Raw genomic sequence first — 72089 nt, 5'->3', positions numbered from 1 at the left:
TCCAACATCTGATGCGTCCACCTCAACGATGAAGGGCTTGCTGGTGTCGGGCTGAATTAGCACGGGAGCTGTTGTAAACAGTTGTTTCAGCTTGTTGAAAGCTCTGTCGGCTTCGGTAGGCCACATGAATGGGTGCTTTGTAGACGTGAGGCGTGTTAGAACTACCTGACTGTAGTTCCTGACGAATCGCCTGTAGAAGTTGGCAAAGCCCAGGAATCTCTGGAGAAGAACCCCGTGCTCACCCGGACCATGACATATATAAGATAGCTTACTCAACAACTCAACAGCCTAAGAAAGGAGTGCGTGTGCAATGCATTCAGCACACACATAAATGACTGTATTTACTTGCATTAAGTCTAATATGTAGTTGCAGCTGACAACATTAGCATTTACTGCGTCTTCCAGAAACCATTAGACATGACCTCTCCCAAACATTTTTGTTTTTGTTTTGTTTTGGGATTTTTTGTAAAGCTTAGGAGTAAGTGCTTAAAAGGATCATTCCAGTGTCTGTTTCCCATTAATGTGGCTGCTGTGGCTCTCTAGGTCATGGTAATTTTACTCTCTCTGTCTCCATTGTAGAGATTGAAAAGGCTTCCTTGATGTTAGAAAAAATTACCATTGAATTTATTTGTTTACTTTCCATCAGACTTTAAAACAAACATGAAAAGTGATTTACATTAATATTGTGCCTTCTGGAAAAGCTGCAGGAAGCTCGTGCTGTTTGTTCTGATGAAAAAAAGAAAAGCTCACATTATACAACTTACCTTGTCTATATTGGAGCATGCGTCTGTGTGTCTGGGGCTTTTTGACCCTCAGCCCCTGTGGGACGTGGTCATTGAGGGAGGGGCTCTCCACTGGATGCTGCATGTGGGTACTTGTTGGTTCAGTGGCACGTGGCTGCATGTTGTGGCGTTGTCAGGAGGGGGGGCTCTGCCGATGTTTGGGGGTCTGAAGCCATGGGACCTGTTCTTGGCTCGTACCAGGGTGGCCAGCCTCTAGCAGGGTAGCAGCCCATTGCCTCTGGTAAGTCCTTTAGCTTAGCTCCTGCCCTGCAGAAGCCTATCGTAAAAAGAAGAATTCATGGCGTACAAAAAAATATAATTTTTTTGTTTATTTTGTAGTGTACTCAACCTCAGTGAGAAAATCTACATCTTGCAGCTATTTTCTTTGTTTTTTTAACCATTCAGCCATAAAAGACTGATGGGGTTTTCTCATCACCTGATCGATGGGCAGTGTTAAATACCCCAATTCTTTGATCTTTGGGCTGAAGGAAGAACAACACTCGGTGTATAAATGACAAAAGCATTACAAAATTCCGGACGGGAGATGTGCATAGAGAGGGTCACAGCAGATCTGTCATGATCCTGGGTCCTTTTGACCCAGCGTTTTGTGTTTTCTCTTCGCGATTTTGGTTCTGTTCTCTAATTGGTGTTTACCCTGTTTCCCCCCCGTGTGTTCCTGTTTTATTGTGAAGGTCTGCGTCTTATGTGAGTGTTTTCAGTTTGCCTCCCTGGTCTCGTCATGTTAATCACTCCCAGCTGTGTCTCCCACCTGTGTGTAATCTCCCTGTGTTCTGAGTGTATTTAAGTTGTATTTTCTGTCTCAGTAATCGCTGGTTCGTCTGTGTTGTTTCCCCTCGGTCTCCCTGCGTCTTCCCGTATGTATTTCCCCGGACCTCCCTGCATCCTCGTTTCTGGTTTGTGTTATTAGTTTTACCCAGTTTAGGTTTTCCTGTTTCATGGTACCCACACCATTGCTGTTTGTATTTTCGGTTGTCAAATAAACACTCATCTGCACCAGAGCTGCCGCATTTTGGGTCCTATTTCATATTCCACACGGCTTGCCCCGGCAAACCGTGACAGTACGAACCAGCCACCATGGACCCAGCGGCAGTAAATCCGTCCGAGGAGCTCCAGGACGACATTACGTACAATGTGGAGATTCTCCTTGGGCTATGGCTAGAGAACCCTCCAGAGGAGCTCCGTCGTGCCGTGGAAAGTCGGCTACAACGGCTCTTTTCTGGCCTGCCATGGCTTCTGCAGTCGCTCCCTCCGACCATGCAGGCTTTTCTCCGGCTCACACCTCACCTCCTCTCAGCCACTCCTACCTCGCTGCCCGACTCGCCGGATGTGATCTTGCCCGGCCCGTCGGAGCCGTCTGCGGGGAGGAGACGCCAATCGCGCCGCAAGCGCGCCACCCCACAGCCGGACGTTCGGGCTTCTAAATCGCCGGCTGTGGTGAGTGAGGACTCTTTTTCATTTTCGGACTGCATGACCGTTCATTCAGGGGCTATGTTCTGTGCAGCATATGATATTGTGAACAGCATATCACCAGCTCAGTTAGCTCCCCCGCAGCCACTCCCAGCTCAGTTAGCTCCCCCGCAGCCACTCCCAGCTCAGTCTCCAGTGTCACTTTCAGCTCAGTCTCCAGTGTCACTTTCAGCTCAGTCTCCAGTGCCACCCTCAGTTCAGTCTCCAGTGCCACCCTCAGTTCAGTCTCCAGTGCCACCCTCAGTTCAGTCTCCAGTGCCGCCTGTAGCGCAGGCCCCAGTAGCTCCAGTGCCACCTTCAGTTCAGTCTCCAGTGCCGCCTGTAGCGCAGGCCCCAGTAGCTCCAGTGCCGCCTGTAGCGCAGGCCCCAGTAGCTCCAGAGCCCCCGCTACCCGTAGCCCGGCTCCAGTATCCCCGGTTTCACTCATTCACTCCATGCAGGGAGAAAGTCTAATTTCACCTCAAGGTGCTTTTCATGGTTCAGCCGCCATTGGCACAGTTTGCCGCTCCAGGGCTTCCCCAGAGGCTAGGTCTCAGTCCCCGGCTGATTCTGGACCCCTGAAGTCTATGCAGCCACCTGAGAACTGCACCATGTCAGCGTTGCCTGGGCAGAGCCAGTGCTCAGTGCATCGCCAGTTGCCTTCGTGTTTGCCAGAGGACTCCATGACTGCTGGCTTAATGGTGACTTCTGCTGGAGGGTCCGTAGGACCACTCCGGCCTTCGTCTCTAGTCTCCGCTGGAGGGTCCGAGGGACCGCTCCGGCCTTCGTCTCCTGCCTCCGCTGGAGGGTCCGAGGGGCCCGTTCAGCCTCCTGCCTCCGCTGGAGGGTCCGAGGGGCCTGTTCAGCCCGTCCAGCCGCCTGCTGTAGCTCCATCATCATCCTCGCCTGCTGCAGCTCCAGGGCCTTCAGCCTCGCCTGCTGCAGCTCCAGGGCCTTCAGCCTCGCCTGGCCCAGCCTCCGTGTCTTCAGCCTCGCCTGGCCCAGCCTCCGTGTCTTCAGCCTCGCCTGGCCCAGCCGCAGAGCCTTCAGCCTCGCCTGGTCCAGCCTCCGCCTCTTCATCCTCGCCTGGCCCAGCTTCTGCCTGTGCTTCGCCTGGCCCAGCTTCAACCTGTGCTTCGCCTGGTCCAGCTTCAGCCTGTGCTTCGCCTGGTCCAGCTTCAGCCTGTGCTTCGCCTGGTCCAGCTTCAGCCTGTGCTTCGCCTGGTCCGGATCGCCATCGCCGGACCAGGCTGTTGCCGTCCGCACGGTCGACCCTCGGAACTGCTCCGTCGTCTCCCTCGTCGCCGCCGTTGCCTTCCGGCCCCCCGACCGCCATTGCCTGAGTGGCCGTCGTTGCCTTCCGCACGGCCGGCCCCCCGACCGCCATCGCCTGAGTGGCCGCCGTTGCCTTCCGCACGGCCGGCCCCCGGACCGCCATCGCCTGAGTGGCCGCCGTTGCCGTCCGCACGGCCGGCCCCCCGAACTGTGTCCACGTCGCCGCCGTTGCCGTCCGCACGGCCGGCCCCCCGAACTGTGTCCACGTCGCCGCCGTTGCCATCCGCACGGTTGGCCCCCCGAACTGTTTGGACTCCTGTGCTGTCGGCCCCCTGGCCGGCCCCCTGAACTGTTTGGACTCCTGTGCTGTCGGCCCCCTGGACTCTTCTATTTTGGACTCTGTTTTTCCTTTGTTCTGGTGTGCTTCGTTTCTTTTGGGTTTGGGCTCGTTTTTTGTTTTTGTCTTTTGGCCTTCTGGTGCTCCGGTTTTGTTTTGCTTCGAGCCCTCCTTCCTGGGCCCCCACCGCCCGCCCTGGTCGGGTTGTTTTCTGTTTTTTCTGGCTGTTTTGTTTCTTGTTGGGCTGTCTGGAGCCTGCCTTTGAGGGGGGGGTACTGTCATGATCCTGGGTCCTTTTGACCCAGCGTTTTGTGTTTTCTCTTCGCAATTTTGGTTCTGTTCTCTAATTGGTGTTTACCCTGTTTTCCCCCCGTGTGTTCCTGTTTTATTGTGAAGGTCTGCGTCTTATGTGAGTGTTTTCAGTTTGCCTCCCTGGTCTCGTCATGTTAATCACTCCCAGCTGTGTCTCCCACCTGTGTGTAATCTCCCTGTGTTCTGAGTGTATTTAAGTTGTATTTTCTGTCTCAGTAATCGCTGGTTCGTCTGTGTTGTTTCCCCTCGGTCTCCCTGCGTCTTCCCGTATGTATTTCCCCGGACCTCCCTGCATCCTCGTTTCTGGTTTGTGTTATTAGTTTTACCCAGTTTAGGTTTTCCTGTTTCATGGTACCCACACCATTGCTGTTTGTATTTTCGGTTGTCAAATAAACACTCATCTGCACCAGAGCTGCCGCATTTTGGGTCCTATTTCATATTCCACACGGCTTGCCCCAGCAAACCGTGACAAAATCTGGACGTGTCTCACAGTTACACAGACTCTAATAGCTTCTCTCCCGCTAAACAAATACAGGCCATTTACCATTTATACCTCAGCAGGATAATGCATCATAAAACAGTGTAATGATTTCGTAATCTTTAATAGTGATGGTAAATTTCATTTTTACTGAATCGAGTTTTAATGAGTCACTCACCAAAGTGAATCGGCTTTTTTGAGTCATTTGATTCACTGAGTCAGTTGACCAGAGAGTGCAAAAAATGTACATTTTCACTCAAACTTAATTTGTTTCTGTTTTCATGTAAATCCTACTGCTAAGATGAATGATTCTAAAAAAAACAACAACTATTTTATAGAGCAAAAAAGAGCAAAAACATTTCTAAAATTAAACAATTTCGTATCAAAATTGCTTAATAAATATTTATTTTGTTTATTTTTATTTTATTAGCATTTTCCTTAAATGTGTTAAATATATATTTTCTCATCTAAATGTCTACTGAGCTGTGAGCCAGGGGGCGGTAATGCACCTTAACATTGGTTGCCAACCAAGAAGAAGAAGAAGCTGTGAGCCAGGAGGGAGGGGGTGAGTGAGTGTTCCCTTTCAGTCGATTCACTCGGTACAACACATAAGTATGGGATATCACGCCCTCGCTTGTCCTGGCTGAAGAAACCTTTAATCACACCTTTAAGGCAGATGACGTGTGATGACACGTGCACGGCCCCGCCTGCATTCATAGCCGCTGTCATCACAGTCATCCCTCGGTTCTTACACTCTTCACCTCGCTGAGAACACCTCTGCTGAGTTGGGCTAGCTAGCTGCTGCTAGTTAGCTCCGTTGTCTGCCGACTTGAACTTAGCTTAACTGCCCCTGTTGGTGTTAGCCTCCACCGCGCAGTTGGTGTGTAGGCTGCCTGCGGAGCGCTAATTTCAAGTTTCCCCGTGCAGTGTTTTGCTTTGTGTTTTGGAATGGACTCCAAACCGAAGCGAGCAAAGCAGAAATCTTCTCTTCGCCCCTGTCCTCAGGGATGCAGTTTGTCTTTGCACGACAGCGACCAGCACGATGCCTGTCCTGTCTGCCTGGGGATCGTCCACACTAGGAGAGCGTTGACGATGATGACGTACTGGACATCGGCCTGGACATCCATGGTTTGTCGGAGGATGAGCAGGAGAGCTCATTGTCGGCCCAATGTACCGCTGCTGCTGCGCCGGTCGGCCACGGTGACACCTCTCTTTTCTCCCTGTTTCATCGTGCTGCTGAGAAGCTGCAGGTGGACTGGCCCTCTCCTCCGCCAGCTCAGCCATGTGGTGAATTGAGAAAAGGATCCAAGATGCAGGCACTGACTGGGGTGCGAGTGAATGTTTATTTGCAGAGGTGATAAGCTGACAAAAATAGGAGGAGCAGAGCAGGGAGTAAACCAATCTAAACTGGGGAAAACTAAAGAACTCAACTTAAACCAAACACGCACGGGAGGAGGAACAAAATACACAATGAAAGATGGCGGAGAGATGCAGACTGAACACCGGGTTACACAGAATGATGCAGAGTCCAAAAAGGCCCAGACGGACAAGTTCAGGGGGCCGACCCGGAGGCCGACAGCGCCAGAGGCCAAAACAGTTCAGTTCCGGGGGCCGACCGTGTGAAAGGCAGCGGCAGTGGGGCAGGTCCAGAGGCCAGCCACGCAGTAGGCAGTGGCATGGAAACAGTTCTGGGGCCGACCGTGCGGACGGCAACAGCGGCATAAAAGCAGTTCTGGGGGCCGACCGTGCGGACGGCAACAGCGGCATGAAAGCAGTTCTGGGGGCCGACCGTGCGGACGGCAACAGCGGCATGAAAGCAGTTCTGGGGGCTGACCGTGCGGACGGCAACAGCGGCATGAAAGCAGTTCTGGGGGCCGACCGTGCTCACGACAGTGGTGGCAACAATGCAAGTCCGGAGGCCGGCCACGGTGGCGAAGATGCCCAACATGCGGCCTGGCAGATGACCGACGATGTTGAGGCGGCAGCTGGGGACCAGAAGGCTGCGTGGCCCCCCAGTACCAGGTGAGAAGGAGGCTGGACCAGACGAGGCAGAAGCAGAGGCTGGACCAGACGAGGCTGGACCAGACGAGGCAGAAGCCGAAGCTGAACCAGGCGGCGTGGGTGAAGCTGAAGCTGGACAAGGCGACGGCTGGACCAGGCGGAGGCGAAGCCGAAGCTGAACCAGGCGGCGTGGGTGAAGCTGAAGCTGGACCAGGCGACGGCGTGGGTGAAGCTGAAGCTGGACCAGGCGACGGCGTGGGTGAAGCTGAAGCTGGAGCTGGCGACGGCGTGGGTGAGGCTGAAGCTGGACCAGGCGACGGCGTGGGTGAAGCTGAAGCTGGACCAGGCGACGGCGTGGGTGAAGCTGAAGCTGGACCAGGCGACGGCGTGGGTGAAGCTGAAGCCGGACCAGGCAAAGCTGAGGCAGAGGCTGGACCAGGCGAAGCTGATGAAGCTGATGAGGAGGCTGCTGCGGACGAGGATGATGAGACTGCAGCTGGCGAGGATGATGAGTCTTGGGGCTGGACGGGCTCCTCGGGCCCTCCAGCTGACGAGGCAGGAAGCTGGCTAGGTTCTCCTGAACCTCCAGCTGACGAATCTTGGGGCTGGACGGGCTCCTCGGGCCCTCCAGCTGACGAGGCAGGAAGCTGGCTAGGTTCTCCTGAACCTCCAGCTGACGAGTCTTGAGGCTGGATGGGCCCCTCGGGCCCTCCAGCTGACGAGTCTTGGGGCTGGACGGGCTCTTCGGGCCCTCCAGCTGACAAGGCAGGAAGCTGGACGGGCTCCTCGGGCCCTCCAGCTGATGAGGCAGGAAGCTGGACGGGCTCCTCGGGCCCCCCAGCGAAGACAGTCTCAGAACCAGTGGGCACTGGTGGACACTCTCACTATGAACAGCCCCAGAAAACACAGTCTCAGAAGCACCAGCGTCCTTAAAACTCACCACAGATGGTCGCACAGGAGTCCCTGAATCCGGCTGTGGGGTGAAGCGCCGGTGGCGCGAACATTGCTTCCCCACCACTGACGGCTCCGACGGGCAGGGCAAAACCTCCGGCGGGTCGGGCCGTGAAACCTCCGGTGGGTGAAGCTGAGACGGCTGCTTCGGGACGGTCATAGTCCACTGTTGCTGGGCAGAACCCGCCACTTCCCGAGCTTGCACTGCCTCCCGGGCTTTATGCAGCTCAGAGATTAAATCCGTAAATCCCCTGACCTGGTGGAGATAGGGATTTCCATCCAGAATAGCCTCAATGGCATTTAACCCCACAACCTTCGCTCGTGCGTTGGAGGTGTGGGTTACCCAGTCCGCCAGGCGTAGGGCGCGTGTGAGGTCGCTCTCCCCGGTCGAGGCCGCTGGATCCATCTTGTGGTCGCGTCGTACTGTCACGGCTGCACAGCAGTCATGTGGTGAATTGAGAAAAGGATCCAAGATGCAGGCACTGACTGGGGTGTGAGTGAATGTTTATTTGCAGAGGTGATAAGGTGACAAAAACAGGAGGAGCAGAGCGGGGAGTAAACCAATCTAAACTGGGGAAAACTAAAGAACTCAACTTAAACCAAACAAAATACACAATGAAAGATGGCGGAGAGACGCAGACTGAACACCGGGTTACACAGAATGATGCAGACGGACATGGAGTTAAACAGACGACACGACAGAGAGCACAGGAAAACTCAGGGCTTAAATACACGGGGAGGAATCACGGAATGGGCCAAAGGAGGGAGACACAGCTGGGAGCAATTAGGCTAACGAGACAGGGGAGCGGTAAAACTGAACACACTGACATGAAACATGAACTTTCAGAATAAAACAGGAAACTAACAGACACAGAGAACCAGACAGGACACTGAACTTGACAGGCAGACTCATGAGCAGACACAATAACACCATGGACAGACAGAGGGAACACAGAGAAGTGGGAGCAGGCAGGCAAAGAACAGAAACCTAACAAATGGCAAAATCACAACAGAATACACACTCGGAATGAACAAAAGCATAAGGAAACACAAAACACTGAGTCCTCAGACTCAGGACCATGACAGTCGCGGTTCGCGGGGTTTTTCCTCCCACCGGAGCCTGCAACGGCCAAAAACTGCCTTCCCATGTTCCCAGACTTTCTCTGCGAGCTAACAGCATCATGGGACAAACCTCTGTCTACCCGCGTCACTATGGACAGTACATGGAATTGGACGGCGCCGAGGGGGCTGGCCTAGCTAACCCACCCCCTATGGAGCCGTCTCTGGCTGCTTATCTGGCCCCTTCCCATAACCATGGTGTCGGCGGCCCCGCAACTCCGCAACTCTGCCTGCTTCGCAGCTGGAGAAGATTTATCGAGCTCAGGCCGGCACTGCTCGCGCCATGAGCTCTGTCACCATGCTCCAGACGTACCAGGCAATGTGCCTGGCGGAGGTCGGATCGCTGGTTCTTGATGACAGCCCGCTGGCACCTCTTACCTTAACGAGGTCAGAGTCGCCACAGATTACATCCTCTGTGCGTCTCGCTGTGCAGCGCTCTCCCTGGGCAGAGGGATGACTTCGACAGTAGTGGCGCAGAGGCACCTGTGGCTAACCCTCTCTGACGTCCCGGATAGGGACAGGGCGGTATATCTAGACGCACCAGTGTCTGCAGCTGGGTTATTCGGACATTCACTTGAAGCCATTCAGGCTAGATTCGATCTGAGGAAGAAGCAGACGGAAGCTCTGCGCAACATCATCCCCAGACGTCAGCCCAAGCCCACAGCTAGCTCTCACAGGCCCGCCGCTCCTCTGCCGACTGGCAAGAGACCGGCGCCCACTGCTAAAGTGGGTGTTCCGCCAGCGAGAGCACATCCTCCGGCCCGAGCTCCACGCCAGTCGGCCTGGAGCAAAGGCCCACCCTCGGGACCCGACGCCCAGGAGGAAGAAGCCTCAGCCCTCCTAGCTGTGGTTTCGAGTGGAGAGGGGGTCCAGCAGCAGGGAGACGCTGTTTTTACCCCTCTGTTGCCGCACAAGAGGTGCCGCTTAAGTTCTGTTCAGGTTGTCAGCCCCAGAAGGCGCTGCACTTTCCTAACACTGTCTCCCAAGCACAAAACCCCTGCACACAAAATGCCTCATGCCTGTTCAGGTGTGTTAAATGTTCAGGTGACCACATCGAGTGTTCCCGCTGTTTTTCATTGTTGTGCCCCAGAAAAGGTGCCTCCAACAAAATGTATAAATGTACATTTTACAATTTTACAATCAATAAAGAGTGTTGTTTATTCTCAAACAATCACAAATGCTCAGCGTGCAGGCAGAATGAGCCAGTTCAGGCAGGTGATGCAGTCCCCTGCAGACACACTGGGGGGCGACAACGCCCCGCCGACGGTGCTGCAGGTCAGCTGGCTGGCTGCTCACTTCCCTCCGTGGCATGCTTGCGCCCCCTCTCCGTGCGTGCTGTGAACCATTGCCATGGGTTACCGGTTGCAGTTCCGGGTCAAGCCGCCTTGTTTCCAAAGAGTCGTAAACACGACTTTCAACACCGAGGCGGCCATTATAGGAAACAAAGGCGCTATTGCAGAAAAGAGCAATACGAGTGGTCCCCGTTCGGAGACAGACAAAGGTTGGCTTCTGCCAAGTCTTGCATGCCATTCCATCCTGACAGGTAGGTGTGAAAGCGATAGAGGTTCCACAGAAGACTGTCTTCCAGAGCTCAAGTTCGTCATTACTGGGGTCGGAGCTTGGGTTCTCTGGCCATGTATCAGGACTGTTGAGCAGAAAGGGGGGTCCATTAGACCACCAATTAGGCACTTTGAGCTCGGCCAGAGCCTTCCCTCTTGTCAGGTCATCCGCTGGGTTACTCTCTGAGTCTATGTAGCGCCAGGTACAGTGTTCCGTCAACTCCTGTATCTCAGCTACCCTGGCTCCTACAAAAACCTTGTTGCGGCAGGACTGTGAGCTCAACCAAGTGAGAACAGTGGTCGAATCAGACCACAGGACTGTTCTTTCAATCGCTGAGGTGAGTTCCCTATTCAGGGTACTGGCCAGCTGCGCTGCCAGCAAAGCTTCGCAGAGCTCGAGGCGGGGAATAGAGAGAGCTTGTTTGGGGGCTACACAGGATCGAGCTAGGATGAAGGTGAAGGGAACTTGCCCATCCTGTTCTACAGTCCTCATATAAGACACCTCTCCATAAGCTTTCTCAGAAGCATCTGCCAAAATGTGCACCTCACGGATGGCCCCCTTTGAGTTAGCACTGGCAGGAACATAGGCACGTGGGAAGGTAAGGTGAGGTAAAAACTGAAGTTCCGCCTCCCAGTCAGACAAAGCTTGCAGGAGGGTGGAGGGGAGATTCGAGTCGTCCCAACCATGCTTCTTATCCCATAGCTGCCTGAGGAGGAGCTTGGCCTGAGTGGTGAAGGGTAACAGATAGCCCAAAGGGTCGTACTATGAGGCTAGGACTCTATAGATGTTTCTGAGGGTTGGCATCTCATAGGACACGGGCATGTGCTTATACCCCAAGGAGTCGGTATTCCAGTCCAAGCTGAGCCCGAGCGTGGTCTCTAGCGGGTTGGATTTGTCCTCATCTAGCCACAGATCCAGACTCTGTGATCTAGCTTCTGGAGGCAAATGGCTCAGGACACTTGGATCATTACAAGCCCACTGACGTAGCTCAAAGCCGATTTCAGCAACTCTCTTAGCCAATCCACCAGATCTCTAGCTTCTTCCGGTGAGCGTAGTGTAATAAGCTACTTTTCTGACACAGTAATTAGATAAGTATTTTAACAATATTGACTAAGTAATTAGTAATTAGTAATTAATTACTTTTTTAAAGTAACTTACCCAACACAGCACCATAGTGATGGAAATTTATAAGGCTGCTATTTCTTTGTGTCAAGCTGATCTTACTGAAAGAAAAGCTCCATATAGTCTTACTTCGTCTACTTTGTTTTTCTTTCAAAAAACATGCAGACTGCTACGATGCTGTCTGTACTGTTGTTTGACCACTTTACAAAGGTAAATAAAATGCATAAAGAAATGCACCTCAGTTTATTTCAGATTTCCATAACAAGGTTGGTCGCAAAAGTAAGACCCCCATGGATGATTGGATCTTGAGTCAAAGATGGAAAGTGAATGATCATTCTGGAAAAATGCACTAACAGCCCCTACCTTGCAAAGATAAGGGACAAAGAGAGATGACCTTTTGGATCCCACACAGCCTCCACTGGGGTCTTCGGGATTGAATCACATTGTCCTCCATTGTGATTGGGGCCATGGGCTTGTTTCGTTACTTCACACTAAAGCAACTAGCTTGTCACAATGTCACTCTAAGCCAGTGGTTCCCAAACTTTTTTTGCTAGGCCCCCCTTTGTTCGCCCCCCGCGCACAAACACATCCTCCAACCACACACACCTATTTTGCTCCATTGCAGTTTATTTCACACCTCAAACATTTAGTAAACAATTAAGCAAATACAAGTAATCTGCAATAAATTACAGGTAGTAATAAAATAAACTACTAACTCTGTTACGCTACGTCCACACCTACACGGGTGATTTTGAAAACGCAGCTGTTTCATCTACACGTAAACGGCGTTTCGAATCACCGAAAACTGAGATTTTTTTAAAACTCCTTTTTTGCGTTTCCGTGTGGACGAGGAATACAGAGTTCAACACGCAACGTCAAAGGTAAGTGCCTTTTTTCACGTCAGCTGTGCGCCACGTTATTGTTTACATGAGATGAATTGCAGAATGGCAGATAGACACAAAATACTGTTAATCTGACTATCTGCAGGTTTTACACACTTACATACACACACGCAGTTACTGTCCCTCCATTTAGAAAGGCAGATGCTCACGGTGTAATTATTTTACCTGTAGTTATTTTTTTCCTGTGTAATAATATTCAACACTGCTATCAATACATTTTTCCAAAAATGCCTCTCTGTGCAAAATGGGTTCAAAAACATAAACAACTGTGGGATACTGTTTGTCCATGTTTTGAACCAAGGGAACAAATCGTGGTAGGATCAGCCTGATGTTATTTGTATCCCGCTGTAACTTTACTGTATAAAGAGCTAATATCTCCAAAATGTCAGGAGTAGTTAGTCATTATGAGAAGTGTTTGTGAACTAAAAATCAAGAATGTGGGATACTGTTTGTCCGTGATTTGAACAGCCCAGCACGTGCTCCTGACTAAGAGAAAACCAATTATGCAGGGGAGAGCTACCTTGGCACTTGTGCAGGTGAAGCCAAAGGGAAGATATGCTTCACCATATTTTCTAGTCTTTGGCTTAGAATGAAGTTGGTTTGGAAACATATTCAGCGATGCGTCATCTCCTGCTTTGCGTTTGTGTAGGTGCCCCGTGCTAGCAGTGTCCAAGCCTTTTTTCATACCACGCCCCCCTGCAATGGCTCTGCCCCCCCCCAAGGGGCGGGCCCCACACTTTGGGAAGGTCTGCTCTAAGCTTACTCACAAGATCGGCTGCCTTGAAGGCAAAAGGCTGTTACCCTTCTTCTAATTTTAGCTTCTGTCAGACCACAAGCTGGTCTCTGAGTCCAATCAAGGATCCTGAGCTTGGAAGCAGTGGGCAGCCATAGACATCATAGTTACAGTATTAATTGGTTATGGTTTTAGAAGCGTGGTTGGAGACATTCGAGGCTGTCTCAGTAACACAAGCCTCTCTAATGTTTCAAACAGTCAGACAAGATGAAAAAGAAGGCCTTTTCTGTCATGGTCCCTGTGCTCCGCTGGTCAATCCTCTATTGGGCAGGGCCGGCCCGTGGCATAGGCCGTATAGGCAAATGCTAAGGGCGCTGTCCATCAGGGGGCGCCACGCCAGTGCCACAAATGTTGGGGAAAAAAAAAAAAAGTTGGTACTATTATTTCTAAATACAAAAAATAATCCCACGTTAATTAAAATGCAAAGTAAAGCTTATTTAATAGAAATATTATTTGTTACAACATTACACTACACTGCTGATGTAGGGGGGCGCCACCTAAAATCTTGCCTAGGGCGCCAGATTGGTTAGGGCCGTTTCTGCTATTGGGCAATATGTTTGTGGTTTGTTTGCTCTCTCGCTCTCGCTCTCTCTCTCTCTCACTCTCTCTCTCTCTCGCCACGGTGATGCTCACTGCGGGCTCCCGCTGCTGGCCCACACACCTGCTCATCACCACACCGGCCGCTGATCCCAGCTGATTACTGCACTACTTAGATGGCGAGTCTGCACTAGTCTTCGCTGGATCGTTGAGCTATCAGTGTCAGTTAGACTTGTGTTTCTGCTAACCTGTACTTTGAGAATTTCTTATAATTATCCTTCTAACCCGACGTTTTGTGTGTAGATCGTTTTTGGAACCCGATGCGGAGAGGAGTGATTGAGGGGGAACGTTTTTGTACAGAAAGTATGGAACACCCTTCTCCCAACCCTGATTCCCAAGGACCCTGGCGACCCGGACCCGTTTCCCCTGCACGTTGTATATAGCCACTTGGTGTATGTGTTCACTGTAAATAAACGCACTGTCCTTCGCTTAAAGGAAAACCCTGGCCTGTGCCTGAGTCTCTTTCGGAAACCTTATCATTTTCAAACAGTTCTAGACCTCAAAAAACCCCAAAGACTCAATGAAGACAACAATATGGTGAGCTGACACCAGTTCTTGAAAAGCACAAACAAACTGGAGCTTATTTATTCAGTTGTTTGCTAACACCACAGTCTTTCTAGTTTTTCTGCGGTTATGTGTGAAAAGTTACAAGAATTTCAGAAACGCTCTGTCAGTGTCATCCTGAGCTTTGGTCCATTCACACTCATTTACCTTCAAAGTGGGTTGCATGTGTACTGCCTGACATTAGATCTGTGTGGCCTCAATGCCCACTCTTTTAGTTCTATATACGCGTATTGGCCAGTTTGCCGAGAAGCGTCCAGGAAGATGGAGAGCAACAGAGCACGGCAGCCTGCCAAAGGCTGACCGAGAAAAGCGAAAGCACAGGAGGGATTTAGTCAAGTGCTCATTTAAATATGAGTGAGCAACAGACTGTGGAATTTGAATGAGATTATAAAGGGAGACGGGTAGGATGAATTTCAATTTGAGAGCATTACACGTATTCTCTGTGTGTCTCTTCATCCCACTACCCCCGCGCCTTACCCACCATCCTCCCAGAGGTGAGAAAATAACTCCCAACAAAGAAGCGGGAGGGAGGAAGTTGGCAGCGCTGTCGCCAAATAGCGAAGCCCAACGGTTGTTATGGCACGGAGACTCCTCCCCTCCCATTATCTGTGAACATACACACAAACACGCACACACCAGAAAACACAGGTGGGAACACATACACACGCACGCACACACACACAGACTAGGATCTAGGTTAACAGAGCATCATATCCGAGTGCATCTCTCCAGCACTGCAGTGGTACGCATTGCACCTCATCTAAAAGCTCTTTATCAAATTATAGCCTCCAATAGCAATATAGCCGTAGAATATATACATATATATGTACAAAGACAACATGAGCAGCAGCAGGTTGATGGAAGGCACTGAAGTAGGGAGAAAAAGACAGATGGAGAAAACACAGTGAGTTACAGGGAAAAAAGAGCAAAAAGGGAAAGCCGGGAGGGTGGGAGAGCAGACTGCGAGAGAGAGAGAGAGAGAGAGAGAGAGAGAGAGAGAGAGAGAGTGAGGGGGGGGAGGTTTATCCAGCAGCGCTGATGAGACAGAAGTTTCAGCTCTGTGCGTTGTACACGGCCAGGACAGAAGAGACCTTCCGCATACATACAGGTGAGACAGCTCACTTCTTCTTCCCCTCTGAAGCGCGGCTTGTAGCCTTTGTGCATGCTGAAACGTAATGCAGACATTCAGGTGCAACAGAGAATGCTAGGAACGCAGCCTAAGTTGTGAGTGTGCTGGCATTCATCGAGCGCATCACTCGGGGTTCAGCAGATGTCCCGAGAGACAAACAAGACAACCAGTCCAGAATGTGCTCTGATTTTTCTGATAAGTAATTTCCCAGATGAGCTCAAAAAGCAAAGGGGCAGCGTAAGTGTTGGTGTGATGTTAATGGATGCTTTAAGTGTTGCTTGCTGTGTAAGTGCTGGGAGAAAAGAGCTATACTGCCTTCAGTGCGCATTCAGCAGTCATGCCGCGTCTGAGCAGCATGCATTATTTATCTGCACTGATCTCCAGAAACAGTGACACCTCACAAAAGCAGAGGGTGTAATGCATATAATGTCTATATAATGTCACATGTGGCAGCTGGGCTGATATAATGCACTGTGGGAATGCGAGCAGAGGGACAACCTGCAGCTTGCATATGTTTAGCTGAGCTACAGTTGCTTTGTCTTGTTTGTAACATCTTGCCACGGTGGGTTGCAGTGTGGCAAAGACAGCATGCGTGGATATCCTATGGTTTATTTATCTGCCATTATCTGCGGCAGAGATACAGGAGAGCAGAAGGAGGCTGTGAATTAGGCTGAGGAGATGAGATCTCTCTTATCTTAAGATGGGTTTTCTGCACAAAGGCGGTTGACTCCTTTTGTCTGCAGATACAATATCTTAATCCGCATCAGTGTAACATACGGCTGCGGCGGGCTACAGATTGATCCTCGTGCTCAGTGTGTGTGCAGATTACACATTTGTCAGGGACATATGCTGGTGTTATTTACAGCATCTGTGTGTGTGTGTGTGTGTGTGTGCCTGCATCCAGCTGCTTCTGCCTTCTTTTATTGAGGAGCTCTTGATGTCGTGAGAGCAAACAAAGAAACCTAGAGTTATGAGATATAAAAATATACACACTGCCAGCGCAATAAATTGACAAGTAAAGAATTGTCTCAACCAAACACAGCCCGGAGGGAGGGAGCATCAAGCGGTTGAGGAAAGTTTCAAGCTTGTTGCTTTGCAGTAGATTGCAGCTGTAAATGGTGTCGTTTTACCTGTTGTACGGTTTTACCATACAGGCAGAGCCTTCAGTTTTCAGGCCCCTCTTCTCTGGAACCAGTTTCCTGTTTGGATTCAGGAGACAGACACTATCTCTACTTTTAAGATTATTCATTACTAAGATTATTCTCTCACCCCAGCATGTCACAGCAGATGGCCCCGCCCCTCCGTGAGCCTGGTTCTGCCGGAGGTTTCTTCCTGTTAAAAGGGAGTTTTTCCTTCCCACTGTTGCCAAAGTGCTTGCTCATAGGGGGTCATATGATTGTTGGGTTTTTCTCTGTATTTAGTTTTGTAGGATCTACCTTACCATATAAAGCGCCTTGAGACGACTGTTGTTGTGATTTGGTGCTATATAAATAAAATAAAATTGAATTGCTGTATTAAGTCGACCATCCTTTTGACATCATACACTCTATGCAGACGATAGATGTAGCCACATGACATTACGCACTGGTTTGTGGACTTTTTGCTTTTTGGCTGCTGCTTTATCTGTGTCATGATCATGAAACACAAAAGCATGTGTTTCTTAGGATGCTTAACAAAGAAGTAAAACCAGCAGCTTAACAAGTTCTTTGGCTTAAGCAACCAAGTTTTATTCAAGTGAGCCCTTTTTTTCATAATAAATACGAGCCTGTAGCATTTAGTGACAATAGCATATGAAGACTGTAGCTTGAGGCGACTGCATTTACGTACTTCTGAGGATGATGTTTGGGGTTTTAACAGACAGACTGAGATTAAAATAGTTGCAGCTACACAACCCTAAAGCTTCTGTAAATAACATTTAATCTTCTGCATTCCTGCACCAAACAGTCAGCCTGTCTTGTTCATTTGTGCTGACGACCTTGGATTGGAAATCAACTTGTTGCATGCAATATTGTTGCATATTCAACACTAACAGCGTGGTTTGTATGAGTGTGTGAGAGCGAAAAGGCTGGTAACCCCTCTCAAATATTCAAAAAGAAAAAGCTCGAATGCTTGAAAAACAGGGCAAAGATTTATTCAAGTTGAAGCCATGCTGTTCTCAGTCAGTCTCCTTTTTGTCATGCTTTAATTCTCATTTAGAAAGGGCTCACTCTGCTGCTCACTGCTCCAACTGTGACAGGTGCAGCTTTTCCCAAAGGAATGCCTTCTGATGGGAGCTTTAAAAAAAATCTATATCAATGCATTCTTTTTTTCTGGATTTCTCCTGACACATGAAGGGTATAGGAAAGAAAAACAGTGGTCCATCTTTTCATTGACCACATCTACACATAGTTCAGGCGTTCAGTGTTAAAAGGCACTGAAGGCATAAAGAGCCGATCACTACAGATCCAGATCCATCATGATGTTACTGAGGTGTGACTCACTTTAAAAAGAAAACAGCAGAAATGCAGTTTACTTGTACTCGTGCTAGAGAGTTTTCTTTGTTTTCTTTGTATTACTGTGGGGTCTTTACTTTACACCTTGAGAGAACTGTTGTTGTGATTTAGCATTAGATTGATAAATTGAAGTCAATCATTTGCAGAAAAATACTGTATTTATCAAAGCCAACATAAATTATACTTTTTTTGTTGTCCTTTAATCACAGTTTAAAATCTCATAATCACATATAATTTAATATTAATCACACAATTACTGAGCAGTAAGCATCACTATTTTTATCCTTGGAAAATAAAAACACTTAGATGAACCAGAGATCACAAAAATAGATAATGAGATACTTTCTGTGTTTTTGTGCTTAATGGTATTTAACTAAGACACCTGAGTGATGTATGAGCAACTAATTATGTGAGCAACCTTCTCCAAGTCATCTGGGGTAGCAGTGTTTGATCTTTGAAACATCACAGCAAACACAACATTTCAGTTTGGAAATAGTTTGTGCAAATCCAAGCTCAACCACGAGACATTGCTTTTTTTTATTTGTCATGAATTGAAGAGAACAGCTTTGGGGGACATTAAGGCCACCGTCACAAAGAGACCAGCTGGCAACCTGCTGTCAGCTTGTCAAGAATGAGGGAGGTTGCTTGGTGTCACTAGGTGAAATCAGTCACAAAGAAGTATTTGCCACTGTATTGAAAACCTCATTGTAATTGCTGTGGTTGCTAGCAGATTAGTATGGTCACGTGTAATTTATGAGAGAGTTGCCAACACGTGCAAACACTTGTTAACGATTTGGTAAGCAGCAGTGAAACGGGAAACAGAGACCAACCATCTGTAAAGAAAACACCTTTGAAAAGTGGTGGTTTCAACAGAAAGGCACACATTTTATTTTGAAGGTGAACGCTCTCCATTCCTGATTTAGATTTTTCAAATTTCACTACTTGTCTGTGGTTATTTGGCAATTTGCAGACAACTTGTCATCTTCTATACAAACTACAGGCAACCACAGCAATCCAAGGAGTCACGAGTCCCCTGTGTTATTGAGGCTTACCAGGCTATAGTGTGACATTACGGCTGCCAGCACCTTCCAAATAAAACTGAATGTGGAATATTTGCAAGAGCCACTTCAGTCACTGATTGCCCATCTGTAAGCACCAACCAGAATACTCAAAGCAGGTGGAGATCTGTTTGTTCAGAGCTTGCCAATCTTGAAAGCACAACATGCATCCCACGCAGGAAAAAGTAACTACTAAGCCAATTACACGAGATTTTGACCAACAGCAGGTGAGCATGTTGTGGAACAGTGGAAGTGTGAATGCAAAGCATGATGTGAGAAGCACACAAGGAAAAAAGAGAGAAGCACTCTGATTATTTTAAATCTCACACCTTTGGATCAGTGCAAGTTACAAATAAATCCCAAAATAAGCCCCAAGAAGAGGAAAGTGACAGTACTGCAGCAGAGGATGTCTTTGAGTTGTACCGCGTCATCATCTGACAATCCCTCTGTTGCTGCACTAATCTGTCTCCAGCAACATCCTGACGATATCTCACACACACACACACACACACACACACACACACACACACACACACACACACACACACACACACACACACACACACACACACACACACAGTTCACTCCACCCTGAACCCTTTCATACTTTCCCCGAAGCACAGTCCCCACCCCGAATGGAAAACAATCCATCTGTGGATTCTTCTGTTGTGATTATACAGGTTCACAATGCTTCAATGCTTTTGTTTCCTCACTTTCTCAGGCCATGGAAAAAGACTTTCGGACTGCCTCGAAGAGATTCTAGCAAACCATCAGGCAATTCAGGAGGGGAAAGCGGTGCTTTACCTGCACTGTGTATAGTGCGGGTGGAGTGCTGCTGACTTCGACTGAGAAAATTGTCAGGCGGTGGAAGGAAGGAATACACACCTCTATTGCGTGGAGATCAGGGGCAGTACCCCTGGATTGGCAGACCAGGGTGGTGGTTCCCATCTTTAAGAAAGGGGACCCGGTGTGTGTTCCAACTACAGGGGAATCACACTCCTCAGCCTCCCTGGGAAAGACTATGCCGGGGTGCTGGAAAGGAGAGTTTGTCTGCTAGTCGAAACCTCGGATTCAGGAGGAACAATGCGGTCTTCGTCCTGGTCGTGGAACACTGGATCAGCTCTTTATCCTCTCGAGGATACTTGAGGGGACATGGCCCAACCAGTCTACATGTGTTTTGTGGACTTGGAGAAGGCATTCGATCGTGTCCCTTGGGGTGTCCTGTCGGGGGTGCTCCAGGAGTATGGGGTGACTGGCCCATTGCTACGGGCCATTCAGTCCTTATACAACCGTTGCATAGCCGGCAATAAGTCGAACTTGTTCCTGGTGGGTCAGCCAGGGCAGCCCTTTATCACAGATTCTGTTCATAATTTGTATGGACAGAATTTCAAGGCGTAGCCAAGTGGCAGAAGGCTTTCACTTTGGTGGTCTCAGGATATCATCTCTGCTTTTCGCAGATGATGTGGTTCTGTTGGCTTCATCAGGTGATGGCCTCCAGCTCGCCTTGAATAGTTCGCAGCCGAGTGTGACGCAGCTGGAAATGAGAATCAGCACCTCCAAATCTGAGGCCATGGTCTTCAGGCGGAAAAGAGTGTAGTGCCCACTCCGGGTCAGGGACGAGACCCTGCCCCAAGTGAAGGAGTTTAAGTATCTCTGGGTCTTGTTTGCGAGTGATGGGAGAAGGGAGCGGGAGATCGACAGACGGATTGGTGCGGCGGCCACAGTGATGCGGATGCTGTACCGGTCTGTTGTGTTGAAGAGAGAGCTGAGAGTAAAAGCGAAGCTTTCAGTTGACCAGTCGATCTACGTCCCTACCCTCACCTATGGTCACGAGCTGTGGGTAGTGACCAAAAGAACGAGATCGCGAATAAAAGCGGCAGAAATGGGCTTCCTCCGATGGGTGGCCGGCCTCTCCCTTGGAGATAGGGTGAGAAGTTTGCCCATCCGGGAGGGGCTCAGAGTAGAGCTGCTGCTCCTCCACATCGAAAGGAGCCAGTTGAGGTGGTTCGGGCATCTGACAAGGAGGCCTCCAGGTATGTCCCACCATGAGGAGGCCCCGGGGCAGACCCAGGACATGCTGGAGAGATTACACCTCTCGGCTGGCCTGGGAACACCTTGGTGTCCCCCCGGATAAGCTGGAGGAGTTTGCTGAGGAGACGGAGGTCTGGGCTTCTCTGCTTTGGCTGCTGCCCCCGCGACCCGGCCCCGGATAAGCGGAAGAAAATGAAAGAAAGTATACTTTATTGATCCCCATGGGGAAAGTCCTCTCTGCATTTAACCCATTCACTCAGTGAAGCAGTGGGCAGCCATTGGGCACCCGGGGAGCAGTGTGTAGGGATGGTACTTTGCTCAGGGGTACCTCAGGGTAGCCGTTCAGTGGATTCGAACCACCAACCTTCCGATCATGGGGCCACCACTACCTACTGAGCTATCCCTGCCGCAGTGGATGGATAGATGGATGGGTGAAATAAGTTATCCCACACAGAACAGTGTGCATGCTGTCAAATGCAAGCTGTCTTTAGAACAACTTTCAGTCCAGTTTCCAGAAATTCAACAGTCAGCACAAGTAAACATGACTCACTGCATTGTGTTTGTTTATGACCATCAAGCATTACACAGTGAGCTACCAACGTACAATCATGCAGTAAATGATGGGATGGGAATGACGGGATGGGAATGACGGGAGTGAAAACTGGGTAAAGAGACACTGGTGCTGGTGCAGGTGTAGAGTCAGAAGGGTAAAACAAATAAACAGCAAGGACAGAAGCTGTAAATGGACTGGTTCTTAAGCAGAACTTTCCTCTCTGGTTAAGCACTCAAAGTGCTTCATTCAACTTGTCTTAGTCACATTCATACAAGCGCTTTTTTCCAACATCTAAGTGCTTTCTGTCTAACACTCACACACTCCAGTGAATGCATCAGGGGCAGCTCAGGGTTCAGAGTTTTGGTGAAGCATGCAGACTGAAGCAGCCAGGGATCAAAATACCAACCACCCAATTAGCAGATGACCTGCTGTGACCCTCAGCCACCCCAAACTGTGGTATGAGAAGAAGATTGATGCCCATCTACAAACTTTGTCAAACAGAAGTTCACAGACCAAATTTAGCACCACTTACTACAGGATAAAAACAAACTAGCAGCCACTGCTGGTTTTTACAGTGGCTCTTTAGGGACAGCACAGCTGCTCTTTCAGCTGGTGCGCCTCTTTTAGCCAACTGAAATATCTTTGTTCAAAATTTTAAAAATATTAAGGAGACTTTTATTATCGCAACTCAGAAATACCAGGAAGGATATAGTCTGGGGTAAAAAATAATTGTTTTCACAAGCAGAACAACTCATCTCTGTGCAGGTTGCCAAGAGATGAGTGGAAAAATTGAGTCACTAATCCAACTTAAGGTGGAAATAAGTGAGAGCATGGGCTGGTGCTAAATATAGTAAGCCCAGATGATTAATACTACTGACTTTGGATTCTTCGTCCATGAGGTTGAATTTCAATGTCACAAAGTTTACACAGCAGAATGAAGTGTGATCTCTTTATTGACCCGTGTTGTGGTATATAACCAAAGTGGTAGCTAAACGTGATGTGGACACCAAACTGACTGGACAAACACGACTCAGGATCAGCAGGTTCATCGCTTTCAGCGTGTTTAGAATTTAGTTCAAGAAATGCTTGCATAATCAATTCAATTCAATTTTATTTACACAGCACCAAATCAGAACAACAGTCACCTCAAGGCACTTTATATTGTAAGGTAGACCCTACAATAACGCATGCAGAGAAAAACCCAACAATCATATGACCCCCTATGAGCAAGCACTTTGGCAACAGTGGGAAGGAAAAACTCCCTTTTAACAGGAAGAAACCTCTGGCAGAACCAGGCTCAGGGAGGGCGGGGCCATCTGCTGTGACTGCTGCAAGCTCACTAAGCCGCTAGCAAGTCTCTGGACTCTTCTGCTGCTTTCATTGTCCTTCAGTACACAGATGCATTTTCAGTTTGTAGAGAGGATGTGATCAGTCAGCACCGTGGATGTTTGATACACTCACTATTTAAGATACCATGGATTACACACCTCCGTTTATGATAGAAAGGGAACTGGATCAAAATCAAATAAGCATGACAAAGTTGGATATTTCTTAAGCATTAAACAAACGGACCAAAAATAAGTGGGTGGAGATTTCTAACTATATGCTTAGAAGTTCTTTGATTCTGAAGATGTGTCCTGCTAGTCTTAGATCATTAAACCCGTCCTGGTGGGCTGGAAACATCCTCCTGTGCTAATTATTCACCTTCCTCACAAGACCATAACAGCTGACCACAAATTGCAGGATAGTTTGCGACGGGAAGTTTGTTGGTGTTTAAATCTTACTGAAATCTAAACCAGCTCCTTACCTGACTACCATCTGTTTCTTCAACCCCTGTAATCGCACATATAATGGGCCGAGGCAGCAGTCAGCTCACTCCCACTGCTGCTTCACTTGTACCTCGTATGTCACTGATGAATCGAACCTCGCCATGTTTTCTGGCAAGAAACTAGGCTGCTGCCACAGCTGATATTCTCCTTGCTTTCTCTCTCTATTCCTTCTCTCTTTCTGTTTCTTTAGCAGGTGAATTGACAGGATTGAGAGAGCAGTGTTTCTGCTTTGGGTTTTCTTTGTACTCAGACACTGGCAGGAAAAAGAAGACACTTACAGGATGGATTAGAGTTCATAGAAATTGATCTCTTCTGTTGTTTGCTAGGGCTGACAAGCTTGGCTTACACCTCCAACTCTTTTTTTCTCTTTCATATTGGATCTGTCAGTTCTCTCTCTTTGTCTTTCCATCTTTCTTTCCATCCCTGCCATGCATCCCATCCCCAGGCTGGTCCGTGTGTCTACAGTTGAGCAGGCAGCTGACAGCTTGGTGACAAGTGCTGAGGAAGGGAGGAGGAAAAGCAGTGAAGGGAAGGAGGGAGGGAGAAGGATTAATGAGAGGGGCAGAAGCAGCAGAGGTCTGCCACTGCACCTCCAGATAACAACCCCCCAATTCTCTTTGATATGAGGCCCAGGTCGCCAGGCTGCTCCATCAGGCTGCTCCATCAGTTTGTATTTTTGAGGAAGGGTTGGGCTCTTATTATACCTTCCTCCCTTTATTTTCTTTGTGCATTTTAAAAGGGAGGAAAAGAGGAACCAGTGTAGGGTGGTGCCAAACCTCCGAAGAATAAAAAGCCAAAAGTAGAACTGAAAAAAACACCTTTGGGAAAGGACAAGAGGAAAGAAACTGGTTATCCACCCAAAGCACGTTCCCCCTGCTGTGCTGATAAATACAGGATGGTGTACAAGAGGAACTGCATGATGTCTCAGCAGTGAGAGGTTGGCAAATACAACATGGGAAATGTCTAAACAACTCGACTACTAAATCAAAACTTTAATACAACAGATACAGACACACTGAGACTTGATATATATATTTGGCAATTACACTCCGATGATCCATCATGGGAGAACTGAATCCCAGCACTGATAGGCTTTAGGACACCTCCCCGGAGTCTGAGGCTTAGATGGAGCTATGACTGAGGTATCTGTGAGTTCGAGATGGGGGGAACGAATGAGTCTGAAAGGGACAATAATGGACACTTAAACCAAACAACGGGAGGCTCATTGGGTCAAAGAAGGTAGAAGGAAGATGATAGGACAAGAGTAATGATGTCAGACAACGTGAGAATTGATATATAAACATGTTTCTACACATGATATAGAAACATGTATAAATCATAGGTTTTAAAAGATGGATGTAACTTCTGGTTCTAAGAAGATTTAGGTACCTTAATCTTAATCTTTAGGAACCTATTCCTAATTAATACCTTAATCCTACAGTCCTTCCAGTGACCAGCAGGGGCAGCTCCTCATCCCAATCCTCTTGATGCAAAAAGAGTCTGATTGTATAGAAGTCTATGGGGAAGCGTCTCTAATGCTAACTTATCTATGACTTCAGTCAAGATTTTAATTGTGAGTTTGTGGTCTCTGTTCTTAGTTTCAAGTCTCATTTAATATGATATGATGTTCATTTTGTAATTTTTCCTCATTTATAATAATAAATTAAACACTAAACATGGAGTGATTTGGAGTGTGGCTATCTTCTGATTGATAAGTACCTCACTAATCAAATTAATGAGTGTTGTCATTCTGGCTACATCCATCTTTTCTATTCAGTCTGGGGTATAAATACATTCACATTCACAGCAATGAAAGGACCTGTTGAAACAAACAGACCTTGTGATGAAACACTTTGCATATTCCTGCAGAAAACAAAATCCACCAATAGGCTTTATTTTTTATGTAAATAGCAAAGAACCTAATCCAGCCCTCCAGCTTTTCACTTTCATATAAACTTTACATGGATTTCCATAATACTGCTGTAGATAACGATGTGAAAACAAGGCACACATAAATCCCAATGAACCCGACCCTCTGACGTCGTAATGCCCCTCGTGATCAGGGCTCTTGTGTGTGTCCTGCCCTTTGGCAGCATACTCTGTTTAAAGTTGAAGACATTTACTGTAGCACCAAAATATAATATCAAGTACCTCATTTACACTTAATTCAAATCTAACATGGCAGTGAACTGTGCCACATGTTTGGTAGAGCAGCAGATAATGTTAAGCTCTGAGTCATTCTTAGATAATCTGCCGTAGCTCCTCAGATAAAACATTACATTACAATAAAGATGTGCACACATCACCCAGAGGTTAAGCTGCAGGGATACAGATTTAATCAATGGGACTTTTCCTAACTGGTAATAAATTAATTTTGTAAGTCAAAATATTTACAATGAATTACCCAGTCCCAGTACACTCCCTTATTTAGATTTGTATGTACTGATGGTGGACGTGATGTTTGTTTGTTACATGAAAGCTCCAGATAACATTACCAACTATTGTGCTCATGCTTGGATTCACATTTGATTACAATTTGATTAAAATGTATATCTTAAGAGAATTTTGGAGCAACAGAAATTGCTCAAGTCATGTAAACTTGCACTATTTTATAATCTGCTACTAGAAGATTACGGCATGTCAGCTGAATGGAGCTGGTAGCTTTCAGTGTTTGAATGCAGATAATGCTTTAATAAGACAAGTCTTATTAAAGTCCATCTCCTTCTCTTAGCTGATGAAGGGACCAAAACAAAACTTTACACTTGTGCTAAATAACGACCCTAGACATCTTCTCAGAATGTGTTTAAGGACAATGAAATCCAGAGACATATTTGAATCCTTCATTTTACACTTTGTCAGATAGCTGTTGCAATAACTGTTTTAGTTAAAAAGCAGAAAGTCCTGCTTCTCAGCCTGGTTTAGAAGACAGAGTGAATTAGAAGCATTACAAATCTATAAAGGTGACTTTGAGGGCAACAGAAGGTTTTTTAACTCAGACTCGGGTGTTACCTGTCATCATCCTGTCCAAGAGCTTCAGACTCATCTGGGATTTTGTCTGCACACTTCTGATTATACGACCTGTGTAACGCAGACATCAGTGGGGATGCTAAAAACAATCTTCTACAGTAGAAATCTTTGATCCAGTCCCAAAGGGCATAATCATTCAGGATCACCCCGTGACTCTTATTTCTTCTCCTGGGGCTGCTCCTTGTGATAATGGACATAATCATAACACTAGACTGAACACTTTGATGTCCATCCTCAGTCCCAGTCTACATTTTGATATTGACTTCTAGTCAGAGGTGTGAACTTTCCTATCCACCCTCCCTCAGAAGCCTGTGCTTTGATTTTGCCCTCCCAGCAGGTAGAGCCGAGGGAGGCGGCTTCACAACATCAGTCGCAGCCTGCTGCCTTCATGGGAAACAGAGCAGACAGTATTGGTCATTATGGAGGCCTTTATGTGCTTTTCACAGAGTATAAGGGCGAGCACGGGCATGCATGTGCAAAATTATTATCATCAAGCTAACTGGAGGACGTACAGGGTAAGATGGGCGTTGAGTGTTCTTTGGTGGAACAAAAAAAGAACCAGGTAACATGTATACTGGTTTTTATGCTTTTTCAGAGCAGGAATGTTACTGGGACTTAATATGTACGTCCTGTACTGTGGATAACTCTATTGACCTTCATATCAACCCGTGGTAAAATCTGATGATGACAGGTACTGTGGATAAACTACTGCACATTTCTGTGTAAAATGCAAGTTAAAAAGTAGAATGCATCAGTTCTGTTTGTCCCGATTTAAAATGTGATGTGTTGCTTTTTGGGTCAAACTGTAAATAGAAACAATGCAGTAATTGTTTTGGGTTTTTTTTGTTTTTTTGTTTTTTTTGTTTTTTGTTTTTTTGTCCCGTTTGGATCTTTAGCCATCAGAATTGTTGTCTTAAGGCCAAGAAAGATGCCAAGCGGATTTATTTTACCAAGTGGATCATCATGGCCTTGCCATATTGGTCCATTTGATTGACCTTTATTATAATTATGAATTTATTTTATTTTCAGTTGCTACAAACGGGACAGACATGACTGGGGGATAGGACAGGGAGAAAGAATGAAAGAAAGAGAGGGAGAGAAAGAAAGAAAACCAGAGGGGAGAAGAGACGGTGAGAAAGGGGGGAAGAAAGAAAGAAAAACAAACAAACAAACAAACAAAACACCTGGGTCACCTGTATGGAGAAAAAAAACAGAGAAAGCAAACAAAGAGCAACATAATAAAAAAAACGGCACCATCACAATAAACTAGCTAGCAGTAGATATCAGTAGATACTAAATAATAAACGATATTGTGCAGCACGCAAGATAGACAGCGCACAATGTGCTTTGAGGCAGCAGCCAAGAAAGCTGTAGTCTGCGTCTGTGAATACCCGTGTGTACACCTGTGTGCATACCTGTGTGGATCAGCATGCTTGCATTCCAAAGGTTTCTCCATGTAACGATCTGCTAGGGAGTGTGGGGAGCCACAGCCCCGTCCTCCAGGGTATGAAGCAGGTATGGAGGAGATCGAAACTCCAGACATCCAGAGGCCCCCAGAACACAAGAGACCAAGGAAGACCAACAGAGGGGCAGCCGCGCCACTGTCCCAGTAAGAGCTGAGGAGAGTCCCAGATGAGGGCTCACTCAGCAGCCGCGGAGCAGAAGCCAGGGGGAGTTGCAGTGACGCGCCCGTGAGCTCCGCCGGCAGCCAGCTGTGCCTGAGTGACCGAGCCCCAGGCCGAGAGGCCGGGGGCACCCCACCTCCGAAGTGGCCCGAGCGAGCCGCAGGCTCCAGGCCCCGATAAGCGGCCGCCAAGGAGTGAGCCGGTGTGTACCCGGACGCCCACCCCCAGACACAAAGAACCACCAACGCACCGACACCTGAGGGAGTCCGCCACTGGCAGGGGAAGTGGTGGTAGGGGGAGATAGGCCTCCAAACCTTGGAGGGCCTGAGATGTCCCCAGAGAGGTGGCGTCTGATACCCAACCTGACATATAGACACAGACATACAGGCACACACAGACACAAACATCCATTCCCACCCTCATGCTCTCATATGCACTTACTCCACACTCAACCAACGTACACACGATCACACTCCCCAAGCGTACTCTACGAACCGGGTCTAGGTACCCTTGCCCCTGGAGGGGGGAACTGCACCCAGACCCAGGTGCACAATGCAGCAATTAAAACATGAGCCGCATTTTGCACGAGCGTTGGGTTTTCTTTTTCAGCCGTGGTAGCAGTAACTTCACTCTGCTGTTACCACTACAGTTGTTTCAGTTTAACCGCATAATACAGATCAAGGTCAGACGAGAAATTGCTGAAATGCATTCTGGGAAAGTACATAATCACAAACCTGTGTAGAGAAAGGTGACTGAGGGGAGGAACATTGTGTCGTGCGCTCTTTATTCTAAATGATGAATATGGAGCATGTGGTTATGCCAACTGACCGTAAGCTTTAAGTTTAGATTTAACTTCATCAACCGTGTACAAACGGTCTTTTTTATACTTGGTAAAAAAAACTGCACATTTGTTTTTTTGTGTACAACCCGATCCTGTTATATGCAACTTATCACATTATAATCATCGAGGGAAATCTTGGGGTAGACACAAGCTCGAACCACCAACAGTGGTCCGTACACTGGCATCTTTCCCTTTGTAGGCTTGCAAACCACCAGTGCCTTCTTTTTCATCTCGTTCACCTTCACAGTTTTCACCAGTTTCATGAGAGCCTGGATGTTTGCGGTGAGCAACTTGAAACCTTGTTCCAAACATAGCATGGACCATACTCACAGTGTGTTATCTAAATGTGTAGAGGAGGCCATTTAAAACATGTCAGAAACATCCAACTTGGATTTCTGACAACTTAATGCTCTTTGAAACATTTTAGAAGGAAATATGTTTTTAATTTATGCTGAGCTTTTAGCACTTTTTGTTTTGAACTCACCGGTCACTCTTGGTAATCATCTAAATAAGTCAATCATCGGCAGAAAACTACAAGGATTTGGAACAATCAAAAATCTCACTGCTGCTTCCAAGCAGTCCTTCCTGCTGATGCCATGGAGACTACTCGCTGCACATCCTACCCATTCATCTCGTGCATCCATACAGATTTCACTGGATTTCCAGTGGCCTCATTTAACTGTAGCTAGCAGTACAGAAGCAAAGCAGGCATATAAGCTATGTTTTTAAAATTAGCAGGTCATTTCAAATGTCAACAAATATGGCCTGAAACAGACTATCAACTGGATTTTGAAACACAAACTGTTAGCTAGCTATCGGTCCATTTGCTGTATTTGAGATCAATCTCTGAGATGGCGAGAGTGACAACACAGAAAATCCAGTCTCAAAATTATATCCGCTCTCTCATTAAGCACTTTATCCAGCTCTTCTGACCAAGGTGTTCCCAAGCCAGAGGTGTAATCTGTCCAGCGTTTCTGAGTATGCCTCATCCCAGGAGGACATACCTGGATTACCTCGCACAGGAGATGCCCAGGATGTATACTGATGCCTGCACTACATCATCTCACTCCTTTAACGTGGAGGAGTGGTCCCTCCTAAGTGACCACAGCTAAGGCTGAGCCTAGCCACCTTTAGTATCCATGATCTCATTCTTTAATCCGCAGGTCATGAACCAAGACCTGAAGATACTTAAAGTCACGAACCATGGCCCTTGGCAGGTGTTGCTGAATTTCTCTTGTTAGTTTGTATTGCTACTTTTATTTTACAATAGATTGTTTTTTAAGTAATAAAAAAGAAATTTAAAGGTTGTGTTAGAAAGTAAGCATAGACTAAACATGGTAGGTTGCAGTATTATGTCAGAATTTACAGAATTTACAGTAACATGCTCTGCACTGTTAGAATAACCCAGCGTAGGAGTTACTAATGTGAAATTTAGCTGATGGTGCCTTTTAGTGTAACTAACCAAAGTCCACCTGAGACCAGCTTTATTCTGGCAGGGTTTGGGAAGCAGTGGTGAAAACATCTGTCTATATGCAGTTAGCCAAATCAGTCCTTCTGGAAACAAACTGGGTAGCCATCTTGAAACACCGCCTGGGAGTTATTTTAGAAGAATTGACTTTAATTTAAATTTCAACACCAATTTCTCCCTTAGATTTTTATTTGAAAATTTTAGTACCATTCTCTTACAATGTCTCTTGATAAATGAACAAAAGCACTAAATCTCCAGGTTAGCAGCAGCACTGGTTATCCCATTATAGCCACAAACAAACATGCAATGCTGCTTTCAGTACAAATTATGAGACTTATTTATAAGTTAGTAACTTTTTGCACTATCTCTAGCTAAATCCTTAAAGCTGAATACTTGCTGTAGGTTGGTGCCCGGGTCATGGTCAGAGCATTTTACAGAGAGCTTTTTTGGTGAAAATGGTTATAGCGCAACTGAAACACGGTGAGGGGAGGAAGATTTAACCAAAACACTAAAACTTTGGGATGAAGGGCTGAAAACAGTGCACTAAAATTCCACAAGGTGGAAGGAAGCTGCAGATTCAACACTTCACGGTTTCCAGTGTGTTATTGAAAGAAAGCACCTCTGGTACTCTCAAAGATGAAAGGCTTCATTTTGATTGTACTATGTGCTTTGAAACACAATGAAATCATCGATCTTAATGTGCTATGTTGATAAAAATGACTCTCTGAAACTGATGACAGTGATATTGCTTTAATGTGCAGTAAAGACAGCTGATGAGATCACACATGAAATAAGCTGATAGACTGTTACCAGAAATAAGCACGACGCCCGTTCCTATTGTCCCGCAGCATCTTATATTCCTGCTCATTTACGGCATCCAATGAGCATCCGTACCACTAAACACAAAGTGTCGTGCATGCTGCTCTCCGCTCAGCAGCCGTTGGATTTGGATCGGCTCTCACTGACTCTGTCTGTGTGGCTTTCAAGGTTGCGTGCTGCAGTTCCAGTCAAAGTCATTTTCAAAGGAGCTTTTGTACTCAGATGCCAGTGGGAGAGGAGGAATCAGCAGCCTGCACCCCTGTGTGTTTAGAGGACAGGAGGAGGGAGCCGGTCTTGAGCTGGAACTTCATGTTTGCTCCAGCTCATGAAGCAAAACATGTTTCATCTGTTAAGAATGGGTAAACATGTCAGCAAATGGCAAATTATGCCTTTGGTTCCCATTTTTCAGGCTTTTGCCATTTAAACATGGCAGCTTACTATATGGATGTTTTTTTAGCTGAAACGTTTGTGAGATAAACCATGTGTCACATTTTCGGTTTTGAATTTACTTTGGATAAGAAACTGTCAAAAGCATTAACCAGCTTTGTTTCAAAGAGTGTGATGAAACAAAGCCTGATCCTGATTACTTTAGTCATTACACAGCCTACAGACTGCAACCATCAGTCAACCTCTGCTCCCAGGGAAAATATGTATTCTCCAAATGGGTGTAACTATTTGCTGGAAGTTGTTGTGAAATCAGTTGCTAAAGCCCGAGGATTAGAGACCAGTAAGGCCCCAGTAACCATCGATTGCTGGGGAAAAGTGTGTATTCCACGACAAATTGTTTGCTGAAGGTTGATAGGTGTTGCTAAAGTGAAACTGGCTGCAAAGAGACATACGGTGCTGCACCAACAGCATGAAATTGCTTTGGTTGCTTGGTTGGTTCCATGCAAACTCGAAGCAATGATCTGCTGGTGACCAAAGCAGGCGCAAGGACATTTTTGATATGGCATCATCGTCGTCAACAACCTCCAGCAACCACTCCACAAGTGACTATTTTTCCATCGCAGTCATAAGTTTCCAGACAATTTCTAAGCCTGTGTGGTTCACAGGACATTTAACATATGATAATATGTAAAACTCCCACTTTAGAGGTGTTTTGTATTTGTTACCTACATGATGTTAACAATATTTTGCAGTGTATGTGCTTAGTTTCATACCTAAGAATAAACATGTGTCATCAACTCCCTCAGAACGTAGCCAAAGCTTACCAGTCAAGGAGACGGTGTTATGAATTTTTCAACAGGTATTATAATATAAATTTGAATATATTTTTTTTTATTTGAATCAGCATTTGAAACAACAGTAGGGGCTTACAACCATCAAAACACAGTGGAGCCTTTATCATGGTTTGCAGTATTGGGAGGTTACTTTTAAAATGTATTCCACTACAGATTACAGATTACATGCCCCAAAATGTATTTTGTAACGTATTCCGTCACGTTACTCAATGAGAGTAACGTATTCTGAATACTTTGGATCACTTAATATATTATCATGCTTTTTACAACTACATGAATGTACTATTGCTGTGTGATTTATTACTATTACTGAAGACTACTCGTCATACCAACTAGATGTTTAAATCTTAATATAAATGAGTAACAGTAGGTGGACATTAGGTAAAGCTGCACTTTCTGCAGCGATCTCGTATAGAAAACTATTCGGCGCGTATATAAAACAGGTCCGCGGCTCCGAACCGTAGTAAAGGGACCTCTGGCTAATACGTCGAGTTCACGGTTTGCCCCTCTGGGGGCGGGGGTACCCGGACCTGGGATATAGAGTATGTTTGGGGAGTGTGAATGTGTGTACAGTGTCTATTTGTGTCTGTCTCCACGTCGGGTGAGTGCCGAGTATTGGTTTGTGTATATGGGGGTGGGAATGCACGTTTGTGTCTGCGTGCGCCTGTTCATCTGTGTCTATATGTCAGCTTGGGTTTTAGACTCCACCTCTCTGGGAACATCTCAGGCTCTCCAAGGTATGGAGGCCTTTCTTCCCTCACCACACTCCCAGTGGCTGATGCCCTCCGACGTTGGTGTGTTGGTGGTTCTTGGTGTCTGGGGCTGGGTGCTCATGTATGTACCGGCTCACTCCTGGTGGCCGATTGGTGGTGCCTGGCGCCTGTGGCCCGGCTGGGCCCCTTCCGAGGGCCTGAGGCCCGGTCCTGTCTGGCACAGCTGGCTGCCAGCAGAGCCCGCGGGCACGTCACTGCAACCCCCTCTGGCCTCTGCTCCGTGGCTGCTGGGTGACCTCTCGTTTGAGGCTCTCCTCAGCTCTTCCCAGGAGGGTGGCACGGTTGGCCCCTGGTGGTCCTCCTTCGGTCCTCGTATTCTGGGGCCTCTGGATGTCTGGGGCCTGGATATCCTCCATACCTGCTTCATGCCCTGGGGGATGGGGCTTTGGCTCCCCACACTCCCTAGCAGATCGTTACATGGAGAAACCTTTTTGAATACAAGCGTGCTGATCCACACAGGCGTACACACGGGTGTTCACAGACACAAACTACACCTTTCTTGGCTGCTACCTCAAAGCACATTGTGCACTGTCGATCTTGCGTACTGCACAATAACATGTAATATTTAGCATCTACTGTTATCTACTGTTAGCTAGTTTATTGTGATGGTGTTGTATTTATTAAATTCAATTCAATTCAATTTTATTTATATAGCGCCAAATCACAACAAAAGTCATCTCAAGGCGCTTCATAGATACAGAGAAAAACCCAACAATCATATGACCCCCTATGAGCAAGCGCTTTGGCAACAGTGGGAAGGAAAAACTCCCTTTTAACAGGAAGAAACCTCCGGCAGAACCAGGCTCAGGGAGGGGGGGCCATCTGCTGTGATTGGTTGTGGTGAGAGAAGGAAGACAGGATAAAGACATGCTGTGGAAGAGAGACAGAGGTTAATAACAGATATGATTCAATGCAGAGAGGTCTATTAACACATAGTGAGTGAGAAAGGTGACTGGAAAGGAAAAACTCAATGCATCATGGGAATCCCCCCGGCAGCCTACGTCTATTGCAGCATAACTAAGGGTGGATTCAGGGTCACCTGGTCCAGCCCTAACTATATGCTTTAGCAAAAAGGAAAGTTTGAAGCCTAATCTTAAAAGTAGAGATAGTGTCTGTCTCCTGAATCTAAACTGGAAGCTGGTTCCACAGAAGAGGGGCCTGAAAGCTGAAGGCTCTGCCTCCCATTCTACTTTTAAATACACTAGGAACAACAAGTAGGTCTGCAGTGTGAGAGCAAAGTGCTTTAATAGGGTGATATGGTACTACAAGGTCATTAAGATAAGATGGGGCCTGATTATTTAAGACCTTGTATGTGAGGAGCAGGATTTTGAATTCAATTCTGGATTTAACAGGAAGCCAATGAAGGGAAGCCAATACAGGAGAAATCTGCTCTCTCTTCCAAGTCCCTGTCAGGACTCTTGCTGCAGCATTTTGGATTAGCTGAAGGTTTTTCAGCGAGTTTTTAGGACATCCTGATAATAATGAATTACAGTAGTCCAGCCTGGAAGTAATAAATGCATGAACTAGTTTTTCAGCGTCACTCTGAGACAGGATATTTCTAACTTTAGAGATGTTGCACAAATCGAAGAAAGCAGTGTTACTGGAGGCCAAGGTAATGCCATCCAGAGTAAGAGTCTGGTTAGATACCATATTTCTAAGATTTTCAGGTCCGGGTACAATAACCTCAGTTTGATCTGAATGAAGAAGCAGAAAGTTAGCGGCCATCCAGGTCTTTATGTCTTTAAGACATTCCTGCAGTTTAACTAATTGGTGTGTGTTATCTGGATTCATGGACAGATAGAGCTGGGTGTCATCTGCATTGCAGTGAACATTTATGCTATGTCTTCTAATGATGCTGCCTAAGGGAAGCATGTATAATGTAAACAGAATTGGTCCTAGCACTGAACCCTGTGGAACTCCATAATTAACCTCAGTGTGTGAAGAGGACTCTCCATTTACATGAACAGATTGGAGTCTATTAGATAGATACGATACAAACCACTGCAGCGCAGTACCTGTAATACCTACAGCATGTTCTAATCGCTCTAATAGGATATTATGGTCGACAGTATTGAACGCTGACTGAGGTCTAGCAGGACAAGCACAGAGATGAGTCCACTGTCAGAGGCCATAAGAAGATCATTTGTAACCTTCACTAAAGCTGTTTCTGTGCTGTGATGAGCTCTGAAACCGACTGAAACTCTTCAAATAAGCCATTCCTCTGCAGATGATCTGTTAGCTGTTTGACAACTACTCTTTCAAGGATTTTTGATATGAAAGGAAGGTTGGAGATTGGCCTATAATTAGCTAAGACTGCTGGGTCTAGAGATGCTTTTTGAGTAAAGGTTTAACTACAGCCACCTTGAAGGCCTGTGGTACATAGCCGATTATTAGAGATAGGTTGATCATATTTAAGATCGAAGAATTAATTAATGGCAGGACTTCTTTGAGCAGTTTTGTAGGAATGGGGTCTAAAATGGTTTGGAGGAAGTAATTATTGAAGTTAACTCAGACTAATTTTCTCCAATTGATCTTTCTGAGTTAACTTCAATGGTACTGAAAGTAGCTGTAGATAATATTACATATGTGGGATGATTATTGGTAATTTTTTCTGTAATGATAAAAATTTTATTTGTGAAGAAGTTCATGAAGTCATTACTAGTTAACGTTAAAGGGATGGTTGGCTCAACAGTGTTCTGACTGTTTGTCAGCCTGGCTACAGAGCTGAAGAGAAACCTGGGGTTGTTCTTATTTGCTTCAATCAGTGATGAATAGTAAGATGTTCTGGCTTTGCGGAGGGCTTTCTTATAAAGCAACAAACTATTTCTCCAGGCTAAATGATGATCCTCTAAATTTGTGACACGCCATTTCCGCTCCAGCTTATGAGTCATCTGCTTTAGGCTACGTGTTACTTCTGATTTGAGACCTTAGTTTTCACCGGAGCTACAGTATCCAGAGTCGTACGTAGTGAAGAGGTAAAATTATTAACCAGATAATCGAGCTCTGTTGGGGTAGCGTTCAGATAGCTGCTCTGCTCTGTGTTGATACAGGGCAATGAAGATGATAACAGTGGGTGGATTATATTCTTAAACTTAGTTACAGCGCTTTCAGAAAGACATCTACTTTGATAAAGTCTACTCTCCACTGCTGTGTAATCAATTATTGTAAATGTAAATGTTATCAGGAAATGATCAGACAGGAGAGGGTTTTCAGGAAACACTGTTAAATGTTCAGTTTCTATGCCATATGTTAAAACAAGATCTAGAGCAGGGGTGTCAAACTCAAATACACAGTGGGCCAAAATTCAAAACTGGAACAAAGTCGCGGGCTAACGTTAATATTTATTGAAATATATTTATTCCTCCAGATATAAGAATGAATCTTTTCTTATGGACTCAAACACGTTTTGCTGAAAAACTGAATATGGAACAAGCAAAGCTTAATACTAAACAATATATATATTAGCTGTATAATACCAGTAGGCCAGCTCTAATAGTAATTTGGCCCGCGGGCCAGAGTTTGGCACCTATGATCTAGAGTGTGATTAACCCTTTAAGACCTACCATAGAACCAAGTCCGCCAGAGCTTATATTATATTTTTACATGCTGTGGAGCCATTTTTGGGAGCATTTCAAGTTGCTATACATCAATACAACCATTATAGCCCAGATTTTAATAATATGTATTCATTAAGTGCATAGTAATTACATAAATTGCAAAAAAGTGCAATAAACTACAAAAAAATTGAAAATCGTTTTTGATTTTTTAACATATATTTGTAGTTAGAGAAATTTAAGAGGCTTATCCCTCAAAACTGTAAATACAAAAAAGTTGCACAAAATAGTTTCCCACCACAGGAAATTTATTTTGAGTGTCTTCATAGTTTTATTTTTGAAATACACCAATTTTTATACACTGCAGGAAAAACGAAAATAAATATTATACTGCAAATTTGCAAAAAAGCAGCATATGCATCAAAATAAACTATTTCCAGCAGTGCAATATGAGTCCTAAGCATCCCAGAAACGACACAGAAAGTCATAAAGTCAAACATAACTTTTAAAAAGAGCAGTATAGGCCCTGAGGCCCTGATCGCAAAAAAGACTACATTTCCGCGAAAATGACGTCACTTCCGGTTTCGGCCAGGTAATGGCGGAAATGCAAAAGTTCGCGCTGACGTCTATTCCAACGTAGGAAGTGTTTTGAACAGCTGATCGGACCGGCAAAGCGTGTTTCTGGAATATTATGTTTTTGTTCCTGCAAGCGCTTTTTATGCAGTTTTTGCAAAGCTTTATGTGGAAGGAAACCGTGACCTAGGACAAGCTGATGGCACAATATGTAAGTACAACTCCTCCGGTTTCATATGCAAAAAAAAATTTTGCGCTAGCTTACGTGGTTGCAGTGCTACCAGGATTTAAAAATAGTTACGCATAACAGAGCGTTCCCGCTCCGATCGGCTCTAAAGGGTTAAAGTGGGTGGGTTCTTTTACATTTTGAGAGAAGCCAATTGAGTCTAATAACAGATTAAATGCCATGTTGAGGCTGTCATTTTTAGCATCTACATTGATGTTAAAATCACCCACAATAATTATTTTATCTGAGCTGAGCACTAAATTAGATATAAAGTCTGAGAAATCAGACAGAAACTCTGTGTAAGGCCCAGGTGGACGATAGATGATAACAAGTAAGACTGGTTTCTGAGTTTTACACAAGGCTAAGCATCAGGCTTTCAAATGAATTAAAAGTCTGTCTGGGTCTTTGGTTGATTAATAGGCTGGTGTGAAAAATTGCTGCCACACCGCCCCCTCGGCCTGTGCTTCGAGATTTCTGGTAGTTAGAATGACTCGGGGGTGTTGATTCATTTAAGATAACATAATCATCCTGCTGCAACCAGGTTTCTGTAAGGCAGAGTAAATTGATTTGTTGATCAATTATTAAGTTTAATAATCCACATTTCACTGTTTTACTCTTTGGTTCAGATGTGGATACTGTATTGTTCTTTCTTTGTGATTGTTTATGTTTAAGTTGTTTGTTGCTGGTTTTTAGTTTTTTTTTTTTTGTCTGTTTGGAAGCTGACACAGTCTCTATGGGGATGGGTTTTTGGGGGGGTAGCAGGAGGAGAGAAGCTGCAGAGAGGCGTGTAAGACTGCAACTCTGCTTCCTGGTCCCAACTCTGGATAGTCATATTATGGGGGGTTTAATAAATTTGTCCATATTTCTAGAAATGAGAGCTGCTCCATCCAAAGTGGGATGGATGCCGTCTCTCCTAACAAGACCAGGTTTCCTCCAGAAGGTTTGCCAATTATCTATGAAGCCCACATCGTTTCTGGGACACCACTCAGACAGCCAGCAATTTAAGGAGAACATGCGGCTAAACATGTCACTCCTGGTCTGACTGGGAAGGGGACCACAGAAAACTACAGAGTCCGACATTGTTTTGGCAAAGTTGCACACCGATTCAATATTGATTTTAGTGACCTCCGATTGGCGTACCCGGGTGTCATTACTACCGACGTGAATTATGATTTTACTGAATTAGGTATTTATTATGTTGCTCTTTTCTGTTTGTTTTCTCTTCTGTTTTTTCTTATCTCCATACAGGTGATCCAAGTGTTTTGTTTGTTTTTCTTTTTTTTCTTCCACCCTTTCTCACCATCTCTTCTCCCCTCTATTTTTCTTTCTCTCTCTCTCTCTTTCTTTCATTCTTTCTCCCTGTCCTATCCCCCAGTCATGTCTGTCCCGTCTGTAACAACCGAAAATCTAATCAAATAAATACATAATTATAATAAAGGTCAATCAAATGGACCAATATGGCAAGGCCGTGATGATCCACTTGATAAAGTAAATCTTTCTTGGCCTTCAGACAACAATTCTGATGGCTAAAGATCCAAACGGGAAAGGCAAAAAAACCCAAAAAAACCCCCACATATACATATACACACATGCATAAACTGATGGTTTGGTAGTGTGGCGTTGGGGGTCTTCTGAAAACTGTTGGAATTATCAGTGTCACATTTTGACCATAATGCAACAACATCTGGAAAGCATCTGATTGGCAACAGCTTCATTTTTTAGTTTGTCGTTGATCCCAAACACACTGATACTTTTGTTTTGTTTTTTTTCTCTTGCTTTCACAGAGCAAAAGCAGTTGTACTGGCCTATACAATGCAACAATAGTTCTCTGTGTGGCTTTGATCTAATGAAGAATAGTGTGTGTGTGTGTGTGTGTGTGTGTGTGTGTGTGTGTGTGTGTGTGTGTGTGTGTGTGTGTGTGTGTGTGGTGGGGGTGGGTGTATCAGAAAGAGAGCGCTATTGCTCAGAGGAAAGCAAAAGCTGGGTTACACAATGAGACTGAATCAGCTGCTTATATCTTCGTTTTTGCTGAACCAAAGGTCTTGCCATAGAAATTGAACCATGCTGTTTTAAAGAGTGATAGCACGGCTATTATTAGAACAGTTACAGTTACTAACATCACATTCACATCAGAGCACTGGCTAGTAAACATGATGAAAATGAAGGTTTCTACCATCACTGCACATTGGTGTAAAAGCTAAAGGTCGAAGGGAGCAGCTGGCCTCAGTGATAGTTATTACCAACATGAAAAGGGAAATGAAAATTAATTTGGGAGTAGAGACTATGTCTGCATTATGGTATGAAATATTAAAATGCAGGTTTGCATTTGTCCACACCTAGGGACGCATGCAGACAACCAGCTAACCCTGTGAATAATCACAAGGACAGAAAAGTACATACACTTTGTTTTCATAGGCTTTATGCAGCCATGCGTACACGCTGTTACTGTGAACTACTAAAAGTGCATTTCTTCTATCGTCTTTAGCAGCAAGTGGAAGCAGACCGTCTCATTTTTCATCATTTGCATACAGAATCACTGTTTGCTCCACAAGTTATTTGACAATAATTTTTTAATAAGACAATATCAAAGTAGACATGCAATTTTACAGACTGTGAAACTGAGAGAGTCACAGGAGAAGTGGGTGAAATGTGCTTTTGTTGTTGAGAACAGAAGAAAAGCTACTGAGGAACAACAAATGTGATGGAGGCGATCGATCCTTTAAGTTCAGGGTACAGAACGCTGCTGCAAGGAAAAAATAGACTTTAAAAAATAAGCTCAAATCACAGAAGAAGAGTCAATAATTACAGGTAACAGAAAGAGCTGTAGATAGATGTGTTCATAAACATGCAATATAACAACAATACATGGTTGTAGTTTCACTGTCCTTTATAAAGCTTATTTATGTGTTAGAAAGCATGTGCATGGTCTATGTGTGTCATTTATACATGTGGCCAAAGCACTACAGATTATTTCTGCAAATGATGCAATCTGATGGAGGACAAGGGTTTGTTAAGAGCTTGTTTGCTGCCTGTTGTTGTTGGAAATGGGGCTGATAAAAAACACTTGGACTAAGCTGTAGAATAAGCTGCCATTAAACCAAAACACTGAGCTAGAAGAGGCTAAAAGCCTACACATATCTGCACAGCTGGGTAAAATCTGTAAGGTCTTTTTACAGAATCCCTGAAGTCAGTTTATTCAGTGCTATACAGTACTTTTGTCTGTTTGTGCCAGGATAACAGGTTATAGAGTAAAGTCTTCCCTTTCCCTGATTTACTTAGCAGACTAAATATTGCAAATCTTTCACATTTACTAAGCAGTGTCATCAGAAAGCCAGAACATTTTAGAAAATTAAGATATCTGATTTTATGATACTGGCTGTTAACTTCATGTCAATGTACATGTAAACTACATGTAGGTCCAAACAATCTTAGACAATGACACAGTTAATTTGAAATCACACAGTGCGTGTGTGACTGAAGTACAGACTTTAAGCTTTAATTTGAGGTGCAAACAAAAGTATTGCATTAATTGTTTCACAGTCATTTTTATACGCATGCCTTCATATTCAAAGGCTCAAGAGAAATTGATAAAGCTGTTTTATGGTCAGGTCAGTTTCCTCATAAGTCCATGAAAAATTCAGCAGAAATAAAGTCTTGAGTTGATTCCAAGAGTTGCATTTTATTTGGTCTATCTTCACTGGAACTCTGTTTGACTGTCAAAGACACGTGGATGCAAATGAGGAAGACTGAAACAAACAACAAAATCAGAGTAAGAGTAAAAACATTCGCATTGTCCAAATCACCATCTAACAAAGTCAGAACATTCATGAATAGATCGCTGCATCACTGCCAAGTCTACAATGAAGAGACACATTCATACAGTAAATGAAAATAAAAAGGGTTTGCAGTGGTGCAAAGCACTGGTTACACTGACAAATGGGAATTCCATTAAAACAAAAAAGGCCACACAGGTCTGGAATAAAGTTCTTTGGACAGAAGAAAGTAAAATGAACTTAGATTAACCAGAATGATGGGAAGAGAAAAGTCTGGAGAAGAAGAGAAATAGCTCATGAGGTAAAACATACCATACCAGTGTTGTGGGATGGGCATGCAAACGCCTGCCAGTGAAACTGTGTCACTAGTGTTTATTGATGATGTGAGTGCTGATAAAAGCAGCAGGATCAGTTTGAATCTGCTCAGATTTGGCCAAATGCTGCAAAATCAATCGGACAGCACTTCACAGTCCAAATGTATCCAAATGGATAGTAGCTCAAGGAGTACTGCAAAGAAACTGGATGTTCATCAACAGCCAGGTCAGGCAGATGCTGGAGATAAAACTGAAGGCAGAGAGAGCCATGAACAGACACAGTGGGACTGAAAGCGGCTGCAGTACAGAGGCAAATGACCAGAAATGCGTCCACAAATGTAAACTGCAGCTACACTTTAATGTCAGTCTTTTTTGGCTTTGTCTTGTTTACAGTTGTAAAAAAAAAAACTGAGCCATGGAGGAAAAAAGACTGCTCATATTGGTCAGTTCACACAAAAGAGACAGAACCATGATGACTCAAGAGGATTTTAACGTGCCAGTCCTTCTGTCACAATGATGTGAAATGTCTCAGATGCATTGGTTTGGTTCCATTATTAAACACCATGAGAAATAAAATGCTGAACTGTTGAGCACAAAATTTGTTCTTTTTTTGTTCCTGTCCTACACGTTCTCAGCTTCAGTCATCGTCCTTAGATTAGCTGAGGAAATCTTAGCTGAGGGTTAAATGGGAGACGATGGCGCTGCAGTTTGTGGACAGCAGCAGCAGGAAAAATGAAAACATATTAACAGGTTCTCTTAAAGGTAATATGAACTAGTCATCCTGAGCCAGCTGGAGAAAGCTGGAGAATGGCTGTTTTGCTTCAGTCTGTAGGCTAATGTGTCTGTTATCACCTCAAGCAGATGGCTCAGCATGGAAGAGAGAGATTCACAAATGCACGCACAAATAAACCAACTCTTCCCTGCACATCCACAAAAACACTCTGAAGTATGTTTGTCATACACATGTACAGCAGCGCAAAAATAAACGTGAAAAAATTCCCCCCAGAAACCAAATATTCTGTCCACTACTGACATTTATTCATTTCTGAGTGACAAGAGGGTAACAGAAATGATTTAAAGGTTTGCTGGGAATCTGCATAAAAATATAACCACAAAAATATTCTAATGGAGGGGAAAAGGTCATATTAAAGCTGGTCGGTATAAGCAGTGTGTCTGTAGTGTCTGTAACATTCCTCTGTAGATTAAACCATGCACATGCCGAGGTGACAAAGTTGCACTGCAAAATAAAACTTGGTGTGTGACCTTCAACATATTTCTTTTTCAGCAAGCTCCAACTAGTGCCAAAGTATCCTGTCACATGCTGTATAACTTATGTATACAGTGTATTTAGTGTTTGACCAGATTATTTATGTTTGAGAAAGAAAAAAAGACAATTTAATCATCCTGAAACAAGATACTGTGACATATACAGTAGAATATAGACATAAAGTCATATACAGGGAGGGAAATAATAATTTGAACCCCTGCTGACTTTGTGTGTTTTTCCACTTATAAAGAAATCAAGAGTTTATGTTATGATCATTTCATTTTAATGGAGAGAGACAGAATTCCAAAGCCAACATAACGTAATACTTGGTGGAGAAACCCGTGTTGGCAAGAACAGCAGTAAGATGTTTCTTCTTGTAGCTGGTCAACAGGTTTGCACATATCGCAGGAGGGATTTTGGCCCAGTCCTCTTTACAGAAACTCACTAAATCCTTTAAGGTTTCTTGGCTGCCAATTCGATGTTCAGATCCCTCCACAGATTTCCTACAGGTTGGAAGTAGACTGGTTTGGCCACTCCAAGAACTTAATGTGCCTCTTCAAAGCCACTCCTTTGTTGGCTTGGTGGTATATTTTGGGTTACTGTTATGCTGAATCCTCAAATGTTCTGGCTGAGGGAAAGAGCTTCCTGTGCAAGATTTTGTGGTACCTAATACCATCAACTGGCCCCACAATGCATTGAAGTCATCCTGAACCCTTAGCAGAAAAACAGCCCCAAAGCATAATGCTTCCACCTCCATGCTTGACTCTTTGGGTCATACTCAGCATTTCCTTTCCTCCAACCATAGCAGGTCAAGTTGATGACATTTTATATAAGCATTGGAAATTTCTTCTGTTTCACACCAAGACTTGTTGCCTTCTCAGTAAGTCTCGTGCTGATGATCTTATACTGTAACCCATTCCAGCCTTGTGCAGCTCTGGGCACAAAGCCAGTCTGTGGGATCCCACATTCTGGCTAGGTTGTAGGGGAGCAAGCACTTTTGTACGGTGGCCCCTAGAGACAAAGCACGTACAAACTCCAAAGCATGTACAAATTCCAAAACACGTGCAAACCCCAAAACACAACGGAAGTGCTCCAGGACCCTAGGTGCAATGTTGAGCTTTTGTTACCTAGTGGCTACACAAGCCAGCAAGTACCAACGACCAGATTTGGTGTGTGGTAGTAACAGGTAAATTACCATCCATCCATCCATTCGCTTCCGCTTCTCCTTTTCAGGGTCGTGGGGGGCGCTGGAGCCTATCCCAGCTGTCATAGGGCGAGAGGCGGGGTACACCCTGGACAGGTCGCCAGTCTGTCGCAGGGCCAACACACAGGGACAGACAACCATTCGCGCTCACATTCACTCGCACATTCACACCTAATGGCAATTTGGATTTTCCAATTAACCTATCCCCCACAAGCTGCATGTCTTTGGACGGTGGGAGGAAGCCGGAGTACCCGGAGGAAACCCACACAAACACGGGGAGAACATGCAAACTCCACACAGAAAGACCCCGGCCTGATGTTGGAATTGAACTCAGGACCTTCTTGCTGTGCGGCAACAGTGCTAACCACCGTGCCACCGTGCCACCGACAAAAAATTGGTTAAGGGTTCCCCAAGCTTTCACGCCCCTCATGTTCTTCATGTGCCCACCATTAGAAGCATGCCTATGGAAAAAGTGCGCCGGCACACAGTGCAGTGCGCTTTATAGGTGTTATCGTGCACTTTCCCAGCCAGGTGTTTTCCTTTTCCCATTCCTCCCTGTACTTTTGCAGCCTTTTTTTTTTCTTTCTCTGAGGGGAACAAACATTGCTGCTCTAATGCTGGGCTTACACTGTGCGATTTTTGGCCCATTTTGAGCCGATTTTTGAGTCGTGCGGCCGATTTGGTGATCGGCCCGATTTTGGCCTTCATCGTGCATCGTGTAGTATACGTGGGGTAGCGAGAAGCGATTAACACCTCACGACCAGCTCCCGATCATCAATCGCTCGTGAGGGTGTCACCACAGCCGCTCACACTGCTCACGCGCAAACACGTAAACGTCGGTGAAAAAGACGGAGCAGCACGGCTGTGCAGCCTGTGATCTGGACACAAGCGATAGAGGCACAACTTGTAGAACTTTGGAAAGCTCACCCGAGCCTTTTCAATGTGGCATCACAAAATTATCACGACCACAACAACCGTGAAAATAGTTGGATTTACATTGCTGCTTTATCACAGCTGCCTGATCAATGCTTTTCATTAGCAATTTAGCAAAGTTGATGGTGGTGGTGTGCGTGTCTGTGTGAGTGAAAGACAGAGAGGGAGAGAGCGACAGATTTTCTGTTATAACCTTCATTTTATGGACGCACAGTGTGAGCTCTCAGGTCGCATCAGAGCATCGGGCGGTATAGTGTGAGACCCTGCATCGTGACCTACCAACTTCTAACCCCTGTGAGTCAATCGTGCAGTTTGAAAATCGCACAGTGTCTGCCCAGCTTTAGGTGTACTGTCAACCGAGACTTGCACCGCAGTGTCGGCATTTGTTTCCCTGTTGGCCATGCTTCTTGTTGTGGTCATCTGTTGTCTTCCAGTATTTTCTCCGCAAGCGACCTTTCCTCGACCAATGAGATGAGCGGTAATCTGAATTGTCATACTCGAATTGTCATAAGTGTGCTGTCAGCTCATTGGTCACAAAGCAGGAGAGGGGCTGGGAATTATGTTTTCAAACAAAGCGTTAATTCCATTAACATTTATAGACTACTTTTGATTCTCACTGTATTACGGGACAAAGTGCGTCCCTTATTAGCTCAATACGGTACGTGTACTTTTGTTTCTAAATACGGGACGATTCCGTTTTTTAAGGGACGGTTGGCAATCCTAGGCTCCCCAGACCCTCCAGCTGGCGAGGCAGGATGCTGGCTGGGTTCTCCTGAACCCCCAGTTGATGTAGACGGCGGCATGGAAGCTGCTGGGTGCTGGGCTGGCTCACCTGAGCCAGCAGCGGAAGCCGATGCAGGACCAGCAGGTATGGAGGCCCCCTGCAAAACTGAGAGCGTGGCAGCAGGGTGCGCCAACAGCTGAGCTGCTAAGCGTACAGGGAGCTGAGCTGCTACTTGTGCAAGTAAAAGCGCATGTGACTGATCTAGAGGCAAAACTAGAGATTGAGCAGGTGGCTGAACTGTGGCCTGCGCCAAGGACTGAGGCATAATCATGCAGAGAGAGAGAGCAGGTGAAAAACAGTCCATAGTGCCCACAATCTGTAAACAAGCGGCCATGAAATTAGTAGTGTTAATGATCACTGATCCTGAGCCAGCAGTCTTTACGTTCTCAGAGTCTGAGGCAGTCTTAATTGGCTTAAAGGCAAATGGTCCAGTCTCTTCAGACACAGAAGAATTCAGCATAGGCTGGTTGAATTCAATCAATGACAGTTCCTTAAAGTTCAGAGGGGCTGGTCCAGCCACACGAAAAACAAGGATCACAACCTGGCACACAAAAACATGACTTAGACCTTTATGGTGAGGCTCGAGGACAAACATTAAATACTCAGGTATGTATCTGGTTAATGACAACAGAATGATAGTGGTAAGTGGTACATTTAGATTGTATGGAGAAATGGGTGCAGATAACGCTGCGCTAGAATCCTTAATGAAAAGAGATGACTTTTCAGATTGTGACTGGGTGGTAACACTGTTATCCCAACATGAAACCTCGTCTAGTGATGAGTTTACAGAGCCAGAGAAGACAGACATCACGTTAACTCTGGGAGGGGATAACAGAAGTTCACTAACAGTTAGATTGGACTCCCCACTTTCAGCCATGATCACCTGATTGGAGGTGACAGTGCTGGAGTTAAACAGTTCAGAAGCATCCTGCTTAATATTCAGAGGAAAACAGATTTCAGGTTGAGTAATGTTACCGCTTGGATTTCTATGATCTGAATTCGTGTTGTTGTCAGTGAGTTTCATAGTGAGTCTTTGACCAGCATCTATAGTTTTCAGTTCTTTGCACACAACAGCAGGCAATACCTTATCACTTGTCACTTCACACACGGTCTGTTCACACTTTAATTCAGGACTGGCCACCTCTGAAATGTCTTTACTTGCTATGAAAGCAGAGGGGCCTGGAGGAGAAGAAACACAGTCTCTGAAGACAGGCTCCAAAAGAGGGTGTGGCTAGGGAACCAATCAGTTCTGGTACATTGAAATCTTTATTTTGAACAAGATCCCCAAACATGACTTTCTCCAGTGACTCAGTAACACCATCATTAGCTTCTTGAAGTGGCTCTGGGGTGAGCAGAGCAGACACAGGAAGGGAGGCATCGGTCACACATAGTTCAGTCTGTGATGGAACCCTTGGCACAACATATGTCGCAGAAGAAAGCACCTCCACCCCACCGCCCACACTATTCACATTATGATCTGTGAAAGTCTCTTTTAGTCTAAATGCAGCATCAGAGGACTTTACAGGAGTACTAGAATTGTTCACAATTGTTTTAGAAACAAAATCTCCTGTCTGTGGCTTGGTTAGCGGCGCATTACTTACCGTATTTTCACGACCATAAGACGCACTGTACTAAAAGGCGCAGTCTCAGTTATGTGTGCCATTACTGTATTTAACACACACATAAGGCGCACTGGATCATAGGGCGCATACAAGTACCGTATGCGTATTTAAAAATAAAGCGGGAGCAAACCTGAGTTCGGTACCTTACTCACATTTTTATTACCAGTAATCGTCATCATCAAGAACACACAAGCATACAAGTGTGCGTATTTAAAAATAAAGCAGGAGCAAAACAAAGTTTGGTACTCACATTTTTATCATCAATCAAACCCATCGAAGTCCTCATCCTCTGTGTCTGAATTGAACAGCTGCGCTAAATCTCCATCAAACATGCCAGGTTCACTGTCTTCACTGTCAGAGTCACTTTCTGTGCCGTGCGGCTCCTCGGAAATGATGCCGGCTTTTGCGAAAGCTCGAACAACAGTGCCAGCAGACATGTTAGCCCAAGCATCTACAATCCATTCGCAAATTGTGGCGTAACTCGCCCGGCGCTGCCTTCCACTCTTGGTGAAACTGTGGTCTCCATCGGTCATCCATCGCTCCCAGGCCGCTCGCAGCCTTACTTTGAACGGGCGGTTCACACCGATGTCCAGCGGTTGGAATTCCTTTGTCAGGCCTCCCGGAATGACAGCAAGCTCACAGTTCATTTGTTTCACTAGTTTTTTCACATCGGCTGTGAGATGGGCACGCATAGAGTCACAGATTAAGAGCGATGGTGATGCGTGGAAAAAACCACCTGGTCTCCTTACATACACCTCCCTCAGCCACTCTTTCATCATTTCCTCATCCATCCAGCCCTTTTCATTTGCCTTAATGATGATTCCTGCTGGAAACTTCTCTTTAGGAAAAGTCTTTCTCTTAAAAATCTCCATAGGCGGCAGTTTCTGTCCATTAGCATGGCAGCCAAGCACAACAGTAAAAGAAGACTTTTCGTGCCCCGTTGTGCGTATCGCTACCGTGCTGGTCCCCTTCTTCTCCACAGTGTGACTCACCGGGATGTCAAAAGTGAGCGGGACCTCGTCCATGTTTGTGATGTGGCTGGGCTGGATGTTTTTGTCGCCGATGTGTTTGCTGCAGTAGGAGCGGAAGATGGCCAGCTTTTCCTTATAATCCGCTGGAAGTTGCTGCGCTACCGTAGTCCTGGTCCGGATGGAAAAATGGCACCGTTTCATAAAAAGTGAAAGTGAAACTGCTTTTAGCCGAATGGTGACCGTCGAAACGCTTCTCCCGCTCATTCTTTGCTCGATGATCCACCGCTCGAGTCTTTCCTCCAACTCGGGCCACCTCGCCTTATGTCCGCGGAAACTCAGCTGCGTTTTCTTGACCTGCCGGAGCTTGTTTTCTAGCTTCCTCCATTTGCGAACCATCGATTCGTTAATCTTAAATTCTCTCGCCGCTGCTCGATTTCCATGTTCCTCCGCGTAGCTGATGGCCTTCAGTTTAAACTGTGCTTCATAAGCGTGTCTCTTTGCCATTTTCAGGGTTGCGCCCACACTTCACCCTTTAGCGTTCTCATGGTGTTCTCTACTACATCCTCCTTACAACACACAGGGCGCACTGCGCTATAGGGCGCGCCGTACTTTTTGAAGAAAATCTAAGACTTTTAAGTGCGCCTTATGGTCGTGAAAATACGGTAGCTGAAACTCAGCACTGTCTAACTCTGAACAAACGTCTTCACAAACAGGAGGACACATGACACAGGATTCCCCGTCAGCGCAGCAGCTGAGCCGTCAATCTCCTGTTTGGAAGGGCGTGACAAAAACACAGGCTGAAACTCTCCAGTGCTGGAATTCACAGTCTGTGTGGGTCTTACTCCTTGTGCATAGAAGCCAGACGAACAGACCACACCATTCTCAGTACTACAGTCGGCCATCTTCACACTATGAGTCTCTTTTAACTTTGACTCTTGAATCTGTAATTCTGAATCTAGTTCATCTTCTAATGTTTCAACGAAGACTGGTGATGAAAGACTGCATTCACTCACCTCCAGTCGTTGCGCAGCGCGACGGCGACACGAACGCCGTTTCTTCTTGATGGTGGTTTCCAATGAACCAGACAGCGGTTCCTCATGCACCATTGCAGAGGCTGGGGAACTAGGTGCTGACAGAGCGGTAGGGGAGAGTTTCTGGCAGCTCAGGGGGCCCCCGAGAGCCAGGCAAGTTCCCCGGAAAATCTTGTCATAGTTAGGAGTGAACCACGGCTTCCACCGGAGCTCTTCCCCTAGTTGAGCGCATGCAGCGCACTGCCGCTCCTCGAGGTTGAAATCCATGACCTCCACAGCATCCTTGTGCTGCTCAGTGGAGGCAAGACATGCCGTAGCAATGCACGACGGCGACGTGAACGCCGCTTCCTCTTTGAAGCGGCCGTGGACAAAACTTGAATTTCCCCTCGTCCTCCAACCACATCCGTGCCAGATAGGAAACAGGAGATGAGTAGTCCGATTGAGGCGGCGAAGGTGAGTGGCCGGTCCGAAGCGGGGCGACTGGCGAGAGCTCCTCCACGAAAATGAGCCAGGGCTTCCAACGGAGCTCTTCCTCCCGAAAGGCTCGTAACACCTGCTGCCGCTCATCGTCACCAAAATTGATGGCCTCCACCACCTCTGTGCAGCTTGACTGTGGCGGAGATGAGGAAGCCGATGAATGGTGAGACGCTGGCAGAGCAGTGGCGAGCTTCAGCATTCCAACTCTGACTGCCTCTGGCTCACGAGGCAGCGGCGACGACACCCGTTTACGGGGTGAATTCGTGGGTGCTGCTGCGGCTTTCAACACTCTCTAAGCCAGCGATGGGTGCGAAGCTCCTCCTTCAGGGGGGCCAGAGAGTCGAATGCCTCAAAAAGCTGGGGAAACTGCCGGAGCTGCGACAGGATGGCGTCTATAGCCGCCAACACAGTGGACACCACTCTGGGGTCCATGCACCCGCAGATGCGTGTCATGAGCTGGCTGATCCGCTGCAGCTCCTCCCCCATCTCATCTGGACTGTCCGCTGGGTCTGACATGGTCAGGTCGTGCTGTCACGGCGGGGTGCGCCGGTGTGTAGATGAGGTAGACCCAAAAGCAGATACAGTGAAGACAGAACTAAGTCCAAAAATAAAGCGAGCCTTTGTTGTGGCTGATGGCATGAGAACAACTCTAGAGACACACTGAAACTGGGAAAACTAAGGGGACTAAGAACACTGTGTAAACTAAATGACAATGACACTCTGTGAAAGAACTATGAAAAACTATGAACACAGAGTAACTAGGAATGCTATGAAATACAGTGAAACAATGAGGGAAAACTATTAAATCTGTGGTGAGGATAACACACAACCTGACAAAGAACAGTAAGAGACAAAGGACTTAAATATACACATAAGGTGATCAGGGGGAGTGGAGACACATGAGGAAACAGCTGACTAGGATGAACATAATGATGCACAGGAAATGTAAACCAAAACACAAAGACATGGAAACTGGACTTTCATAATAAACAGGAAAACATGATAAGAAGCAGGCATGACACAAACTTGACAACATTAACCAGGCAGGCAAGAAACATGACCAATAACACACAATAAACAACATGGGGAACTTTACATGTTGTAAAGTTCCCCATGTTGACACAAAGAAATTAAGAAACAAAGGACTAATAGCAACCTAGAAATTGACTGGATGAGCTAAACTGAAACTAGAACACAAATTAATACAAAATGACACATTAACAACCCACACACTGGCTCCCATGACACAGTACCGTGACAGACTCATTAATGTTGAATTCTCTGGCAGCTGCTCTATTCCCATGTTGTTGCAGTATATTAATGACTAACCTCGTATTGTGGATGAATAATCTCAGTTGTTCTCCTGACTGAAGTTTGGTCCGTTTACAGCATCCTGCCATGCGATTGCATTTGTCCCTAACCATCGGGAACCCTCAGGCTAACTTTTATCAAGGGGAAAAAAGTTAGCGTTCATCCTCCAGCTTCACTGTGTTTATGCTATGCTAACATAACTGTGTCGCTAGCCACCACGTAGCACATCATTATATACCAGCTAGCCCAACTTCGGTAACCCTACAAACGTCACTGCTGTTTAGTTTTCTGTCTTCATTTATGTTGGAAGTGATAGCAGAGCTGTACGTTTGAAATTTTCAGAAATCTCTCACTCAGAACATGTTATATCATGATTAGGTGGAAACTAGTGAGCTAACTTCCTGCTAACTTCTAACTCAGTGAAATGTAATAAATTCCTTTTTCATGGATGCCTGGATGTTAAACTTAATTGTTTCACCTGGTAAAGCAGCAACGCTGATGATTTTATTAAAGATGAAAGAATTTCAGACTTTGGGACCTGAAGCGGATGGAGTTTAGGACCCAGATTATTCCGCGAGGCTCCTGACTACGGTAGCCGTAATGCTCCAACAATCCATCAAGTGGTGCGGCTTTGTAGCTTACCAACATTTTTTGACAGATATTTGACCACATAAAATCAGTTCGAGGTCAGTAAGGACAACCAGAATTCATACATAAGGCACACTGTCGATTTTTGAGAAAATAAAAGGATTTTAAGTGCACCTTATTGTCTGAAAAATATTGTAATATTTCCTGGGCCCTGTGGCTGATATTCTGCCTCTCTCCATTAAAATGAGACAACCATATAGATTACAGGCTGTTCCCTTCTTTGTAAGTGAGCACACTTACTGATTCAGGGCATGAAAGGATTATTTCCCCCACTGTTCATATAACCTTAACCACATTATATAGGGCAGAAACAAGCATGATTCAGATGTGTGAACCCACATGTGCACAAAAATATAACTTTAATCAGCACACACAGATAAATTCACACTCGCAGTCACACATTTCTTCTGATACACACCACCAACAACCCACGCAGCAGAGACTACACAAAAACGCACACCACCACCCACATGACAAAGTTATATAGGCCACATGAGCACGCATGCACAAACACACACACTATTACTGTATTTTAAATCCCCAGTAACCACTCAACAGCTAGATCCACTCCAAGAAATTCTGCCAGATTTGTTCATCGTTCTTCTCTTTCTCCACCTTTCCTCCATTTTCTCTCCCTCCTCTTGTCCTCCTTCTCTCTCCCATCTCAATCGTCAGGTATCGATCTGTTTCCAGGGAGGAGAAATCAGCCCTTCTCCTCCCTCTATTTTTAGACGCGGGGCATATCTCGGGGAGAACCACAACACGAGAGAAAATGGACTAGAAGCACCAACTCTACTGACAACACAAGATGGTGCTTAATCTGATGGCAAGCTGATATTAGAAAAGAATAAAGACAAAGCTCGTAAAGCAATGAACCTGCCAAGGATTCGCTGTCTCTGAGGACATTTGGTTCACTGCGGTGCAATCCATGACACCACACTGATATGCATTTGTAGTATTTTAACTAACTTCTACAAGAGAAATTCTCTGTGAGACTCTTTTAAAATCCTCTCTACAAACTCAAAAATGCATGAAGGTCAATCTAAGAATAAGGCTGGTTTTGAAATCCCCCACAGGCTGACCTTTGGAGACAAAGAGGAGTTTGGCTCACATGTTTCTGCTGTCTGAAAAACACACAGATATTTCTGTGTGTTCCTCAGTGTCTCTGCTTAATCTGTGGATCACAGAGAGTGTAGATATTAGAAATCACATGGTGAAAAAACTATTATTCAACTGAGTATGATAGCTTATGATTTTACCTCTACAAACAATCATTATGGCCTTTTAAGAACAAACACAGATGAGTATTTAAAACCCCTTTGAATCCATCACATCTGTGCAAGCCCGTTTTATTTTCAACCCCATCGAACAACAAGATGAGACTTTTTGAGTAAAGCTACTTAGATTTGGGGAAACAATTTGTTCAGGGAGGCCATGAAATCAAGCTCAGCTGATTCTTTCTCTAACTGCTCTGCCTATAGTTGCTTACACCAACAAGCCACTTTGCAACCCACCTTAACCCAGTTCCTACTTTGATGACTTAAATTGAATGAATATCTTATCAGTTTTCACCAATGCCTACTATCAGTTTGGGGATCTTGGAGTTTTTCTTCTCCACCTCTCGCTCCATGTATGCACATATTGGCAAATACAAATGACTGCAGATGGTGGTTTTCTTGGCTAATGCACAAATCTCTGAATCTCTTGGGAAGATGGATGCCTTTTCAAATGCCAGGATGCTTTGTGTTTTGTGTTTTAGCCATCAGAAAATACAGCAGCTCTGTAACACTCATGCTGTGTATACAGTGAACAGACACACAACCAGCTCTGTGCTGCTGCTTTATCACTCAGCTGAGTGGTGGGGAGTCCCGTACAGACAGTGATTGATCCCCTCTAGGATCAGAGCTCTTTTGATAAGATTGCTGCGACTGTCACTGAGGCATGCAACCTTTCATCTTCTGTGATAATGTTGATTTTCCAGCAAGGTGAAGGACTTGGAGTTAAACTGGCAGAACACAACAGTGCAAAAGCACATGATTCATACTCCATGTATTTTATGGCAAATACATTAATTACACAACTTGCTTTTGTAGTTAACCAAATGCCAAGAAGGTGGAAAACATTCATTAGGAAAAGAAGTTTCAAAAAATCTTCTGTCTGTATTTTGTCGTAGACTGTACAAAATACAGCTGGAGCCTCCACAGCTGCAAAATGAACTTTGACTCTTCCGCTACCATCTGCACTGTGTTTACTGTAACGGAAAGAAGAGGTGAGGTAATCCTGTACCTCCAGCACATTTGGTGTGTTGATGTTCAGTTGCAAATAGTTGAACACACACTAGTCTACCACTCTCAGGTATTCTGAAAGCTCATCCGGTATCCGGTAGCTGCAGATCCTGTTCTGAATATGAGATGCCACTGCCTATGTGTACAGGGGGCAGAGTGAAAAGGGAATAAGACACAGTTCCTTGCAGTGGCCGTCCAAACTTCTGTGTCTGACACAGTTTTAAATGTGAATGTGCTAGCGTACAGTAATCTGTGTTTAACGCAGTTCTGACCAGTGAGGAAATATCTCAGCTATAAGTGTTTCATGTTCTGCATCTGCGTTAAAAATCCAAGTTTATGCTTTTATTTTGATACATATAAGAAAACTATTCTGGAGGTCTTCAAAACAACACTCTGAAAGGATTAAGAGGTGTATCAATGTGCAGGACAGTCATTCAGGACCAGTGTTGGGTAAGTTACTTTAAAAAAGTAATTAATTACTAATTACTAATTACTTAGTCAATATTGTATTTAAAATACTTATCTAATTACTGTGTCAGAAAAGTAACTTAATTACTAAATAAGTAATTTAACTAAATACTTCTTAAAATCCCTATAAACCTTGAATGGGCAAACAATAGAAATTAAACTCTTTAAATAATAAATACATTTTTTTAAAGACGGAGACTCTACAGTACGCAGCGGTAGCATCTCTTCCACAATGTAGCCCGCAATCATTTTTTAAGCTCACCTTCAGACGCTTTCTGTGCTGCTGAAGTAAAATCACGTTTTGCCTGCTTAGCAGGAGTTGTCGCGGTGTTATCCATGGATGATGAACAAGGATCACTCAGAAGTGTTCGTCTATGCTCTCGTGTCAGGTGCTTCAGTAGATTACTCGTGCTATTAACAGCGGCCGATAGTTTTTTCTCCCCAAGACATAGCTTACATTTTACTGTAATGTTCTTGTCTGCTTGTTTCAGAAAAGTGAAGAGATGGGAATATGTCCATTTCATAAAACAGCCACTCGCTTCAGCCGAGTCCGACATCTTCCGCTTTAGAATACGACTATGCAGCAAACTGGTGCGAAATGACGCGCAGCTGCACTACAGCGGTGTTAAAGCAGCAGAGCTTACTTCTACGTTGTAAGTACATTGTAAGTAACTGTAATTAAAATACCTAAAAATGAACAGTAATTAGTTACTCTACTTTTTCAGTGGAAAAGTAATTTAATTACAGTACGCATTACACCCAACACTGTTCAGGACATTTTGAAATGTGCTGAAGACACTGGAGAAATCAAAGAGCATCATTTGGACAGCCCCTCCTGTCCTGTCCAGATGGATGTAGGCACAGTGGATTAGGTGTATCGCGGCAGCGCCAACTCGTACATCCGGTTGGTTGGCGAACTGAGTAATGAATCAGTCCCCGTGGATTTTCCCAGAACATGTTTCCTGGCACTTTGAAACAGCTAGTACTGACACGGATATTTGCATACCATGGAGTTTAAGAACTCACCGAATATCTGGACAACTACAGATAAACTACTGAGCAGTCTGAAGGCAAGACAAAAGAGGCAGTTTGATGGCAGCATTTACATGTTTGTTTGTTTGTTTTTTGCTTATTGTAATTTGTTTTTCATGTGTTCAGTTCCACCTGATTCTACAGTGTATGTAAACACAGCTCTGGCCTACTTCTGTTGTTGCCCTGAGACAAAAAGCCAGAAAACACAAACAGTATTTAAGGGGAATGAGGGTAGGAGATGTTTTACTCCAGTACATAGTAAATCCTCTGGCACATGGAAGAACAGACGTCTTTTGTTAAAAGGAACATATCCAGGACTCACTGGGACCATAACGGGATCTCCCAGTCTGCTCAGACTACTCAGTATTCCCCTCAGAAGAAGCTGCTGGACTCGTAAGCTGTTCAAAAAGGGAATTCTGGCTTCAGCCCAGTTAAATATAGAAATCGACGTATGAACAGACATTTGGAGATAAGTAACTAGTAAAAAGAAATAGTAAATAAGATTCATGGCAGTCAAATTCATTAGCTGATACATTTCCTCATATTATATCTGTCACAGCTGATGTTAGTCTGATGGCTTCCCTCAGTCTCTGTATTGGCCATCACAGCCGAGTGCTAGCAGTCACATTAAGTTAACATATGGTTTTATTTGCAGGAGGGTTAAACAGAGCTGTTGTCCTCTTGAAACAAGAGTACACTCCAACGAGGTAATTAACTTGTGAAGCTGTTGAGCTTCAAGAATAACAAAAATATATTTCAGTAACATAACACTAAAGTAATTTCCACAAATTATTAATTTATTGTTACAGGTTTGGTTTCAGAACATATACACATCTATATTATGATCCAATAACTTATTGAACTTACACTTCTGACTGATAGATAACAAATTGCCTGTGACTTGGAGCCTATTTAATATTAGCAGCTTCACCAATTCTGCACAGTCTGTCTCGGCCTGTGGGGAAGCAAGAAATTAGAAACACAATTAACAGCAGAGTGAACAAATATGAAAGTCAGCTATCCCGTGATGACTGAGCCTCTGCAGGCAGCAGCCCCTATCTTCAGGCGTTTTGTTGCCAGATGGCAGATAACTCGTATCTGAGCCAATACTTCATCTTACTTGCAGTGCTTATTGTTTACAGACCTCTGGGCTTGCGGTACTTACATTAGTATTATTTATTTTTAACCTTAATACATTATGTCATTTTATTACTGCAGTAATCACCGGACACCCTGCTACTGAGTAAAACTACAACAACTAATCAAATGTCGTGGTATGCTACTCATCATGCTGTATAGCAAATGTTAGCATGCTACCATGCTCAGGCAGTTAACATGCATAAAGGGGCTTTTGGCCAACAGGGATTACTGTGCTAGCACCACTGTGTTGTCCATATGACCGTCATACACTTTTACATGACAGAAACAGCAGTAGGTCTACTTTAACATCGACGTGTTAGCATAATCAGTGAACATATGTTAGCATATGTTCAGCTCAAAGTAGTGCTTTGCAGCATTGTTAGCTACACCTCAGTACAGCTAGCATAGCCATTTAGTGTTTTTCTGTTTGTTTCTGGTTAAAATGAAGAATATTCACTGCAGCACACACTGAGCAGCACATAGTCAAACACACTCAGTGTGTAACAGATATTGTTGTGTTATGCATACTAAAAAAGCTTGTACAATCAGATAATTGTAACCACACAATTACAATGCTCCGCGCATAATAATGTTAACACTAAACTTCAAGAAAGTCAGCCAAAGAGAAATATGCACCTGAGGTGCATTTTAACTATAGAACTGTGCAGGGCACTAGAAAGAGGCTCGTTAGTTACATTTTTTGAAAAAGTATCACCATGTACTCTTTATTCTTGAATGGACTTACTCAGCTCCATCCCGTTCTGTTGCTTCGCTCTGTGCTTTACTCCCATGGGTGCTCATTATGGAGGAAGTTTGTTTGATCTGTTCTTTTATTACTGTTTGAACCCGAAGCGTCTCTCTGCGGAGAATCAACATGACTAGTTAAAACTGCTGCCATTACATAGACAAACACTATTTTTTTAATGTAAGGTGCCATTATGTGAACAAGACTAACTACTGCATCATCTGCTTTTTTAAGACTGTTATGATTCATAAAGGAAAATTATGATATCTGCAGCACTATTTGCTTTCTCAGAAAAGATTTCTCTCTCTGCTGCAATGGGACGAGTAATCACACAGAAGTGATCAGTTGTGCCTCGGTGCCTTAAGTACAATTAACCACTATAATTAGTTTCCATTTAAAGAGGTCGATTTAGTATAGCCATACAAGAAGAACATTTAGTTTCACCAGTAAATAACTTTCAAAGATTACAAGTTATAGAGAACCATATAATATACAACACTTTGCACATTAGATGAGGTAAGACGCCACAATGCCGGTTTGTCATGAGAACAAATTCTAATCAATAACAGCCAGTAAAAATCCCAGCAGAACAAAATATACGGACCTATTTCCTGCTTCATATAAGTTATATACACCGATCAGCCATAACATCATGATTTCATGCATGTGAAGTGAATAACGCTGATTATCTCTTCATTCTGTTCCCTTCTGTTGGGGAGGACATGACCTTTGTGTCCTCAAAGTTAATGTGTTAGAAAACTGGACAAGCTTAAGGAGTCAAAACGTTATCCCCAGTCAGTGTGTGTGCTGTGTACATGCAGCCTGTATGTATGAACCTGTTTTAAGTCTTATAGTTTCCACTTTTCTCACCAGTTAGGCATGCAAACCTGTTACACTACTGCAAAAGTGTTGCACAAAGTAATGGTGTGTTTACTGTGTTTGGTTTGACAGTGAATGTTAGTCTGTGCGTCTAAGCTTGTGCATTTAACCCAAGTAAAAACATGCAGTTCATAAAACCATTTCCAAAAGAACAAGAACACTGTGTAAGAGTGTAAATTAAAACATAATGCAGTGGAATATAATGTGACCAAAAGTGTGTGAGACTCTAAGAATGATAGTCTGGCCCTCGGGTGGAACTGTACTAAAGGGATTCTGTCATGGAAATCTCTGCATGGGCTCAGGAACACTTCTAGAAATCACTGTCTATGTTTGCCCACAAATCTGCATCATGCATGTGTGAGCACTGCTGAAACACTGCTGTCGTCTCTGCGCCAAACTGTAAGCTGACTGGAGCAAAGTGGAAAACTGTTCTGTGGTCACACACTTTTTTATTATTTTGCGTTATCTGGACTGAAGAGGAGATGGACAGTTTATAATCAGTACAAGTTCAGCAGCCTTCATCTGTGATGATAATCAGATGTGTTAGTGCCTGTGCAACTGGATCTGGAGAGGCAGCATCAATGCTAAAGGTACATACAGCCTTGTCTATGTCAGCAGGACAAAGACAAAAACTGCACACTGCAATTTTTACAACAGCATGGCGGGGTAACTGAGCTGCCTGCAGCCCAGACCGTTCACCAATAAAAAATATTTGGAGCATTATGAAATGAAAGACACGGCAAAGAAGATCCAGTCAAGAATCAGAAAAGAACGAGTCGACATTCATCTCCCAAAAGCAGCCGGTATCCCTGATTTTCCCAGATGTTTACGGACTGTCGTCAGTAGAAGGGATGCTACACGTTCGTAAACATGGCCCAGCTTCAGATGTGTTGCTGTCAACAAAATCAAAAGCACCTATTTTCTAACTGAAATGGTACATTTTCTCAATTGAAACATTTGATTTGCTGTCTGTGTTCTACTGTAAATAAAATCTTTGCATTCTGTTTCTATTTGTATTTTCCACAGCATGCCAGCTTTCTGCAGTTGTGATGCTGAACATATGTGCAATGCTGTCGTCTGGGTTGGTAGGCAGATTAGCCTTGTCAGGTCACCAGTAAAAGATCCATCATAAAATATGATATAAAAATATGCAGACATTTGGTTTAACAAAATAAGCAGCATCCAGAAGTCCAGAGTGCCTTCCTCTGCAAAAATAACCTGTGAGACGGGAGAAACCTGCAGTGTGGTCGGGAAATGTTACTCACTTTTAATTTGTCTTGTAAGATACACTGCACTCAATTTCTTCATGGAGCAGGACCGTCAGTCATTCCAGTTCAAACTGACCTTGACCTAACCTAACAGTTACCATGGAAACCACAGCCAAATCTAGAGGAAACTTTACAACAATGCTGCAAACTAACCAGCTCCACATCCTGCACTTATATAATCTGTCAACATTTGCAAAATAAAACAATAACTGAGATATGTCACAGTGTAAAAAATGAATCTGACAGTATGGATTAACCACTTATCTCTAAATGTTTCATTTAATGAGTTTCATGTTTATTGTTTTATTTTTTTATCAGCTATAGTGTTTAAAATAAATGAATGGTACCTACGTGAGGGCCTGGGAGGGAGTATAACACCAGAACCTTAAGAGCACAGCAGCACCCTCGCTATGAGAGCATTCACAGCTACAGTACAGAGAGCCAGTAGCAGCATCAGGTGACTCAAGTATTGATTTTGGGGGGGGGAAGTGTGTGACAGGGTTTATGACTATATAAACCTTCTGATACCTCACTGTCACTTGTCATAAAACTCCACCGTCTGCTCACAATTTGAATTAGAGTTCAGATTCTTCTGATTGTGTGAAATACTGAAGCATATTGTTGACACAACTGCATCTAATTTTCTTCATATTCTCTAACGTTCTGCATTGTTTGTTTTGTGAGTGGATGGTTGTTATATGTAATAAGTCCAAATGTAAAACTAAGGTGGTGATCATGTATTCGCTGTGCTGAACATGGAGACCACTCCCCCGAGTCTCTGCTCCTTACATGTTAAGCCTCGTCCTTTTGTTCTGACAAGCTTTCAGAGCCCTGCAGCTCCACCTGTGTGTGTGTGTGTGTGTGTGCGTGCGTGCGTGCGTGCGTGCGTGCGTGCGTGCGTGTGTGTGTGTGTGTCTACTTCCTGTTGGTTCACTGGGGGAGGACAATAAGACAATGAAAGCGCTTGTCGCTGCTAATAAAGAACACAATACCTCCTTTACTGAGCACGAACTGCTTGAGTGATTCAAACCCTGCTCTGGGACTGCGTGTTTTTCTTTCATTGAAAAGCTTTTTTTGTTGTCGTTTTTGATGTGCAAATGTGTAGTTGCTCCACTGTATGGGGGTCGGGTTTGTCCAGTGTGGTTCTAATGTTGATACAAATATGTGCCTCCACTGTGCAAATGACAGATGTGGCTGAAATGACTGCACGGTCTGTCATGACCAGGAAGGGGCAGCTTCTCTGACTGCAGAAGAAAACCTGATTGTAATGAAGTCGACAAGAAAGTGATGCTTTGGCTTCTCCAGGTTTGTCCACTTATTACAGTAACAGTGTTACTGAAGGCAAGATTATATTTATTTTGTAAATTATAAAGGATAAAAACACAGGGTGTGATTCAGAGCTTGTGTCAGGCAGTCGTGCTGTGACAGACGAGTTGCTACCATATGAGAGTGAAGTGTTCCTCAGCTTCTAAGACAGGCCAAAAATTCGGCTTGGTTTTTAAAACTGATCTAGATGGCAGTGGACAAAAAGCTCAGCTTGATGGAGCAATGTCATCTTTCATATGCAGTAAATGGCCTTTGCTTAACAGTTGAAGCTCAGTTATTTATTATTGTCCATAATTCTCTACGATGGACATTTTTGTCAGGTGATGTTTTGAGTTGGTGCTAAATTTCAGGAAGTTTCTGCTGGTTCAAGTGTGCCGACAACACTGACTCAGTGAGAGTAGCTCAGGTACATCCAGGAGGTCAGTGACTGCCTCAAAGCAAGGCTGCGACAGCACGTAACCAGCATCCATCCATTTACAGGTGTGTGTGTGTGTGTGTGTGTGTGTGTGTGTGTGTGTGTGTGTGTGTGTGTGTGTGTGTGTGTGTGTGTGTGTGTGTGTGTGTGTGTGTGTGTGCATTCACATTCACATCTTTGGGCAGTTTAGGATCACCAATTATCTGAATCCTACCAACTACGTGTCTCTGAGATGAGGGATGGAGAGAGAACTCACACAGGTACGAGGCAAACACTTTCAGGTGTGAGGCAGTGGTGTTAGCCACCACGTTACTGTGTTGCCATGGTGATGATTAAGAAACCATCGACAGAAAAAAACTAGTCCAACTCTTCTCCACAGAAATGGGTTCTGGTTTATCTCCATTTATCTCCATGTGCTAGTTCACTATGAGCATTGGTATATCAAATCATGTGAAGGGGACGAATACGATGCTGTGGAAATTAATGAAACAACCGTTACAAATGTTCCAGCCACTAAGCAGCAAGATAAATGAACACAAGGCTTCAGGCAGCTGGAGCTGATGTGCTGTTTAAGCAGATTGAACACAACAGGGTTATTTATTAAATCCCACTCGGAATCATGGAGTAAGACAAGGCAGCAAGGGAAATTCCATATCCTAACTTCCCTGTCACGTATTGATTATACACTGCTGTTTGCCAAGTGATCCATGGAAACCTTTCTATGATAGACTGTCACAAAAACCGCAGCTAGGACTGAAACTCTGAGATGTGTGACTGAAACTTTGCAAACCTGTATTTGAGGTAAACGTGTCCCTTCTTTCTTTCTGTCTACAGATAAGATGCTGCTCCCAGCCGGCCTGTTGATTGTCCTGCTGTGCCTGAGTCACATGGGCAGTGCGTGGGGTTTCGCCCGTCTGCTTGATGATGTAGAGCTGCGCTCAGCTTTCTCGGTCGCTCGCACCAGCAGCATGGAAGGTGGACCAAAGATGACGGTAACCTTTGACGCTGTTTACGTCAACATCGGTGGGGACTTTGATGCCAAGTCTGGTCTGTTCCGCTGTCGTATCCCTGGAGCCTACTACTTTTCCTTCACCGTGGGAAAGTTTCCACATAAGGACCTGTCTGTGATGCTGATGAAAAACAGGAATGAGGTGCAGGCCATTGTGTATGAAGAAAATGCAGGGGAGGAGAGGAAGGTACGCTTCAGAGCTTCAATCTTATTTGTTTTTATGTACAGAAAGCTGCTAGCGGCCAAATCTTATAATCCAGTAGTGCTTTACATGTTCAGCAGGTATTACTGGTTAGGATTACTACACTTGGAGGATGAGACTGACCTAAACTTTTATCCCCTTGTCAAAGTGGGTAATAAACACCCCGGTATCTCTCTCTTGTCAGTGACTGAGCGGAAATGCACCAAGCCCTAATACACCTCTGCTTATTATAATAAAGTGACTGTTTTTTAACTTTGGAGCCTGCTTCAGGTTTTTATGGAAGTGAGCTCCAGCTCCACAGTTAGTACTTTGACTGGCCACAACATTAAATAATCTACCTTACATTGTGCTTATACACACAGCTGGCCCAGCAGGACACGGTTAAAGAAGCTCCGAGTGCAGATCTGTCAGGCACTGGGACTTTGGGACTTTGCTTTGTGAAGTGAAATTCCTGACACTGAGAACTGTACTGAAGGTGTCCTGGGCTAAGATCCCCCAGCATGAATCTGTTGTGTTTTTTAGTGCTCAGTCAGAATCAAGAAGACTGGGTCAGGGTCTCTGGCTCTGTTTCATGTGCCTCAGCTGTCCTGAGGGCACGCTCTCCTACTGGGTGAAGCCATGCACACCTTCTGGTATATTCCAGTGGCATGCACATGAATGTCAGACCCAGAGGTTTCCCAGCAGATCATTGCATTTCATGCACATTTAAAAAATGCAAAAGCTTCTAATCTAATCAAGCTACCAGATTTCCCAAAATATGGAACTTCAATAACCTTTAAACAGGCCCCGGCACTTTATAGAGACATCTTATAATTGATTGAATCAATCTCTCTCGATGTGTGTTTTTTCTCCCCATATTTACAGCGCTCTTTTATGATGTCAGAGGTTGTGGTAGCACTCACAGAGGGTGTGTTTGTGTGGGGATGGGAATGAGATCAGATCAGAGCGGATTATTCCGTCCAATGAAAGGCTGTGTGACAGGATCATGTGTTTGTTGTTGATGTGAAACAGGCCTCGGTATGACTACACCGGCATAACAGTCTGCATCATTCCTCAGGTGCAGAGCCAGAGTGTCATGTTGCAGCTGGAGTTCGGGGACACTGTCTGGCTCCGTCTCCATGGCGACCCTCGCTACGCGCTGTACAGCAACACCGGACACTACACCACCTTCAATGGTTACCTTGTGTACCCCGATGTCTACGGCTACCAAACGCACCACCATCACCACCAGCAGCACGCCGACTCCGAGCAGCCACTGCAAGACAACATCCCACTGCCGAGCGACAACCAGGCCACGGATCATGTCAGACCCGGAATGACGGATGGGGAGAAGGAGCCGCAAATGAAAGAGGAAGAAGAGGAGGAGGAGGACGAAGAGGATGACCAGAGATCTGCTTTCTCGGTGGGGCGCACCCAAAGCATTGTGGGCGTGAACCAACTGGGCATGCCGCAACACCAGCCGGTGAGCTTCGACACTGCATTTGTTAACATAGGGGAAGACTTCAACGTGACAGAGGGAGTGTTCACCTGCCGCATTCCCGGGGCGTACTATTTCTCCTTCAACGTGGGCAAGATGCCACAGAAGACACTGTCCGTCAAACTGATGAAGAACCGCCTGGAAGTGCAAGCGATGATCTATGACGATAGCCAAGGTGAGAAAGCTCTGCAAAGCCAGAGTTTGATGCTGTCACTTAAACCAGGGGACACAGTCTGGCTCTACTCCCACCAGAGAGATGGATTCGGTGCCTACAGCAACCACGCCAAGTACATCACTTTTACCGGCTTCCTGGTATACCCAGATTTTCCTGCTGCCGCCACCACCAATACTGCCACCAGCCAATCATATGCAGACAAGAAACCCTAGCTGCAGCACCTTGACTAGGCACCGAACATTTCTGGAGGAATTCATATAAGATGGAAAAGTCTCAGATTTCACAGAAAGTACTGGGGAGCTGTACTCCAAATGAATGCTGCTTTGTGGCTGTCTTTCTGCTTCATATGAATTCCTTCACAAAGTCACAGCGACCCGGACTGAGTGCAGCGCTTACAACAAAATCAATGTTCAGCCAGTGGCTTCCCAGGATATGATGTTGGCAGATGTGAATATTTAACTCTTTAATGAAAGTTCAGTGGTTATCACCCACTCACTCCTGTGTTAGCTCATCAGTTAGCGTCCATGTCTTTTATACAGCTCAAAAACAGAGTGGGATTCAGAAATGCTCTGTGATATACTGTTAATGATTATTATATGATTGGATGGATATTGGGACAATATGGTGGAATGCTAAGGTGGAATGCTAGCAAGCTAACTTCTAAGTTGGGCAACAAAGATAGGTTAGCGAGCTGCATGTGCGGTCACAGATATCTGATAATTAATGCCAGCTGTTAGAAAGTCACTCACAAACACTGAATCCAAGGCGGTGCAATAAACACAGCAAGTTATTTTTTAGACAGCAGCAATGAAAATGCCCCAAAAGACAGTTTCACTTCTCGCTATAAAGACAAAGATAAAAAACTGAACCTAACTCTACACCTGCGTATTTCTGCTGCACTGAAACTGAGTTGTTTCCGTTGTCAGGCCCAAGTGGCTCATAGATTTGGCTTTGTTAGCTTCTTTTTTAGACGAGGCTGCTGCTCGTTGCCGCTTGATGACATTAAGTTGTTGACAAATAAACACATATGTTACTTGCCAACTACATTGCTAGATTAAGTGATTAAATGAGGCGACTTTAGTTAAAGTGTTATATGATTATTTAATGTTGACAGTTGGCCGGTGCGTACCACAGTACATCGTCCTTGTAAAGTCTTTATATTTGATTGCATTTTGAACATAAGATCTTGCTCTGAAGAGAAACTTGTAAGCATGTTTTGATAAATGTGCAGTAAACGTCCTGTGTAATGTACTGCAGAATTATAAGGGAAGGGTTAAACTGCAAAACGATGTACTTAATTCCATTACATTGAGCAAAATGAAAATTCAAACTGCATGCACACTTCAGTCTGACCTGTAGACATAAAGCTGTGGTAGATAATCACTGAATTTTTCATTTTTTTGAGCAAAATATTCCTCCAAGTGCATTTGTTACCCTCGTCCAAGGTGTTTCTGCTTGTAAAGTGTCTTTACTTTCTTTGTCTATAGAGGCATGTAAATTGATATGAAATTTGTGTGTTTTGTGTCAAAATTAGTCTTTTTTTTTTTTAAGTTTGGTGTTTCTCGCCCAAATATCAGCCGCAGGAGGAGCAGAGCGCGACGGGAACAAACTGACGTAGCTGTAGAAATGTGCAGACTCCATATCCATCCGACTGTTGACCACATGCCACCTCTGAGCCTGCAGGGATCTGGACCTTAATTTGATTTCTAATTCTAGCGGCACTTAATTCATGTCTTCAGAACCACTGTGGGGAAAATGTAATTGCTTCTCCCGGCAGCTATAATATGCATGTCTGTTTAATTTCACGCCGCAGGGGAAACGATGATGCTGTTCAAGTTGTGATGAACCTTGACTTTATGAAATCACCTTCTCTGTTGGAAAGGCAACATGTGAAATCATACTTCACTTTTACTGAACATTTACATTTTTATTACAGTTAACTGGCTATAAATTCACAGGAATGAGGTTCTCATATAACCAACGATCAAAACCAGGGGTGTCCACCTCCAGGCCTCGAGGGCCGGTGTCCTGCAGGATTTAGATCTCACCCTGGGTCAGTACACCTGAATCACATGATTAGTTCATTCCCAGGCCTCTGGAGAACTTCAGGACATGTTGAGGAGGTCATTTAGCCATTTGAATCAGCTGTGTTGGATCAAGGACACATCGAAAACATCCAGGACACCTGCCCTCGAGGCCTGGAGGTGGACACCCCTGATCTAAACACACCAGTGTATAAAAAATGCAAACCTGCTTCCTGAAGACTAAAATAACAAATCAACATTAGTTTCATTAATCAGTATTTTGGTGGTACTGACAGCATAAATGGCTGTGCAATTATAAAAGGTTGCCCAGTGTCGAACCCACACTGAATTATTATCCCATTTTGCTTAACAGCTCACTCTCACAGCAAACAACAGAGTCTGTGCTCGTGTGCATTTAACCCAACACAGTTTCCTCAATAGAGGAAATAGAGACTGACTGGCATTCATCAGGTGGAGAGAAGTGGTGCTCCACCTGAGCAGTGGTGGTGTTCATGTACATCTGCTGCAGGTGCAGCTGCTTTTGTGTCCAACCAGACACTACAGTCCAATCACTTCCAAAATCCCTCTTTTATTATTTGGATAAGCAGAATCTTTCAAATCAAGGCAAATATTCTGCCTAAATTCAAGCAAACTTTTTTTTTTTAATTGTTAGAGGAGTCAACAAATTAAACGTGAAGAAAAAAGATAGAAAGCTTTTGTCCCCTAGCAACAAAATCTGTTATTAGTATCAAAAGTTAAAAAGGCCATTAACAAAACATTTCACATTAAATACCAGAGGCCTTGACTTTGCTTTCTTTTAGCTTTTATCAGATCGCTCAAGATATAATTTTCCTCTTGTAAAGCTGTGGGTGGAGAAGTTCACACTTAAATAAGACATAAGCTATGATGTCCACATCATAACCAGCGAATCAGAGATCTCGGACAACTGCCGATCCTGAGCCACACAGAAAAATCTCTATTAATTAATTAGCCCAGGAAACTTGTGTATAAACACTTCCTCTTGCTCCAGTGAAGTGCATTCAGACTGAAGCACCACAGCAGGGGTAATCATCGCGTGGGTAGCCACGCTTCAGTTGGCAGGCTGAATGGCAGTGAATGTTGCAGCCAATACACGTAACTCCTAAAATAATCCAAACAGCCACGCTATTAATAAACTAGATGCCCGTTAACCACGCTGCGGTCCTGCCAGTTTTACCGGCCCTTGGAGCGCCGCAATGGTGAAAAATTCATTGGAAGGAAACATAAACAGTGGGCTGGTGCAAAGTCATTTGGACTGATTAGGAAAAAATACAAGCTGCATTATAAGAAGCATGCAACCCTTCATGTATCCCTGAATTCTGACTATCCCTCATCTGGCAGTAATGTGATTAATTGCTAATATTAAGAGCAGAAATTTCTAACCACACACACCGTGGCAAAGGAGGAGACAGAAATGAGAGTGTGCAGCAGCAGGAAGTTACATCAAATGGACCAAGGTCTTTAAAACTGGGCTTTAAAATTATGAAAACCTGAAGAGATAAACCTGAAAATGTTCCTAAACGACAGCGTTAGAGTAGTGGAAAGTAAAAAGAAAAGTCTTTGCTTCATTGTCACATCTTTTGGGCACAGGAGAAATGATTTTGCACCAGCTGATCTCCGGCTTCAGGTGGCTCCACATTCACAGTCTCACTAATCCACAATTTCCTGTCCTTTACGGGCTGCACTCACTTCTGAGAAATTCAGAAAAATATGCCTTTTTTTTAACAGTATGAAATTACACTGTGAGCGTGGCTCATTGCAGATATATTCTGTCACAGTCTAACACTCAGTGAGGAGGAGTGCACACAGGTGGAACGCCTCAGTTCAGCTTTCAGAACCGTGACCAGTCTGCAAAGGTGTCCAGAAATCCTGCACCAAACTCGTGTGATGCATGCATTTAAGTGAAATACATGAAAAAGATACTTTGTCACGATTGCAGAGCAGCTTCACAGACCCACTCGATGCCTGCTGTGTACTTTTCTTGATTAGTGACTTATCTGTATAGTAACTGACGATATGTTGGATGTTTCGGGTCTGTGCTTCTCTGTTTCTGATAATCCCCAATGGAAGACTGTGTATTAGTAAATATGTGGCACAGACATGGGTCGAAATGTGCTCGCTTTCTGGAACAGCATCATTTTACTCGGCATGATTGAAACTGAAACTGTGACCCTGCTTATGGGGAAAGAGGGCTCAGTTTGACCCACAGCCTGTCTGCAGTAGTCTGCCTCACGTTGACTCTTTAAAGTGTTTCGAGTATTTTTTATTTGTAAAATGAATGCTTCAATGAAGATGTTTGACAAAATAAAAAATAAACATAAAGGTTTGAGTGTCATTCTGACTGCGATGAAAGACATTCCAGCTTTATATTCAGTGCTGCAGCGCCACCTGCTGGCTAAATTTAGTGTTTGAAATTTGAAAAGACTTCAGTGGTCACAAACAAAAAGTTTGTTTCATGTTTGGCTTTCACGTTAGCCATAGTTTAAAACGTCTGGTTTCATTTTTTCGGTTGTGTGTTTGTGTGTGTGTTGGGGGGGGGGGGGGGTATGAAGTTCATAACAGACACTGCAATGTAAAAACTATAATCACAGTCACATGAACATCCTAGCCTCGGTAAACATTTGGAGACAACTTTGACCAACCACACAGACTTTTTCACTCACTCACAGTTTGTTAGTTTTCTCTTTTATCAACTTGCTAAAGCTGCTGCCTCGGTAGGAACAGTTTATTTGGGGCCCATAATACACAGCGTCCCCCAGTTTAGTTACCTCGGGTTGGTCCCTTATTTCCCCTTATTCAGCACAGATTTGATGCTGGATGCCCTCGTGTCAGGAACACATCGGGAACAAAAGGATGCTGCGTCATTTGTTAGAAATTAACATTTTCTACCTACCCAGGGCTGAATTTAAGAAAACTCTGAAAATCAAAGGGAAGGAAATGCAGCACGTTAGCTCATTTTGCCAAAAGAACAATTCTGAAACTCAAATAGTGTCAGTAGTTTGTATGACCCCCATGTGGTTGCATGCATGCCTGACAATGTTGGGACATGCTCCTAATGAGACAACCGATGGAGTGATTCCTCCCAGACCAAAACCAGTGAAAAAACACAGAAGTTGAGGTCAGCAACTGAGGTGCCAAAATTTTAGTTTTTTTTCCCTTTTTGTTTGAATTCCCCCAGGTCGATATTCTGCTGCTCATGATTCCAACATGAATGTAAATTCTTTAAGGACTTATTTTGAAAAATTAAACAAAATAAGGCTTTGTGCATTATTGGGTTTACTTTTAAAAACATTTTCCCAGTTTATGGTGAAAGTGACAGGTCTGTACCCCTCTGTCAAATCCTTTCAGATACTTTTTTCATCAACTGGAAGAAAAAAAAGCCACAATATTCCAGATGTTTTACTAGTATCTTTATTTACATAAATATCAGGATTGCTGGGGGGTTGGACTCCCAGAATAACACAAAAACAAAACATGGTGATGAAGATGTGGAGGCTAAACAAGAGGACGTCACTTCTTCTCAGGGGCCTTTTCACCAGCCTCCAGCTTGGGTGCATCCTCTTTGGGATCTCGGTAGGCGGGGAACACCTCCCAGGGCGTGTTTAAATCAAACTTCCTAAACTCCTGCGCCAGCTCCACAGGCTCCGCCACCACACGTTTCAACTCATCGTCATAACGAACCTGCAGAGGGAGGCATGCTTCGGGTCAGATTCCTTCCCGTCTCTCACATTGCTGGAGTTGAATAAAGTGGACTCAAAGTAAACTCACCTCCACATATCCCGACAGAGGGAAGTCCTTCCTGAAGGGGTGACCCTCGAAGCCATAGTCTGTCAGGATCCGCCTCAGGTCGGGATGGTTGGCAAAGAAAACTCCAAACATGTCCCACACCTGTGGTAATACAGCTTTGCTCTCAGTTTGTCTGTAATGTTAGTATAAACCACTGCTGAGTTTCACAAGTGCAGCGGGCAACTCACCTCCCTCTCGTACCAGTTAGCGGCCATGTGGACGGGGACAGCGGAGTCAACCGGTGTTAACTCATCGGTGTAGGTCTTGACGCGGATACGGGAGTTGTAACGCAGTGAGAGCAGGTTGTACACAATCTGTAGACCAGCACACACAGTGAGTCAGAGTACTATAGTACACAATCAATGCATAAATTAGACTACCTAATGTCCCACCACAGCCCTTCTCTTGGACTGAGTCTGGACATGATTCTTTTCAGCTCTTCTGTTACAGATCGGTTGGTTTGCTGTGATCCTGTTACATGACCTAATGTCACCAGGCTTTAGCTCTCAGAGAGATGGCCTCATATTTGACTTATATTTGAACCCCCCTCAGTATGCAGAGCAATGCCCCTAAATGACTCAAGGTCCAAACAGGCCTTGGCCTTCCTGGTGCCGCCCCTGTGACCCAGCTCCAGATAAGTGGAAGAAAATGGTTCGCTGGATGAAGGTTAGAGCCTGAGCATTTAATATTAAACTGAAAATTTTTATTATATTATATTATATTATATTATACTATACATATTTATTATATATTATGTGTGGTTTTTGGTGCTTTGGAAAACTGTACAAAATGACCAAAACACAATAATAAATACAATTATTATTGAACGTGGTGGCAGAAGTATTTTTAAAGGTTTATGGTAAAATGTCCTAATGCAGACAGGCTCTATGATGCACAGTCAGAGGGACTACTCCATTTGTTAAAGAAGTACAAAGTAATTCAGGAACAAATGTTGATAAATCACAGACGCTGCTGTGAAACGTCTTGAAGCACAGATTGGTGCAGACGCTCGGTTGATAAATGAGCCGCAACATTGCAGAAATCTCCAGGCTGTCATCAGGTTTATCATTGAACATGCTAACTGAGCCCTGCACACTTTGAGATGCAGTGTTTGGGTTTATTCCAGATTCCCGGAGCGTTGCCTGTTCTGACCTTGAGGTACATTTGTCTGTCTTGAATGCTTTCCACTTTTTTATAATTCTTCTTTCTTTCTCATTGTAGAATAATGGACTGATGAGCATAAATAATTGCTTCTTTATCAGTGCTTATCTTTCCTCCTTGGCTGGCCGTGCTGATGATCAATTAACCCTTTAAAACCTACCATAGCACCAAATCCGCCAGAGCTTACTTTATATTTTTACATGCTGTGGAGCCATTTTTGGGAGCATTTCAAGTTGCTATACATCAATACAACTGTTATAGCCCAGATTGTAATACATAATAGTTTATTTTAAAAAAAATTGCAATAAATTACAAAAAAAATAAATAGAAAATCGTTTGTTTTTTTTACATATATTTCTACTTTAAGAAGTTTATCCCTCAAAACTTTAAATACAAAAAAAGTTGCAAAAAATAGTTTCCAACAACTGAAAATTTATTTTGAGTGTCTTCATAGTTTTATTTTTCAGATACACCAATTTTTATAAACTGCAGAAAAAACGAAAAACAATCCTACAATGCACATTTGCAAAGAAAACAGCATGTGCATCAAAATAAACTATTTCCAGCAGTGCAATTTGAGTTCTAAGCATCACAGAAACTATTCAGAAAAGCTTAAAGTCAAGCATGACTTTTAAAAACACCAGTATAGGCTTATAAAGGCCTACAAGTAAAAAACTAAATTTTCCGTAAAAATGACATCACTTCCGGTTACGGGCAGGTAATGGCGGACATGCGATAGTTCGCGCTGACGTCTATTTCAATGTAGGAAGTGTTATGAACAGCTGATCGGATCGGCAAAGCGTGTTTCTGGGATATTATGTTTT

General features: G+C 44.7%; 2 protein-coding genes across 6 annotated transcripts in view; one reads left to right on the top strand and one right to left on the bottom strand.

Annotated features, from left to right (window-relative positions):
- The first annotated feature begins 15277 nt into the window (after positions 1-15277).
- Positions 15278-68546, top strand: c1qtnf4 (C1q and TNF related 4). Of its 5 annotated transcripts, XM_080884584.1 has the most exons (4): positions 55156-55240; positions 60840-60956; positions 62227-62588; positions 63661-68546. In XM_080884584.1, the coding sequence occupies exons 3-4, from the start codon at positions 62232-62234 to the stop codon at positions 64465-64467; spliced, it is 1164 nt and encodes a 387-aa protein (XP_080740710.1). In that variant the 5' UTR covers positions 55156-55240; positions 60840-60956; positions 62227-62231; the 3' UTR covers positions 64468-68546. The 5 variants fall into 5 exon arrangements, with proteins under 5 accessions (XP_080740708.1, XP_080740711.1, XP_080740712.1 ...); XM_080884582.1 differs by lacking the exons at positions 55156-55240; positions 60840-60956 and adding an exon at positions 15278-15368; XM_080884585.1 differs by lacking the exons at positions 55156-55240; positions 60840-60956 and adding an exon at positions 15582-15626.
- A 1167-nt stretch (positions 68547-69713) lies between these two features.
- ndufs3 (NADH:ubiquinone oxidoreductase core subunit S3) overlaps positions 69714-72089 on the bottom strand; it is an 8664-nt gene continuing 6288 nt past the window's right edge. Inside the window, exons 5-7 of the mRNA XM_080884304.1 lie at positions 70293-70418; positions 70087-70206; positions 69714-69999 (exon numbers count right to left, since the gene is read on the bottom strand). Coding sequence (XP_080740430.1) covers positions 69829-69999; positions 70087-70206; positions 70293-70418 — 417 coding nt within the window. The 3' untranslated portion in view covers positions 69714-69828. The remainder of the gene's footprint in view (positions 70000-70086; positions 70207-70292; positions 70419-72089) is intronic.

Source organism: Rhamphochromis sp. 'chilingali' (assembly GCF_963969265.1).
Source record: "Rhamphochromis sp. 'chilingali' genome assembly, chromosome: 6".
In the NCBI taxonomy this organism is placed as follows: Eukaryota; Metazoa; Chordata; class Actinopteri; order Cichliformes; family Cichlidae; genus Rhamphochromis; species Rhamphochromis sp. 'chilingali'.
The sequence above is the reverse complement of the archived record's forward strand: the minus strand, read 5'-3'. Positions and strand labels throughout refer to the sequence as shown.

Bases quoted from the DNA above. Each gene is read 5' to 3' on its own strand.
- c1qtnf4 (XM_080884582.1), top strand. From the start codon at position 15,299: ATGAGACAGAAGTTTCAGCTCTGTGCGTTGTACACGGCCAGGACAGAA. The intron at 15,369-62,226 runs GTGAGACAGCTC...TTCTGTCTACAG, and splicing joins GACCTTCCGCATACATACAG to ATAAGATGCTGCTCCCAGCC. The intron at 62,589-63,660 runs GTACGCTTCAGA...ATCATTCCTCAG, and splicing joins ATGCAGGGGAGGAGAGGAAG to GTGCAGAGCCAGAGTGTCAT.